This window comes from Nuphar pumila, chromosome 5 (assembly GCF_984573655.1).
Source record: "Nuphar pumila chromosome 5, dmNupPumi1.hap1.1, whole genome shotgun sequence".
Taxonomy (NCBI): domain Eukaryota; kingdom Viridiplantae; phylum Streptophyta; class Magnoliopsida; order Nymphaeales; family Nymphaeaceae; genus Nuphar; species Nuphar pumila.
Window position 1 is genome coordinate 18,848,125 of NC_143253.1, and position 72,089 is coordinate 18,920,213.

Below are 72,089 nucleotides of genomic sequence, written 5' to 3' on the forward strand. Positions count from 1 at the left end.
CTATAAAACCATTTTGAGATTTTAACATCAATAAAAATAGAATTTTCACCAAAATATGGTTTGCAACTTTAATTTGAATTTAAATTAGTAGATGCTAATTAATTATGCATTTAATTGCTATTTTTTATTAAACTAACATTAATTAATTAATTAATATTTAATTGCTATCTGATGTAAGACCCAAGATTTTTTTAGGATTTTTTCATCAATAAAAATATTTTTTTAACCAAATATGGTTTGTAATTTTAATTTAAATTTAAATTGCTTTTAAATTAGTAGATGATAATTAATTATAAATTTAATTGCTATTTTTTTATTAAACTAGCAATAATAATTTAATTAATATTTAATTAGGAATTTAGATGATAATTAAATAATAAAAAACTAATTTTTATATCAATTAGAGTTTGAAGGAATTATCGAAATGGTTATTAGATTGATCCAATTCACATTGGATCTTTTGGACCAACCCAATTCATGTTGGTTTGGTTGGATTGACATGCATGGAGTTGGATCCACTTGGATTTATCTAGAAGGCCTTAAGGTGACACATTTTCCAAGGGACATGTGGCCAAGCAAGTAGAAAGTCATGTGACACATATGGCAAGCCATGTAGACATGTGATCAAGTTAGTAGCAAATCCATATACGATATGTGGCAAGCTTAGGGATAAGAAAGTTAGAAATAGAAGCCATGTGGTCATATGACCAAGTTAATAGCAAATCCCTATAAGACACATGGCAAGGAAGTTAGAAGTAGAATCCATGTGGGACAAGTATCAATCTTAGACTAAAGGAGATATGCAAGTGAAAAGTCTACCTGGCTAACCACTTGGACAAATTGATCAACAAGTGGGAGGAAGGCTTTAGAATCCTCTCTCTCTCCTTTGGTCGACCTCTCTAGGGGAGGAAAGTGGCGCTCACACCTATGTGATTCTAAGTTAGTTGTAATCAAGAAGCTTAGAGAAGCTTCTTGACACTTAGGTGACATGATCTTGGCCATTTATTTCAAACACATCTTTATGGTGATTCTTTAAGAGGTCTTCAAGATGCTTTCCCATTCCTCTATATTGTTCTTATAAAAAAACAGTGAGCCTAATACTTCAAGTGTTAATGGTAGCCCACCTGTACTCTGCACAACTTTTTCAGATAAATTTTTTTAAAAAATTGAGTTTATTTTTAATCAAATGCTATAATATTTGCTAATTGAGCGTAGAAAACAAATTTTAAATAATGTGATCATGACTGTATGAAAGCTTTTTAAGATTTTCAATAAAAAACGATCCACAAAATACTAGAATTTCATTACTTGAAAATTTGTATATTTATGTCAAGAAAAAGCTGATCTAACAAACTATGCAGACCTGGTTGAAGCAGTTAACGGGAAAAGCAAAACAGTAGTAGTTCCACCATAATCTGAACCTAGAACAGATAAAAATCAGATCCAAGAGAAAAAAAAAATTATGTGCAACCTCAGCCGAAAGATGGTGAATGGTTAATGAATAATCATTGTCACGCTCAGTAACAAAATTCGATATCATCATTGATTACACCAACATAAAAAATCAAACAATAAAACTTTAGGTCGTAGTTGGTTGCACACATTTATCGTACCAACAAATAGAAATCTCGATCAAATGCAATTTTAAAGAAAATGGGCGCACCTATATAGACCCTTCAAAATCTCACAGAAGCAACAAAAACAAATTAACGCAGAAAGAGAGAGAGATCATATTGCAATGCATGTTATAGATTCATTACTCTGTTACAGATTTAATTGAGTTTAACCATCATCATGTCTCCCCAGTTCAGTACCCTAAATTGAAAAAAGATTTAACATACGAAATGAAAAAACTCGCACAAAGAAACAGAAAATGGCAAAACAAGAAAAGAGTGAGATACGATAATCCTTTCAAATGTATAGAACTCAGGGCTAGATTTTCTACTTCTACATAACAAAAAGGGCCTCAGGCTGCAGCTTCTCAAAGATGGTATAAAAGAAGAAAACGAAAATTTACCTTATCTCTCTCCTCTGGCCGGCGACGGTGAGTAGGGATGATACAATATTTTGTCTAATAAGATTTAGGCTTAGGGTTAGTAAGTTAGTAGTATATATAAACACTGTTGTTTTGTAATTTTATTACTTAACTTAGGGTATTTTAGTAATATTATTAATGGGTGGGGGGTGGAGCTGAGCCCATTTTCCCCAAGTCCACTGCCATCCTTAATTTGGAAGCCCTTAGGGCCTGTTTGAAATCTGTAACTGGGATGAGGCGTTATGGAGTGGAGTTTATGCATTTGAAGAAGTGGCAGCTGCTAAATAGCTATCATAAGAGGTGGTAGCTGTCAAATTCATGATTTGGTGTAAATACAGAGGAGAAAGGGCCTCACTTCGCATCCTAAATGCATAAACGCCCATCCTAACGCTGAGATTTCAAACATGACCACCAAGATAATTTGACCATGTTTTTTACCTCCAGACCGCCAAATGCATAAACACCCATCTCAGTTGTTTTAATCGGTTCTAAAAGCCTTCTTTTTTTCTCACAAAAAAGGCTAATATATTTTAGTTCATATGGGCTTCTGAACTATGCTAAACTAATATGTACGATTTGTTTTAGTCCACCCTCTCCTCTGCAACAGGGGAGGACAAGACACCCCTGGACTCCTTTAAAGAAAACCAAAAAAAATTGTTGTCGGACAACAGCCTTGGAAAATGACAAATGCGAACAGAAAAGTCATGGTGTCCTTGTCCAGGGCTGTCAGTCAATCAAACGCTCTCCTAAATGGGCTGGACAATGTGGTAACAGGTCCACGATCCTACAGCGGTGGGCCCTACTTGAATATGACACAATATAATCGTACTATTGCACGTTTTTTCGATCTTTTTCTCTCCAATCGTCCATCACTCGTTAAAACGAAGTGGCCAACGGTCTCTCTCTCTCTCTCTCATGGCGTTGCTGGGAATGAGCTCCCTTCTTCCTCTTCATGCTGCTTCTTCTTCTTCTCGCTCTTCGGCGCCCTTCCCTCTCCTCCGGTCGATCCCTACGCCTTCGGTCTCGAAGAGGCGAAGGGTCCGATGCTCTCAAAAGGACCAAGACTCCTCCCCTCTTTCCACCACAGTCGAATCCGCCTTCTCTCCCCCCTCTGCAGCTCATCACCACCACCACCACCAACAATCCGAGCTGGGTTTCAGATATTCTCCCTCTTCCTCTATCGGAATCCGCGACCCCAACATCGTCGCTCGGCCCCGTGGTTCTGCAGAATCGATCGTAGAACGGGTACGTTCTCTTCCCTTCTTTCGTTTTATAGCCTTAGTTTTGCCTAGTTGGTGACCTCTTTTGTTGCAACTTTTGGTAGTTCTAAAATTTTAGCAGTTACTTCAATTGGCGTTCTCTGAACTCGGAAGGAATTCAAATTCGTTTTATGCTATTCTTTTTGGGTTTTGATTCTTTTGAGTTTTGGGGATTAAGATTGTTGGATGGTCATTTCTTGTTAACACTATCATTTAGAATATGTGACTTTTTCTTCAGGTGATTTTTGACTTCCGATTCTTGGCACTCTTGGCTGTTGTTGGTTCCTTGGCTGGTTCGGTGCTCTGCTTTCTGAATGTAATTCACCCTCTTCCACTCTCTTTGTGTTGAGATGCAAATAGTAGATTACACGTTTTTATGCATTTTTTTTATCTACGTTTTGGATTTAATGCTAGGAATCTGGGTTAAAGAAAATTTGATCATGTTTAGCAGTCTATCTTATTGAATGGCAGCATATAAGTAGATTCAATGTTCAATATAAGGCCTGATATTTGTATCAATAAGGATTCACTACCTTCTGCTTTGGTGTCATGTTTGGTATGAATGCAATGGTAACAGCAGAATGAATGGTGTCATTATCTTTGTCAAAAGTGCTACTTCCGAGAAGCTGAATAATACAGGTAGGACCGACTGCATATAGTGTTGTTATCTTGAAGACCAGAATGGTTTCCAGGCTCATGTTCCGTGGGAAATTTTCCATCTGCCCCCGCTGCCATAGATGTAGTTTATGCGGATGTGAAATCATGCATGTGTTTCATATACATTAACCAGCATCATATTTTTCTCTCAGAATTAAATTCATATCAAGCAATATTTTTGTCATTTTACATCATGAATTCCTAAAACCTGTTTCGACTTGAATTTGGTAATCATTAATTAATTGAGTGCTTTGCAAGAAGAAAAGGACTGAGGTTATAATATGTCCACTTGCAACATGCTTAGAACTTTCAGGAGCACTTGTTTTTTATTGAGTATGACCATAAGATTTTGCACTTGTTTTCTAGTAGTGTTATGAGTCTTATGACCATAAGATTTTTGTCTGAATGCTTTAATGTAGTTGCGTGTAAAGGCCAGATAGGCCACAGATCTAGTAAAAAAAATTACAACACCTTCATTTCCTATTGTTTACTTGTCTGGTGTCCTTGTTCATTCTATTGTACATTGACTAGCTACATTCCTTTTTTTTCTTTATCAGGGCTGTGTTTACATTGTTGATGCCTACAAGATTTATTTGAATAGCTGTGTGAAAGGAATTCATACTGGCCAGATGGTCCTTCGCTTAGTTGAAGCCATAGGTGAAAATCCTTAAGAGAATTTGCTTTCTGTAAAAATTATACTTGTTTTACTATTGTCACTTGTTGAAATTGTTGAAGCAACACGTGATTTCTATGCTTGATAGACCATAGGATATAACAACAGTGGTATATAAAAAGATATTGTTTTCATTGCTATTATTTACAAGTTGCTGAATGGACTGATAATTAAAGGAACTCATATCGTAACCTTTATTTAATCATTTTCTTTTTACCTATCTTTCTTCATGTATTCTGTTCCAATTACCATGCCATTTATTTCTCATAATCCATGTGTAGTTTGGATTTGTAAATGCATGTATTTATGGAATTATTTTCTTATTCATCCTATTCATGATTTTGATACTTCAGATTTATTTTTCTATTTGAATAAGAATCTCCTTCATGTGTGGCTTACATTTTTGTCTTTGTAGATGTTTACCTTGCTGGCACTGTCATGTTGATATTTGGTATGGGACTATATGGTCTTTTCATCAGTAATGTCTCTCCTGATGTGCCTGCTGCTCATGACCGTGCTCTGGAAGGATCTTCATTGTTTGGAATGTTTGCCTTGAAGGTATACCTTAATTTAAAAGGTTATGCATGATTCTTCTTCTTGTCTTTCTTCTTTCCATCTAATGCTCAAATAGTCTCTGTTTACTCTTTTACAATCTGTATTATGCCGTTCACTTTTTCAAATGGATCCATGATTTGGTAAGAACTCATTATAATATCCTTAAGTGTTTCACTGAGATTAGGAAGTTACTTTTTCCTGACAAAGATTAAAGTAGGCTCTCCTTTAAGAGTTTTAAGACAAGGTATATTCAGGAACTGTGAAATGAAACCCTTACACCTAAGGACCAATTTTCTGAACTGGTTCTGTGCAAACGCTGGGATTGCATCTCCTCACAATGTCAATAAAGCCCTGATGGAGTAATTGAAGGGAAATACAGTTCTAGTAGCAAAATGCACGTTTTTGAATTGAGAAACTAAACTCTTCATTTAAAAAATACATGGTATAAATGTTGACAAGAAATTAAAATGCTCCATAACAAGAAAAATGTTATAAATAATGTGCCAATTCTAATAGGTTGTAGTTACAGGTATTTTCTTTTCACCTTTCTCCTTTTTTTCCTTTTTGTCATTTTTGCAATCTTGAACAATGGAATAACCTAGTCATTGAAGATGTTAGTGAAATATGACATATTTAATGTTATGAAAAAATGGTATAAAAATATCTTACCTAGGTAAGTATTCATATCTAAACAAGTGCATTTAGGAACTATTGCAATTTGCAAGGCAAAGTACTAAAATCCAAGCATTATGATACATTAGTTTGGTGACTAAACCATGTAAGATGAAGTCATGTCTTTTTTCTGCATTGTCAAGTAGAGGTGCCACTAGATCTCCTGAAAATTTTTAAGGTATCGGTACTTTTTGAAAAGAATGGTGGTTTCATGCATCATTACTTTATGGTGATGGCATCATTACATAGAGTTTTCTTCTCAGATTTTTGAGTTGTACTTCTCAAGTCATTTTTTAGCTTTATATCTATGTCACATAGGTGCGGGTACGGGTGCAGATGCGGCAATGCGGCACTTTAAAAAACTTGGGTGCGGGGAGGATATATATATATATGATTTTTATCAGTTTTAAGTTAAGACCATGTGTATTTGTGTGTATTTATGTATTTATATATATACTATAGATAAAAATGAACTTGATTAGGGTTAACTGAATCTACTTTTGGATAGAAATGGACCTCAATGTGGTTGACTTCATCTAATACAAAGGAAGTTGTGTCCAAGTGTCGCACCCGCCTGGGTGCGGGTGCGACGCGGGTGTGGTGCCCTGTTAGAAGAGTCCGTGTGACATAGCTTTATATGCTTATTTTCTCCATTAATAACCTGATACTTTGATACTAGCTCTTATTCTTCTCCCAGACATACAATTTGGCTTTATTTTCTTTTTGGTTGGAGAAAAGCTTTTATGGATCCCTTCCAGTGTCCATTACCTTCTTAAAGATCAAGAAAAGATAATCAATTTGTACCCATGTGTTAAAGTATATATATATATATATATATATATATATATATATATATATATATATATATATATATATATCATTGTCACCAATATTGCCAATATTTTGAAAATATCGCGATATTATTGGCTATTTCAAGGTAGCCGATGATATCGGCAATATATCGTGATATTTTCAAAATATCCCCATAAACAAAATATCACAATATTTTGAGAAAAAAACTTTTTTTTAATTATATGTTTGCATTTCCTATTTTTTGTTTCTTTTATATTTTAAAACCTTTAAAACATGTTTCTTTATATTTGAAAGAAAAATAATGCAAAACTTATTTTTTCTTAGCTTTTTTGTTGTTATTTATATTTCTTTCAATTGTTTAAACTCTTGAGATTTATCAACTTTTGAAAATCTCTCCAAGAAATACCCTTGCCGAGAAATTACCTTTAACGATAAAGGGTGACTATGATATATATATTTCTTGATGTAATAGGTAAAACCCACTAGGGGTATTTTAGTCATTTCATCTAATATAATAGGCTGTGCCCATTAGGGGCACAACAGTAAACTGTTTTTATTTATTATTTTGTTCTCTTATTATGTTACTTAAATGTCCTTTAGCTAAAGCTAAAGGGAATTTAATGCATTCACGAGAGAGCCGTTGGGACCTCCCCAACGGCTCTATTTGTAGCCGTTGGGGAGGGTCCCAAGGCCCCTCCCCCTTGTGGTTGTGTATATAAAGGGGTTGAACCCCTTTCTCTTGTTATGCTTGTTCTCAAGCACTCTCTCAATAAACTCTTTATATTTTTTATGTTGCCTCTCTTGCCCATAAGTGGCATTGTGTATGTGATTGTATCTTGACCCATAAGTGGTCTCCATTTGTGTATGTTGTACTTTCCCATAAGAGGCACTTGTTTGTATTCATCATGTCACATTACATGGTATCAGAGCATCGGTACTCTTCTATTGTAACTTGTACGTGAAGATCAAGAATGGGATTTCAAGATCAAGAGGAGGATCGTAAGATTAGTGGAGCATTTGTTCGTTCAAACTTCTTTAACACTTTTTCTTGCAATCTTCTTCTCTTCTTTCCTCTCTTTCTTGTCTCTCTATCTCTTCTTTGCTATGGTTGATAAAGAAATTGTAACAGTTCTTATTAAATTTAATGAGAAAAACTATAATTTGTAGGCCACGGCTGTAAAAAGAATTCTCATGAGTAAGATATGTGTTAATTTGTTAATGGTTCCACATTGGAACTACAACCAATTCTCACAAAAATGGTTGTTGGAACCGATCGTGAATCTAAGGAGGAAAGTCTTAAGGGAGTTGAAAGAGAAAAAGTTATGCTTGAATACAAAAAAGCCTATAAAGAGTGGAAAGTGGATCATGCTAATGTTCTTTATCTCTTTGCGGATAGTATGCATGAGAAGCCATGCTCCAACATTCTTGAATTTGAAAGACCGAATGAAGCTTGGGAATATATTAGACAAACCTATACCCAAAAGGATGTTGGTCACAAGTGGGATCTTAAAGACAAAATACATAGTTGCGAGTAAGGAGATAAAATGGTAAGGGAGTACTATAGTACCCTCAAAATACTTTTGGATAAATTGACTAAGCTTTGAGTCTATATGGGAGACACCTAATGATGCTAAAAAATAGAAGAAGTACAAACATGAGGAACAATTGTTCCAATTTTTTAGGTCTTAGACCTTGAATTTGAACAAGTTCGGGACAATACTATTCATAAGGAAAAACCTCTTCTCTTGCATGAAGTCTTAGCTCAAGTATGTATGGAGGGGACAAGGTTGAAATCCATGTTCGATTCTAAGGAGATCAAAGATAATGTTTTGGTCGTTTCAAAATCAGGTGTCAATACAATTGTTTACAAACCACCTCATTTTTCAAAACCTTATTATGGGAGACCTATATGACGACAACAAGAAAAAAATATAATAATATTTCATAATTGTGAAGAATCAGGCCACATTAAGCCCTGTTGTCCCAAGTTCGAGAGAAGAGAAAACAAAAATGCGGTATCCGTGGAAACATCTCACGAAGAAAGAAGTGGAACAAATGAAGATTCAAAGTCCATTGGAACCATGTTTTCTCAAATCATGGAGGACCTTCATCCACTAATCAACAACTCTTCTTCCTCTCTTTCAGGGGCCGCGGTCTCTACATCTTCGCCTTCTGGTAAGGTTTCTTGACTTTTAGATTTCAGAACATCATTTCATAGGACTTCATATATTTCTTTGTTTTTTGAATGTTGCACTAATTCAATACAAAATAATGTTTTTAATGTTAATGGGTCCTTTCTTAATATAAAAGTTATTGGGAATTTCAAAAGTATTTCAAAATTTTCTATTCCAAAAATTAGATTTGTCTCAAAATTAAATTTAAACCTTCTATCTATTTCTTAAATTATCGACCATGGGTGTAGTGTCTCCTTCTCATCTAAGCAATGTTGGGTGAAGGATCTCCAGTCTGAGAACCAGATTGGGGAAGAATATAGAGAATGAGACCTCTATTACATAGATCGTCTTTTGCTTTCAAAAGGCAAATCTTGTTATAATGTTCAAAATGTAGATATAGTTTTATGGCATCAAAGACTAGGACATCCTAGTTTATCAAAGTTATCCCATGTACCACATTTGAACAAATTTTGTAATGAAAAATTCTATTGTAAAGATTGTATTCTTGGCAAAATGAAAGCCCTCTCTTTTCCTAAAGAGACCTTCTTTTCTTCTAAACCATTTGAATTATTGCACTCGGATGTATATAGACCTTCCCCTATCTTATCTAAAGGTGGCAACTCTTATTATGTGATTTTTTTTATGATTATACTAGATTTTCTTGGATATACTTTCTTAGGCACATGTAGTTTTTGAAAATTTTAAAAAATATCATAGCCTTGTCAAAAATCAATTTAAATATAAAATTTCTATCTTCCATTGTGACTCTGAGGGAGAGTTTATGTCAAATGATTTCAAAACTTATTTTGAAAACAATGAGATTTTATACTAAAGATCATATACTTATACACCTCAACAAAATGGATTAGCTGAAAGAAAACATAGGCACATAATTGATACTATTAGAACCCTTTTAATTTCAAAAATTGTTCCAAAACATTGTGCCTAGGAAGAACTCTGAGTATTCAAGATATTACCTAAAAGTAGTAATGAGACTTTATTTAAGAATGTTAATAATGAAGAGCCTTAAGAATATTGAATTAGAAGAAGCCAATATAATTCAATATAGAAGACATAGAAATGATATACAACTAAAGCTCTAGAAAAAAATTCTACCTTAGAAACCCAACAACTAGAAGGAGATAGAAGATCAGATGAGACTTCTAGACTCCTTGATGGATTTGTTTCATATGAATCTTTTCTACAATATAGAGCTTGTCTAGCTAAAATTTTGTCCTACTTTGAACCAACAACATATAATCAGGCAAAAGAATATTCTAAATAGATAGAAGCTATGAATGAAGAATTAGGAACACTTGAAAAATCTAAGTCAGAAATATCTGATTTACCTAAAGGTAAAAAAATCATAGGTTGCAAATGAGTTTATAAAGTTAAAACTAAGAGTGATGGGGCCCTAGAAAGAAACAAGGTTAGGTTAGTTGCCAAGGTTATGCACAAGAATACAGGATATACTATGATGAAATATTTGCATATGTAGCTAAGATGACTTTAGTTAGGACCCTTATAGATGTCGTTGCTATTAAATGTTAGGCTATTTACCAAATGGATGTAGAAAATGTTTTTTTAAATGGGGATTTAAAAGAAGTTTATATGGATACATCTCCAGAATATGAAGCTCCACCTGGCAAGGTGCTTCGATTAAGAAGGGCTCTTTATGGTTTAAAACATGCACCCAAAGCCTGGCATGATCGTTTTAGTTTTGTTATGCTTAAACTTAGTTTTAAATCTTGCTATACTAATATTGTCATGTTTACTAAGAAATCTGATGCATAGATTATTATTCTCCTTTATGTTGATGACATAATCATCACAGGTGAAGACAAAAAGGATGTAAAGTATATTAAAAGTATTCTTAAAAAATATTTTAAAATGACTGATCTTGGATTTCTTAGATTCTTCCTAGGAATTGAGGTTGCTTATTCTTCTAGGGGATATTTACTTTCTCAAACCAAGTTTGCTAATAATATTATTGACATGTTAGAAATTACTAACGAAAATAAGGTGGATACGCCTGAAGTTATTAATGACAAAATAAAGATTGATGATGGGACACCTCTGTATGATCCTACTCTGTATCCTCAAATGATTGGTGCCTTAACTTATTTAACTTTTATTAAGTCTGATATTGTGCATGCGGTTCATACTGCTAGCCAATTCCACTATTCTCCCACCACAGTTCACATGAGTGTTATGACGAGGATTCTTAGATATTTACAAACTTTTACCTTTAGAGGTCTTTTGTTGTCCTCCTCCTATTCTCTTGAGCTGATTGTTTATTCTGACTCAGATTTGGGAGGAGATTCAAATGATCGTCATTCAACTACTGGTTTTTGTGTATTTTTAAGTGATTCTCTGGTATCGTAAAAATGCAAAAAACAACAGAAAATATCATTATCACAATTGAAGCTTAATACCGTGCAATGACTACATTAGAGATTGTTTAGTTGCAAATATTACTTGAAGATATGAGCACACATATGCAATCACCCTCAAGGTTATGTTATGACAATAAAAGTGTCATCTACATAGCCATTAATCACACATTTCATGAGCATACAAAACATATCGAAATAGATTGCTACTATATTCATGAAGAGTACTTGAAGAAGACCATCACCCTGCCTTATGTAGCATCAAAATTTCAATTGCCGTACATCTTCAGAAAAACTCTTCTCTCCGGTTTCATTCTTTGCTCGACAAACTTTCAGTGATTGTACCGTAAGTTTGAGGGGGAGTGTAAAAGTATATATATATATATATTGATGTAATAGGTAAAACCCACTTGAGATATTTTAGTGATTTCACCTTACGTAATAGGTTGTGCTCATTAGGGGCATCGTGTATGTGATTGTATCTTGACCCATAAGTGTTCTCCATTTGTATATTTTGTACTTGCCCATAAGAGGTACTTGTTGTAATGAAGTATGCGGAAATACAACCCAAGAATGTAGAAGCATTCACAAAGTCCAATAATAGACAAGCACTAAGGCATACAAGTAAGAAGTCCACAAGGGACAATACAAAAGCCTAAAAAGGCTAAATAAGCATGAAAAACAATGAAATATTTATTAGAGAAAGCCTTGGAAGGCATAACAAATACAAGGGGTGAAGTTTCCTATTTATACACAAAAGGGAAGACATGAGAGGCCATTAGAGACTCCCACATGGAGTCGTTGGGCGCCCCCAACGACTCTATGTTGGGACCCTTGATGCATAATATAAAAGGAAAAGAAAAAAAGAAATAAAAAAAAAAAAAAAAAATAATCCACCTAATTAAAATAGTTGTTTCTAGAAACAATTATGTAGAAAGACAAAACTACCCGTATCGGGTATATATATATATATATATATATATATATATATATATATATATATATATATATATATATATATATATATATATATGAAGTACATATATTTTAACACCCTCCCTCAAACTTTACGGGGAGATAACCGAAAGTTTGGAAATACAAAAAGAATCACGGGAAGGAATCCAAGTCTTCAAGAGTCTTTAAGGGAAATCTCCATCTTTATGGCATATAAGAGAATTTTGCAAATATAAGTCTTCAAATGTCTCTATTGATGATCATCCCCAAGTACCTTTATTGACTATCTCCATGATGTATCGAAGGTATCACATTTTGAGGATCCTGTAGAGAAAGAACAAACCAAAAATGCTCCAATTACACAAGAAAAATATTCTACCCTAAGAGTTACAAAGTTTCAAAAAACAATATATTTTAAAACAAGAATAGAATTGTTTAAAATAGTAATAATTTTTGAATCATTAGATAATCATTAAGAAAGACAAGAGGAGTATCCCTCAAAGATTAATTTTTATGAAATTGAATCATAATCAACTTATTTTTCAAGAAACCATAATATTGATCATAAGAAAATTTGATCATTAAAAGACATATGATTCATTAAGAAGAGATAAACAATTATGCATAAATAATATCCAAAGCATTTCAATCATGCATATAATAAAAAGAAGAGCTAATTAAATTCATGCATATAATTATGTGAACCAAGCTAATACACACATATGCATCATGCGCTTAAAGCATATTTAATGCACATGAAACAATAATGAAAAGATAACTATTTTTATCAATAAAAGATGAGTTAATTAAATTTATGCGTACAACAATATGGACAAGATAATCAATTAGAAACATATATATATATATATATATGCAATATATTTAATGCACATGATAATGAATGAGAGCAATCCCATTAGAATTCACTCACACATCCTAGAATGAGTTTAAGTATAGAGGACCAAATACCAATATATATATATATATATATATGTTATCAATGAGATGCATGAAATTTTATTGATAAATATTTTTTCATAAAAGAAAAAAAACAAGTAGTAAAGGTTTAAAAAAATTCATGAAAAGAATTTTTAAAAAATTCCACATAACAAAGGGAATGATATATGCAAATAAAAACCAATTTGAGGAAGATAAGAAAAAAATTTCATAAATATCAAGAAATGATATTTTGCAAATCTTAACAATAGTTCGACCACCACAAACAATCACCTCATTAGACCTCCAAACCTCAAAAATCAAGGGTATAAGCGACTAGAACAAGAGCATAAACACAATGCTACTAAAGGGACAAAGACACACACGAAGGTGTATATAAACATCTCTTGTCTACATATAATGATACTTAAAACTAGTGTATCAGCGACCAGAACAAGAGCACAATGCTAACAATAGGCTAAAATCACACACGAATGTGTGAATAAATAACTTTTGTCTACGTATAATGACATTAAAGATCAAGTGTATCAGCGACTAGATCAAGAGTATAATGCTAACAATAGACTAAAAATACACACGAATGTGTGAACAAACATCTCTTGTCTATATATAATGACACTTAGATAAGCCGTATAAAAAGGAGAAGACACCCGTGGTAAGAAGGTTTGTAATGAAAACACACTAATGCAATTAATAAAAATATCAATTTTAACCATATTTTGAAACACCATGGTTTCAAAAATAGATAGTCATCATAGATACACATAATTATAAGCATTCATAATAAAGACAATGGTCATTAATGAATGAGTGGTTCAACACACTCACAATCAGAGATCATATAACTGCTAGTTAGAGTCAAACTATAAGTTGACAATCTAAAATGATATAAAACGAGGTGCACATAACTCACCCCAACAAACATTTCTGATTCAACATAATAAGGCCAAGAAGATTGATGCATCATATAAAAGTATCTTATGAACAACACAAATGCCATAAGAAGGCAATAAATACTCATGGAAATCATTTTCCAAACAAGTGAGTTTAATTATAAGTGCCGATTTGAAAAAACAAAGTTTTAAATCAAATTCAATAATGATAGATGAAAAAACTTGGACTCATATGCACATGCACTTTTAAGCATCGTTAATATAAGCAAGCTATATAGATTAATAGTTCAATCTAGATTACAAGTCTACTATGAGACAATCAATGCCATTAAAGATGACGAAAGCATATATCTTCAAAAAAATCAAGTTCAAAGATGACTTGATTAACCCACAAGAATCACAAAAAGACTAAGTGCACAAATGCACAATGAGACACTCACAAAGTTGCACAAATGCACAAAGGCAATAAAGGTAAATGACCAACCTTAGGATGAATAAAGTGCAATCATATGCACAACAATATGTCTCATAACAACTTTTTACAATCTTGAATAAACAAGAATCATGCTTAATATAATCAATTCTTCAAAGTGAAGTCATAAATTCACCAATCAAGGAATAAATGCACTAAGGCACATTACATACAAAGGATCTAATAACTTTTAAAGAGAAGACAAGAACAACATATTATCTTAAAAGAAAGTCTTTTAAATCAAAAGTCTACTATAAGACAAAACATGTGACAACATTAAGGAGATAACACATATAGAGATTTTAGAAAAACTTTTACAATCCCAAAAATAAACATAATTACTACCAACCATGAATACTTAAAGCAATAAGATAATCTAATAACCCATAGCCACATAGGCTATACAGAAGCTATAAAATTTAATATACCAAACATCATTCATAATGCATCAAACATAAACCTTTTAAGGGGCACATATTCTTGTAAAATATAATTTTTATGACGATATGCATAATCAAAACAAATATTTTATGGAAACATACTTACACACAAGTTCTAATAATTAATTTAATAACCTATTCATTTTTAACACATTTAGCAAGAAGCTACTACATTTCAAATATATTTTCAAATGCATACCATAAATATTTAAAGTAGAGAATCCAAAGAAAATACATACCGAAATACAAGAGTTTCAGTCCAAGCCGTTCATCTATTCAAATCTTTCTTTCAAAGCACAAACATGAATAACTTACCAAGATCAAGTTACCTTGCTCTGATACCTTGTAATGAAGTACGCGAAAATACAAGTAAGAAGTCCACAAGGGACAATACAAAAGCCTAAAAAGGCTACACAAGCATGAGAAACAATAAAATATTTATTAGAGAGAGCCTTGGAAAGCATAACAAATACAAGGGGTGAAGTCCCCTATTTATACACAAAAGGGAAGACATGAGAAGCCATTGGGGGCTCTCGCATGGAGTCGTTGGGAGCCCCCAACGGTCATATTTATGACCGTTGGGGGCCCTAACGACTCTATGTTGGGACCCCCAATGCATAATATAAAAGGAAAAGGAAAAAAGAAATAAAAAAAATACAAAAATAATCTACCTAATTAAAATAGTTGTTTCTAGAAACAATTATGTAAAAAGACTAAAATACCTCTATTGGGTATATATATAAGTCCATATATTTTAACAGTTGTTTGCTATGTCACATAGGTGCGGGTGTGGGTACGGGTGCGGATTCGGTGATGCGGCACTTTAAAAAACCTTGGGTGCGGGTGTGTGTATATATATATGTATATAATTTTTAATAGTTTCAAGTTAACACACTGTGTATTTGTATGCATTTATGTATTTATATATATAATATAGATAAAAATGGACTTGATTAAGGTTAACTGTTAGAAGAGTCCGTGTGACATAGCTTGTTTGTATTCATCAGATTCATATCACATTACACCCATGGTCATCCCATTGAACTACATATGATTTAATGTCTATGGTCTTTCCTTCATAAAGTCTGTACCATGGTCATCCCATTGAACTACACATGATTTAATTTGTATGGTCTGTCTTTCATAAGGTTTAATATTCATTTGGCATGTTTAGATGTGAATTGGGCTAGGGATCTTCATTTGGCATGTTCTAGATTTATGTTGTACACTGCAGCTAAGATCTCATGTATCTGGAACTTGCTATAGCCCTTCCTTGACAATCAATGTACTGCTCATCATGGGATTCAAATATATTGATGAAATTCCACTAGAGGGGGGGTGAATAGTGGAATACGATACAAATCGATAAAATAAAATAATCAGACAATAAGGCACAACACATAAAACCCATAAGTTATACTGGTTTGGTCAAAACCCAGACCTACATCCAGTCCTCAAGCAAACCACTTGAGCTTTCCACTATAACATCCGAGTCACCGGATAAATAATACAACACCCTCTTCCTCAGAGGTCTTCTTCTCTCAACAGAGAAGGGACACACTCTCTTCCACAGATGTCTTCTTCTCTCAACAGAGAATGACAACACCCTCTTTCACAGAGGTCTTCTTCTCTCTACAGAGAAGGGCAACACCCTCTTTCACAGAGGTCTACTTCTTTCAACAAAGAAGGAAAATAGTGAATAACAGAAAGTTACAATACTTCCTATAGAACCTTCAGAATGATATGAATGCACGAATGAAGGATTCTCAGAATGTTCTGTTTGTCACTCAGAGGATACTCTTTGTCAAAGAGCTATACTTGACTTTTTCTCTTTTCTTTCTTTTCGTTTTCTCTTTCTTTTTCAAGGCTCTCTTTTCAAATATTGAATAGGTTTTTTTCTCGTTGTAAGCTCACATGTCCATTCCATGTTGAATAGTTTATTTAGTGTGTTTAAATAGCTTTTAAAAAAGTAGTCGTTACTTTTTGAAATCGTAGTTTTTTTTTTGAGATGTGAAATGTTATGTCATTTCAAAAACATCTTTAGAGAAATTCGAGAAAGTCTTCTTTCCATAAAAGTAAAATGTAGGGTACACTAGTCGTTGTAATATTTTAGGTAATACATATTTTATGTAAAAAGTCTATTTCTTACAATAGTACATTGAACGTTGGATTGTAGGCTATTATGTAGTTTTGTCTTTATTCTAATTAATGATTTGAGGTACATAAGTACTTCTTTACTTTAAATGAGTGTAAGTACAATGAGTGCTTTGAGATATTTATTTGTACATAGTCATGTCAAGTGTTTTCTTTATGTTGTGTTTTTCAAAGTCTTCAAAGAGAATGAAGACTACAAGAAAGTCGACATTCTTGAGAAGGATATTTAACAAGGATTTCTTACAGGAGGTATTTAATGCTATACAAAGAGAATGATGACTTCAAGTAAGTCGACATTCTATGGGTTTGTAAAAAGGTAACTAGAGTCTTTTCAAAACCTTTATTATATTTGTTTTATTTGTGTAGCCGATTTTCATGTTTTGTCTTTTTCCTATATTTGAAATCATTTCTTTAAAGAAGGTAACTAGAGTCTTTTCAAAACATATTATATTTGTTTTTCTTTGTGTAGCCGATTTCATGTTTTGTCTTTTTCCTACTTTTAAAAACATTACTTTTCAAGTTGTCTTGTATATGATATAAGGTACAATTATTACATTTTGAAATCATGTCAAAATACCTTTTTCATAAATGGTTGTAAGAAGGTACAATTATTAGTTTTCAAAAAGGAGCTTTTTGAAACTATCGTATACTTTTATGATATAGCTTTTATGAATGAGTATGTAATATGCAATATGCATGTTCCTGAAGGTTCTGTTACATATGACTCTAAAGAAGAAAAAAAACTTCATCTTGAGGTAGCCGATCTCTTCAGTTGATCTTTAGGAATGCATGGCTCATCAAGCTTTTTCTTCAAGGAGTATGATTGCACCATAGTTGTACTTGAACAGAAAGTCTCCATCCTTTTTGGGTGAGATATCCTTGCATCAAATATTCGTTAGATTTATGACAAAACATATCCAATCATAATATAACATTTTTCAAGAGAACATATTATCATATCATATAAAATCAAATCCGACAGTGTATCATATTATGTGACATCAAAACAGAGTTTCCCAACATTCTCCCCCTTTTTGATGATGACAAAATATGCTCCCCCTGTCAAAAAGACATTATGCATAGAAATAATAATATTATAAAATATTGAAAAATGTTTAAAGAGAATATTTCTCCAATAATGGAGACAGGTTTTCTCCCCCTTTGTCATAGACAAAAAGGAAGGGATCAGAGTAAGAGAGTTATTACAGATGAATAATAAATATTACAGTAAAAAAAAAAGTTTATTCTGAAGGTGGAGTAGGTTGATGTGTTCGGTTGACTTGAGCCGGCTAGAGGGTCTGTAGAGTTTGCTGCAACGAGGCTTGACGGCGAAGTATGCGATCCTGAGAACGCTGGACATCCATCAGTGCAAAGAAGTAATCAAAGTTGGATGTTGGATCTTCTTCATCAGAGCCGAGAAGGTGCAGGGACCTTAGATTGAAGGAAGTAGCATCGAGGACCTGAGAGGGATGGAGGATAACTTCGTTTTGAAGGGGTACTTTGAAGTATTTTAGAATGGGAGTTATAAAACACCCGAAAAGAAGAGGTTGAAATTTTTGATAACGAATAAAAAGGTCGAAAAGAATGTTGGACCAGTTTATCGGAGTAGAAGAAAAAATTGCGTAGAGAAGGAGAAAGATTTTTCTTGGTACTAATCCCTTGCGTGGAGGCTTGGGATAGATATTGTGGAGAAGAATCTGGGCAAGCAGTTGAGCATGAGGTTGGAGATTCCTCATGTGCCAGGGAAGTTGTAAGCAGTTGGTGCAGAGAAGAATTTTTCGAAGTACCGACCGTTCGAGTGGTACTATGTTGTTGAGGTCTAAGCCGGTGGAAGGAAGGTTAAGAATTTTGCCTAATGAGGAAGCATGAAAGAACATCAGGCATCCACGGACTTTGGTGGTGATGGTAGTTTGTTCATGATCAGAAGAAAAATTTGTGTAGAATAGTCGAACGAGTTCAGGATAGTAGGCAGCTTGGGATGAAGATCCTAGTAGGTGTTTGAGTTCGGGGAGAGATCTGTCTAGGTCAAATACCATGAAGTCTTCGTAGTTAACCAATCTACCTTCATGAATTGGTCGAGAGCAAAGGGAGTTGTAGAAGTGAAATAGATCGGGATACCTTAGGTCGGCGGCAGTGATTGCAGTGTTGGAGGAGGAAGCCATGGCAAGAGCTTAGAAAGAACAAGCAAGAGAAAAAGACTTGGAAAGAGTAAGGGTTTGTAAGAGAATAGAGAAAATCGTGGGAATGAGATATGAATCAATCTATTAAATAGAAGAGAGAAAATAATTGTGATAAGAATTGAATGACAATGGAAGTGAATGATTTTTGGATTGTAGTTTGAATAAGGAAATTCGTGAGTTGTAAGTTAAGGGGCTTGTGAATGACAAATCAAATCAATGGTGGAAGATAGTGTATTATATTGGTATGTATGTTAAGAATGACATAGTTTTGAACAAATATACTATGGGAGAGTTTATCGAGTAGTGAGAAGTGTCATGAATTGAGTATGGAGTGTCATATTGAAGAGAGTGAAATAAAATAATGGCCTAATAAAACAAACAACTTTTTCTACAAGATATTACTTTATGTGGAAGCATTCCAAATTCGTGAAGAGTGATTTTGGAATAAGACAAACAAAGATAAGTGAGTGAGAGGCAATAATTTGTTATTTAATAAGTATATATTTTGATATGCGTGGAAGAAGAATGAATAGACATAAAGAAGGGTGATACGGATATGTAGTTTGAAAGATATGACATTTTTGAAAGAAAAGAATGACTTAAAAAATGTGTCATGATTAATGTGTCTTCACATTTGTAATTTTTATGAGTATACGTAAATATGAGAAGGACACACTTTGACTATGAATAGTGGTAAGAGAGATGATGAGACAAAAAAATATTTATGAGTGAAGAGTAATAATTGCTTATATAAGAATTATTTTTATGGATATGTGTGGAAGAAGTGAGAGTAGTCATAGAGAAAAGTGAGATGACATATATGGATTTTCGAGTAGGAAAAAAATTCATGATTGATATGAGATAAAAGACATAAAATAAAGTTATGATTGATATGAATTAATGTTTATTTGATAAACATATTTTTAAAGAAACTCGATTGGAGGAAGTTCATAGTTTTTAGAGAATAAAGTTAAGTTTTAAACTAGTAAAGGAGTCAAAAACACGGATTGACAAGAATGGAGGCTCAATTCGTATGAGAGAGAGAAAGTACTAAAGGTACTAATGAGAATAAAAAAAATGAAGGACAAGGTTTTAATGAGTCTCGATTGGAGAGAGATATAAAATATATGAGAGAGTCATGGTCACGGATGAAAAGGAACTTTGTATAATGTAGAGAGAGAGAGATAAAAATGTGATACAAAACGTACTAATGAGTGGAGTACAAGTGTTTTGAAAAGAGAATTTTACAATACTTTTTGTAAAAGATGTAAAGCATGAAGAGATGATAATAGATTGTTCTTAGGCTATGATATAAAAGATGATATAGTAAAAATTTACGTGAGATATAATAGAGTGTACGTAATATATGATATATCAAATGATATAGTAAAAATTTTCGTGAGAACATAGCAACTAGATCTTTAGAAGAAGGTAAAAGAACCAAAAAAAAATCATTCGATTTTGACTAACAATTTGAAAAGCAAGATTTCTCATAAACTAATATGTTATCATGTTGAAGGTGAATCAATTTATCGTAAGAGAAGTTTTCACAAAAGGACAAAAATAATAAAGGAGTTATGAGATGAGTGATGTGAACAATGTCATGATAGCTTTTAATATAATTAGTTTTATGGATATGAGTGAAAGGAGACAGGACAAGGAGTCATAATGGATGTGTACTTGAAATATGACAAGTTGAAAGACATAAAGAATGTGTCTTATAAGAGTTTAGAGTATACGTGAATATGGAAACCTAGTTTGACTAACAAAAATGGATAAGAATAAAAACTTATAAGAAGTATTATAACTAGTATGATTAATTTATAAGTCACTTAGTTTGCATATTCCTAGTTCTCTTCTAATTCGTGTAAAGTCTTCATGTTTCAATGGTTTAGTGAATATGTTTGTTAACTGTTGATTAGTGGGTATGAATTCGAGTTTAATTATGTTGTTTAAGACTTGTTCTCTTAAGAAGTGGTGTCTTATTTGAATGTGCTTAGTTCGTGAGTGTAAAATAGGATTCTTAGATAAGTTTATAGCACTAGTATTATCACAGAAAATAGTTGTATTTTCAAAATTTAAACCAAAATCTTTTAAGGTTTGTTTCATCCAGATAACTTGTGTACAGGCTAGGCTAGCAGCAATGTATTCGGCTTCAGTAGTTGATAAGGATACACAGTTTTGTTTCTTACTGAACCATGATACAAGTGAGTGCCCTAGCATATGACATGTTCCACTTGTGTTTTTTCTGTCAGATTTACTTCCAGCAAAGTCAGCATCGCTGTATGAGATTAAATCAAATGTAGAGGATTTTGAATAGAATAATCCAAAATCAACTGTGTCTTTTAAATATCTCATTATTCTTTTTACAGCCTTAAGATGTGATTCTTTTGGATTTGACTGAAATCTAGCACACAAACAAACACTGAACATAATATCTGGACGGCTAGCAGTTAAATAGAGAAGTGATCCTATCATACCTCGGTATACCTTTGTATCAACAGACTTACCATCTTCATCTTTGTCCAAAACAGTAGTAGTGCTCATAGGAGTAGATTTTGAAGCAGTTGAGTTCATGTTGAACCTCTTCAGAAGTTCACGAGCATACTTAGACTGATTGATGAAAACTCCATCCTTGGTTTGCTTAATATGCAGTCCAAGAAAGTAGGTGAGTTCTCCCATCATACTCATTTCAAATTCTTTCTGCATGGACTTAGAAAATTCTTCACAAAGAGTGCTGTTAGAAGATCCAAAGATGATATCGTCCACATATATTTGAACAATTAGGGTATGATTATTTACTATTTTCACAAATAAAGTAGAGTCTGCTTTGCCTACAGAAAAACCAGTTTTTAATAAAAAGGTTTTAAGTCTATCATACCAAGCACGAGGTGCTTGTTTTAAACCATACAAAGCACGTTTGAGTTTGAAAACATGATCTGGATATTGTTCATTTTCAAATCCTGGAGGTTGTTTTATATAAACTTCTTCATTTATAAAACCATTTAAAAAGGCACTTTTAACATCCATTTGATATAATTTGAAATCCATATAGCTTGCATATGCTAAAAACATTCTAATAGATTCAAGTCTAGCAACATGAGCAAATGTTTCATCAAAATCAATACCTTCCTTCTGGTTGTATCCTTGAGCTAGTAGTCTTGCTTTGTTTCTTATAACATTACCTGTTTCATCTAGCTTGTTTCTGAAGATCCATCTTGTCCCAATGATCTGATGATCCTTTGGTCTTGGTACAAGATCCCAAACTTCATTCCTTTGGAATTGATTCAGTTCTTCAGTCATGGCTAGCATCCAGAACTCATCAATGATGGCTTCATCAATCTTCTTTGGTTCAAGTTGAGAAATGAAAGCCATGTTTGCAATCCGTTCTAGCTGAGCTCTAGTTTGAACCCCCTTTGTCAGTTATCCCAAAATCTGCTTTTGAGGATGATCTTTGATATCGACAAATGTTCTTTGATGATCATCTTCATTAGACTTAGCTGTGTTATCTAAAAATAAATCTGTACTTTCAACATCATCATCGTTAGTTTGCTTATGAACAGATTGATCAATAGATTCACAGAAACTAACATGCATAGATTCTTCAATAGACTTGGAACACTTATTGAAAACCCTGTATGCTTTACTATGACTTGAATATCCTAAAAATATGCCTTCAATAGATTTAGCATCAAATTTATCTAGGCTATCTTTTGTGTTAAGGATAAAGCATTTACAACCAAAGACTTTGAAATAGTCTATTCTTGGAGTTCTGTCATAGAATAGTTCATAGGGAGTTTTATTTAATAAGGGTCTAATGAGAACTCTATTTGTTATGTAGCATGCAGTATTAACAGCTTCTGCCCAAAAAGATTTAGCAAGATTATTGTGTTGGAGCATAGTTCTAGCAGATTCCTGAAGGGTTCTATTCTTTCTTTCTACTACACCATTTTGAGGTGCAACTCTAGGAAAGGCAAAGTTATGAGAAATACCATGCAAGTTACAAAAAATTTCAAAAAGTTTATTTTCAAATTCTCCTCCATGGTCACTACGGATTTTAACAATAGAACAAGATTTTTCATTTTGTAATTTTTTAAATAAAATTTCAAATTGACAAAACGTATCACTTTTGTTTTTCAAAAATATCACCCAAGTAAATCTTGAGTAGTCATCTACAATGACAAAAACGTATTTATTGTGATTATGACTAGCTACCCTAGAAGGACCAAAAAGATCCAGGTGGAGAAGCTCTAAAGGTCTTTTGCTTGAAATGATATTTTTTGATTTGAAAGATGATTTTGACAGTTTTCCTAATTGACATGCATCACAAAAATAGTCGTTTTTAAAAGATATTTTGGGTAACCCACGTACTAACTTATCTTTAGCTAATTTAGACATGTATTTAGAATTGACATGACCAATTCTCATGTGCCATAGATGTTGAGAGTCATTATTAGCTATGAGGCAATGTTCTGTGATGTTTTCTAGGTATAGTTCATATATATTATTTTTTCTTATACCTTTTAAGATAATATTTTCGTTGGTGTCTGCTATAAGACAGGCATTATGATTAAAGCTAACATTATAACCTGTATCACACATTTGACTAATACTTAGAAGGTTATGTTTTAAGCCTTTAACCAGGAGAACGTCTTTGATAAGAGGTTTATCTATATTTCCAATATTATCAATACCTATTATCAAACCTTTGTTGTTATCTCCAAAGGTGACGGTTCCTCCTTCCTTTTTATGAAGAACAACAAAGAGGTATGAATGTCCTGTCATGTGTTTTGAACATCCACTGTCTAGAATCCATCTGTTCTTCTTGTTTGGAGCCTGCAAATCATTAAGTAAAATTTTTTTTTGGTACCCAATCGGGTCCCTTTTTGTTAGACTTTGGAACCCATATCCATTTGGATTTGGGTTTGTCTACAGCCTTAGAGGAGTTAAAAAAATTAAAATTATAATACTCCTTATTTGGTTCAGACGAACTTTTCACAAAAGTGGTCTTTTGATTCATACAAGAAGGCTTGTTGAAATGAGAGTAGCCAATACCATTCTTGTAGAAAGAGACTTTTTGAGAAGATAGGAGTTTATCCAAGTTCTCTTTTTCTTTAGTAAACTTGAAAACCGTTTTCATAAGGTTTTCAGTTTTACTTTTTAATTCTGAAATTTCTACTTGCAGATTTTTAGTCTTGAAGCTAATAGAAGATATTTTAGAAGTAATAAGAAGATTTTTCTTTTTCAACTCAGAGTTTTCACTGCTGAGTTTTTCATTTTTCTGGGAAAGCTCTAAATTTTCAGATTTTAAAGTTTTATTTTTGAAGCTTAATTTTCTAGATTCTTCAAATAGTTCTTGAAAAGCATCTAGAAGTTCTTCAAAGGAAAAATCAGAAATTTCACTTACAAAACTTTCGTTTGCCATGAAGCACGTGTTTGCAGTTTCGGCTTCATCATCACTTGACTCTTCACTGGTGGATGGTTCTGAGTCATCCCATTGAGCATGCAGAGCCTTTTTCTTGAAGAACCTCTTCTTTGGTTCCTCGGTCTTGGACTTTCTTTTGAGAAGGGGACAGTCACGCCTCAAGTGACCTGGCTTATTACACTGATAGCATATGGGATCTTCCTTAGGATCTTTTCTTTCCTTGTGCTTGTTTGGAAGCCGGTTCCTTCTCATGAAGCGCTGAAATTTTCTGGTTAGTAGCGCAATTTCAGATTCTTTATCTGAGTCTTCATTCTCAGATAGAGCTGGGAAAGCTAGAGTTTTATTTATCGGTTGTTCTTCTTCCCTTCTTTCTTTCATGTGGACTTCATAGGCCATAAGATTGCCTATTAAGTCGTACAGAGTAAGCTTAGATAAATCTTGAGCTTCTTCAATAGCTGTAGTCTTTTTCTCCCAATTAGTTGTAAGAGATCTCAAGATTTTCTTCACCTTTTCTGTCTGGGAATATGTTACACCCAGAGATTTCAGATCGTTGGTGAATCTGGTAAACATCTCTGTGATGGGTTCATCTTTGTTCATTTTGAACAACTCATATTTTCTGACAAGAGATGAGATTTTGGCTTCTTTCACTTTGTTGGTTCCTTCATGAATAACCTCTAAAGAATGCCAAATATCATATGCAGATTCACATATAGATATTCTATTGAATTCGTTCTGATCAATGGCACAATATAAGGCATTCATAATCTTTGCATTTAGGTTTGCCATTTTCTTTTCTTCATCAGACCATAAGTTATAGTCTGCGGATGGAGATGTGTATGAATGCTCAACAATTTTCTATACAACAAAATCTATGGATTTGAGAAATATAGCCATTCTGCACTTCCAGTATCCATAGTTGGAGCCGTTGAAGAAAGGAGGACGAGATGCGTGTTGACCTTCAATATCACGAGCATAAAAGGTAAATGTCATTTGTGCTGGAAGACTTGTTATGTCGAAACCAGCAAACCTGCTCTGATACCAAATGAAATTCCACTAGAGGGGGGGTGAATAGTGAAATACGATACAGATCGATAAAATAAAATAATCAGACAATAAGGCACAACACATAAAACACAGAAGTTATACTAGTTCGGTCAAAACCCAGACCTACATCCAGTCCCCAAGCAAACCACTTGAGCTTTCCACTATAACATCCGAGTCACCGGATAAATAGTACAACACCCTCTTCCTCAGAGGTCTTCTTCTCTCAACAGAGAAGGGGCACACTCTCTTCCACAGAGGTCTTCTTCTCTCAACAGAGAATGACAACACCCTCTTTCACAGAGGTCTTCTTCTCTCTACAGAGAAGGGCAACACCCTCTTTCACAGAAGTCTACTTCTTTCAACAAAGAAGGAAAATAGTGAATAACAGAAAGTTACAATACTTCCTATAGAACCTTCAGAATGATATGAATGCACGAATGAAGGATTCTCAGAATGTTCTGTTTGTCACTCAGAGGATACTCTTTGTCAAAGAGCTATACTTGACTTTTTCTCTTTTCTTTCTTTTCTTTTTCTCTTTCTTTTTCAAGGCTCTCTTTTCAAATATTGAATAAGATTTTTTCTCGTTGTAAGCTCACATGTCCATTCCATGTTGAATAGTTTATTTGAGTGTGTTTAAATAGCTTTTAAAAAAGTAGTCGTTACTTTTTGAAATCGTAGCTTTTTTTTTGGGATGTGAAATGTTATGTCATTTCAAAAACATCTTTAGAGAAATTCGAGAAAGTCTTCTTTCCATAAAAGTAAAATGTAGGGTACACTAGTCGTTGTAATATTTTAGGTAATACATATTTTATGTAAAAAGTCTATTTCTTACAATAGTACATTGAACGTTGGATTGTAGGCTATTATGTAGTTTTGTCTTTATTCTAATTAATGATTTGAGGTACATAAGTACTTTTGTGCTTTGAGATATTTATGTTAAAATATGATGTATATTTATATATATATCTATATATATAGATTACGATACATATACATATATATGATATATATATGTCTACGTGTCTATCTATATATATAAATATATATATATTTATTTTGTAAAACCCCACAGGGGTATTTCTGTCATTTCACCTGTACACGCATATCATTGATATGCTTTTTCTTTTCTTTCTTTTTCCTTTATTCTTTTTCCTTTTTTATTTTTTCCTTTTTTCTTTTTTACATTTGAGAGGGGTCCACATAGAGTCGTTGGACCCCTCCAACGGTCATAAATATGACCATTGGAGGGGCTCCAACGACTCTATGGGAGCCCCTCCTTGGGTCCCTTGCTGTGTATAAATAAGGGGCACAACCCCATGTATTTCCCAAGCTTCTTGTGAAGCATTCTATGAAGTGAAGAATATTTTTTACCTGTTTTTGTGCTTGACCACTTTTGTGGTTTTTTTTGCCCCTTTGTGGCCTCTTGTGTATGTGCGTGCTTCCGTGCTTTCGCTTGAAGACTTTGCCACTTTTCATTTGGCACTTCATTACATGGTATCAGAGCCTTGGTTAAGAAGGCTTCATCGGATTCTACCTTGACAAGTAATACCTCTCCTCTCTCGTCTTATTAATTTGTTTTTCTAAATGGCCAACAAAGATGCAAAAATCGATCTATCTTTCAAATTGGATGGAACCAATTACCGCATGTGGGCCGCCGCTATGGAGAATAATCTCAAAGGTAAAAAGCTTTGGGGTTATGTATGTGGAACCATTCCGAAACCACAATTGAAGTTAACTAAATTTGAAGGAAATGAGGAAAAAACTTTGAATGAAGAAGAAAAGGAAAAAGCTATTCTTGATTATTCTTCTAAAATGGAAGATTGGGAAAGTGAACATGCTAAAATTTTAGCATGGTTCATGAATAATGTCGAGTTGAAGATTTGTGCAAACCTTGCAAAATTCAAAAAGGCTAATGAAGCATGGTTTTTTATGAAAGGCATGTACACCCAAAGAGACCTTGCTAGGCATTTTTTTCTACAAGAAAAGGTAAGAGCTACCAAGCAAGGTGATATGAGCATTAGGGACTACTATAGTGCCCTATCCTCTTTGTGGGATGAACTTGTCCTTCTCGAACCACAATGGGAAGGAAGTGCTATTGCTATGAGACAAGAGCAAATGGAAAAAGAGAGGTTTTTTCAATTTATTCATGGGCTTCGTCCCGAATTTGAACAACTTAGAGGTTCTCTACTTCATAGGGCCTCTACCCCTCTAAGTGATATTTTGGCCGATTTATGTCAAGAAGAAACCCGTTTGGCCTTGAAAAGAGATGTTGATGAAGTGCATGCCGTGTCTAGACCCGGCAACAATGTAAGAACATATAAACCACCACATTTTTGGAAGAATAATGGTGGAGGAGGAAGAAAAATTATTTGTCATAATTGTAATGAACCGGGCCATATTCGTCCCGATTGCCCTAGATTCAAGAAGAAGGTGGCTTCCGTGGGGGAAACTCCTCCAATCATCAATGAAGATTCAAAGAAGGATGGTGACATAAAGGAGTCCATTGCTCATCTTACCGAAACTCTTCAACAATTTATAAAGATGAGCGCCTCTACATCATCCTCCTCACCTTCCACTTCCGGTGCCGCCATCTCCTCTTTTTCAGGTATGACCTCTTGGATTCTTGACTCGGGTGCCTCTTTCCATATGACTCCAAATGCATCACTTTTATCAAAACCAAGTCTCAATAAATTTAAATCATATGTATCCACCGCCGATGGAACATCTTTAAATGTTGAGGGTATTGGAAACCTTGAGAAAACTTATGACCAAAACAAAGAATTTTTTGTTCCCAAAATCCGAATTATTCCAAAACTTAATTTGAATCTTTTTTCCATCTCTCAAATTACCGATTTTGAATGTAATGTCTCGTTTTCACCAACCCATTGCTATGTGCAGGATCTCCGGTCCGGGAAGCGGATTGGGCAAGGCCATAGAAGAGGGGACCTTTACTATATGGATTTTTTGTCTTTGCCATCCAAATCATTTTGTAATCACATTCAATCCAAAGATATTGAGACTTGGCATAAGAGACTTGGACACCCTAATATTTCCAAGTTGTACCTTTTTCCGTTTTTGGAAAAATTTTGTAATACAAATACATTTACATGCAATGATTGTATTCTTGGGAAAATTCACTCTCTTCCATATTCTCATAGCAATTTTGTGTCAAAAAGGCCTTTTGAACTTGTGCATTCCGATGTATGGGGACCGGCACCCGTTATGTCCAAAGGGGGCTTCTCTTACTATGTTTCTTTTATTGATGATTTTACTAGATACACATGGGTTTACATTATCAAGAATAAATCCGATGTCTTCATTAATTTTAAAGAGTTTCACGCTCTTGTTCAAAATCAATTCCAACACAATATAGCCATTTTTAGGTCCGACTCAGGAGGTGAGTACATGTCTAAAGATTTTCAAAATTATTTTAAAACAAATGGAATTTTGCACCAACGATCTTGTCCCAAAACTCCGCAACAAAATGGTCTTGCGGAAAGGAAACATAGACATTTAATCGAAACCACAAGAACTCTTCTTTTGTCTAAAAATGTTCCTAAAAACTTTTGGGCCGAAGCTCTTCTTACCGCAACATATCTTGTGAATCGTATGCCCTCCTCTTCTTTAAAAAATGTTTCGCCATTTGAAAAACTTTTTAAAATTACTCCTGATTTTAATAGACTAAGAATCTTTGGATGCAAATGTTTTGTACTTAGTCTAGGACAAGATAAGCTGTCACCTAAAGCTATTAAATGTGTGTTCATTGGCTATGGTGAGAATCAAAAAGGCTATAGATGCTATGATATTCGAAACAATAAATTATATGTGTCACGAAATGTAAACTTTATTGAAGATCAAAATGGTTTCGATATCCACACATCTAAGGAAGACATCGATTATTCTTTTCTATTCGACTTAGCTCCTAGGACTGAGTCTCCTGAGGCAATCACTTGTGATACTAGTTGTGATGGAATTTTACATTATAATATACCACAACATGAGAATACTTCCCAAAATGAAAACCTTAATGATATAAATGTATATACCCGGCGGATAGGAAATGAACATCAACCTGCCATTGACAGATACTCTCAAGACTTCTCTTTAGAAGAATCTATTGATAACAATCCACCTAGGAGATCTTCTCGTACTAGTAGGCCACCACAAAAATTTGTGTCTTATGAATCTTTTTCGCCGAATTATAGGGCCTGTCTCATGTTAATACATTCGTATCATGAACCTACCTCATTCAAGGAAGCTAAAGATCACCCACATTGGATTGAAGCTATGAAAATCGAATTAGAGGCTCTTAACAAGGCCCAAACCTGGAGCATTATTCCTCAACCTTTAGGAAAAAAAGCTATTGGGTGTAGATGGGTATATAAGGTCAAAACCAAATGTGATGGGTCTCTTGAAAGATACAAAGCTTGTTTGGTTGCAAAAGGCTACGCCCAAGAATATGGGATTGATTATGAAGAAACCTTTGCTCCTGTAGCCAGAATGACTAGTGTACGAACCCTAATTGCTTTAGCATCCATAAAACAATGGCCAATATATCAACTTGATGTTAAAAATGCGTTTTTAAATGGAACTCTGTGTGAAGAAGTCCTTATGGACCCTCCGCCGGGTCTTGAAATTGGGAAATGTAATATTCTAAAATTAAACAAAGCTCTTTATGGTTTAAAACAAGCACCAAAAGCTTGGTATGATCTTTTTAGCAAAGTAGTTCTTGATAATGGTTTCTCCTCATGTTACACAGATACTGCTTTGTTTGTTAAATCTTCTAATGAATACATAACAATTTTGTTATTATATGTTGATGACATGATTATCACAGGTAATGATAAGAAAGGTATTGATCTTATTAAAAATATTCTTAAGAAAAATTTTGATATGTCTGATCTGGGTTTTCTAAGGTATTTCTTAGGAATTGAAGTTGCATACTCTCCCAAGGGGTATGTCCTATCTCAAATGAAGCTTGCCTCTGACATTATTGCTAAGTCTGGGTTGACAGATGACAAAAGGGTGGAGACTCCAGAAGTAATCAATGCCAAAATGAGAGCCAATGATGGCACTCCTTTAGCAGACCCCACGCCTTATCGTCAATTAATTGGATCCTTAACATATTTATCTATCACCAGGCCTGACATTTCACATGCAGTTCATAGTGCAAGCCAATTTCAGACTGCTCCTACCACTACTCACATGGCAGCAGTAATGAGGATTATCAGATACTTAAAAAATTCCATAAGGGAGTATTCTTCTCCTCTTCTTCACCTCTTACTTTACTTGCGTATACTGACTCTGATTGGGGGGGTAACCCCGATGATCGTATTTCTACCACAGGTTATTGTGTGTTTCTTGGGGAGTCGCTTATCTTCTGGAGGTGTAAGAAGCAGCGTAAAGTTTCTCTCTCGTCTACCGAAGCAGAATATCGTGCGATGGCCACTACCACAACTGAGATTATATGGTTAAGAAGCTTACTTAAAGATATGGGTGTCTCATTCTCAACTCCTTCAAAGCTGTGTTGTGACAACAAGAGCTCCATCTATATTGCTAGCAATCACACTTTTCATGAACGAACAAAGCATATTGAGATGGACTGTCATTATGTTCGAGATGAGTTCCTACGCGGCACCATTCAACTCCCATATGTTCCTACCGAATATTAGTTGGCGGACTTCTTCACCAAAGCTTTGCCTTCGCCTCGCTTCTACTTCCTCCTTAGCAAACTCTCGGTGATTTCACCGTGTGTTTGAGGGGGGGTGTTAAAATATGATGTATATTTATAAATATATATCTATATATATATGTAGATTACGACACATATACATATATATGATATATATATGTCTACGTGTCTATCTATATATATAAATATATATATATATTTATTTTGTAAAACTCCACAGGGGTATTTCTGTCATTTCACCTGTACACGCATATCATTGATATGCTTTTTCTTTTCTTTCTTTTTCCTTTATTCTTTTTCCTTTTTTATTTTTTACTTTTTTCTTTTTTACATTTGAGAGGGGTCCACATAGAGTCGTTGGACCCCTCCAACGGTCATAAATATGACCGTTGGAGGGGCTCCAACGACTCTATGGGAGCCTCTCCTTGGGTCCCTTGCTGTGTATAAATAAGGGGCACAGCCCCATGTATTTCCCAAGCTTCTTGTGAAGCATTCTATGAAGTGAGGAATATTTTTTACCTCTTTTTTTGCTTGACCACTTTTGTGGTTTATTTTGCCCCTTTGTGGCCTCTTGTGTATGTGCGTGCTTCCGTGCTTTTGCTTGAAGACTTTGCCACTTTTCATTTGGCACTTCATTACAATTTATTTGTACATAGTCATGTCAAGTGTTTTCTTTATGTTGTGTTTTTTAAAGTCTTCAGAGAGAATGAAGACTACAAGAAAGTCGACATTCTTGAGAAGGATATTTAACAAGGATTTCTTACAGGAGGTATTTAATGCTATACAAAGAGAATGATGACTTCAAGTAAGTCGACATTCTATGGGTTTGTAAAAAGGTAACTAGAGTCTTTTCAAAACCTTTATTATATTTGTTTTCTTTGTGTAGCCGATTTTCATGTTTTGTCTTTTTCCTATATTTGAAATCATTTCTTTAAAGAAGGTAACTAGAGTCTTTTCAAAACATATTATATTTGTTTTTTTTTGTGTAGCCGATTTCATGTTTTGTCTTTTTCCTACTTTTAAAAACATTACTTTTCAAGTTGTCTTGTATATGATATAAGGTACAATTATTACATTTTGAAATCATGTCAAAATACCTTTTTCATAAATGGTTATAAGAAGGTACAATTATTAGTTTTCAAAAAGGAGCTTTTTGAAACTATCGTATACTTTTATGATATAGCTTTTATGAATGAGTATGTAATATGCAATATGCATGTTCCTGAAGGTTCTGTTACATATGACTCTAAAGAAGAAAAAAAACTTCATCTTGAGGTAGCCGATCTCTTCAGTTGATCTTTAGGAATGCATGGCTCATCAAGCTTTTTCTTCAAGGAGTATGATTGCACCATAGTTGTACTTGAACAGGAAGTCTCCATCCTTTTTGGGTGAGATATCCTTGCATCAAATACTCGTTAGATTTATGACAAAACATATCCAGTCATAATATAACATTTTTCAAGAGAACATATTATCATATCATATAAAATCAAATCCGACAGTGTATCATATTATGTGACATCAAAACAGAGTTTCCCAACAATTGAGATTGACCAAAACATTTCATTCCTGAAATGATAAGTCAAATGTGGGAGCTTGACCTTTGAGGGCTCATGGATCATCATTGATATGTTTACAAAGGCTTCCAAAAGGGTTTGATGTTGGTAATCTCATGCATGGGCTCTACATCAAGTTTCAACTGGTGGGCCACAAAAGATACCTTATATGTTTAGTTGATAGCATGATTTGTTAGCTAGTTTTATCACGTCATTTTTTGTTTTATATCACTTGTAATTGATAGATTGTGATTAGGGTGTATATTCATGGCTGCACGCACGTGCATCATAGGCACAAATATCTCACATCTTTATATTAGCAACATATTTCATTAAGGTTGACAATAGAGGTATTTTATCTTTATATTAAAGGGCTGGCATTTTACAATATATTGTGATACTATTATAAAAATTATTGAAGTATCTTTGTTTGTTAAAATTTTCATTTTAAACAAAAGTTTCCTCAATCTTTCTCTCTTTGTATACATTGTTCTCAATATAGATGTTCTTCTGCCCACCCCCTTTAATCAGCTTTTCCCTCTTTTCAGATTAACCAAGAATTTGGTAAGATTTTTATTACAAAAATGATTACTTTTAGTTTCTCCAGAGAATTTGTCTAGTTGAGAAATTTTTCTGATACTGGCATTGGTAACTCTTGGGACACACATGAACGTCCACAAACACATACTTATGCCTTCAACTGCATCTACCCCCACACACACATTGTTTATAATGGTCGAAGGCCACATTTTGAACTTCAATCAATGTCTACTACATGCATGCAGGAGCGACCACGGTGGATGAAAATCAGTTCACTTGATGAATTAAAGACAAAAGTAGGGCATGTTATTGTTATGATTCTCTTAGTTAAGATGTTTGAGAGGAGCAAAATGGTGACCATAGCTACTGGCATAGATCTCTTAAGTTATGCCTTCTGCATTTTCTTGTCATCTGCTTCACTATACATCCTTCACAACTTGCACAAGGTTGACTAAGATACCCAGAATCCTGCTTGCCAATGTACATGTCACTCTTTATTTTCTATGCGCATGTATATGTCTCTTCACAAGTCCTGTAAAACATGAAAACTGCTGATATGAGCTTCGTGCAGAAAGTAGTGGAACAATGGAATTTAATCTTGTAACTAAGTATGCTTTTTTTCTAGTCTTGTAATGCAGAAAGTAATCTCTTCATAAGTTCTGAAGGAATGTGTATATTAGTTCAGATAGTGCATAACATTTTAAGATGATACTTCTGTTTGCTTTCTTAGACTGAAGGTCTCTATCATTAGCTTTTGCTAACATCTTGGAAACTTGAAAACAATTGTTAAGGGAAAACATGATGCACCTTTATAAAGGGAAAATTCCATTAGGGGCCAACCTTTTGTTTGTAATTCCAAAAAATGGGCCATACTTTTCCAAAATTCCAGACATGGGCCAAATTTTTTCTGTAAACAGTCAAATAGGGACCTCAATCCACATTTTTCATCTTGAAAAACTAGATTTCTTTTTGGTTTCTTGTATTGTCCCTTGAAAATTGAAAAGTACTCATTCATCCTCATAAAAAAAGAAAAAAAATTCCTGCTGAAAAAAGAAAAGAAAAAGTAAACAATTTGAACTCTTAATGATGAGGGTCACTGTTGTAATTTGATTTGTGATTTAACCTGAGTTAAAGGACAATAATAAATGCAGGCCCTTGTTTGGCAGTTTCCAGGAAACAGAGACCCATATTTGGAATTTCAGAACCGTGAAGCCTATATTTGGAATTAAGAGCAAAAAGTTTTCCCCTAAATGGAATTTTCCTTTCTTTTTTTTCACTGACCCTATTCATTAAATCCTCTTTAACCAAGCCTCGTTTCACATTTGAGGGTCATCTGTCTTAGCTTCTGAGACTAACCAAATTTTTTGCAGTACCTGCAGCCAAATTTAAAATGAGCTATATCAAAGACAAGTTTGGGATTGGGAAACCTTAGTTACCAAGTATGGCAACGGCCACAATGCCAATGCAAACCAAAAAGGATCCCATCCTTTGACATGGGATTCTAGCCATGAATCAAATGGTAAATTTGAAAAATCATTTTATATGATTCTTGATCTATGTTTTTTGTTAGATTTATTCCTAAACAATATACATTAAATTAGGTTCATGTTAGATATGATATTAGTTGTTCATGATTGATTTAAAATTCAAGAATAAGATCCATCTATGTGAAACCAATTTTGGTTCATAGATGTCTTCTTTTGGAAAAACTATTTATGTATGAATAGTGATTTATATTATGTATTCAAAATAAGACCAGCATGTATTAAATATGATTTATGTTAAAATTGATATTAGTTGTTCATGTGTGATTTAATATTTCAAAGAAATAAAGTCATCTACATAAAAATCAAGTTTTGGTTCATATATGCCTTCCTTTGGAAAATCGGCTTATATGAGATTCTCGATTTTGTGTTGGATTTATTTATGAATAATATGAATGAAATGAGATTCATGTTAAAACTGATGTTAGTTGTCCATGTATGTATATGATGTGTTTATGTTGAATTAAAATCATTAGATGCATGTTTTTGGTATTTTTATTATAAAAAACAAAAGTCCTTTATGTAGTTCTTGAAAATGCATGTTGTCCTGCATTTATATTTTGACTAGCCTTAAAGAAAATTATGGTTATCCAAAATGGTAAACCCATAAATTTAAAAAATTTAGAAGAATATTTCAGAGATATATAAGCAATTCCAAAAAAAAATTGGACCCAATTGATTAATTGGTTGGAAGATACAACCTTTGCAAGTCGACCAAAAAAACTTTGTAGGCCATACTTTTTTGTAAAATTCATTTCTCCTAGAATATTCAGGCTTTATGATTGAATTTTTTATGCATGTTAGTTGGTATATTGAAGAACACAAAAAAAATCTTGTGTACTGATTCATTATAGTTTGAAAATTAAAAATCATGGAAGATAAGTCCAAAATCTAAAAATTCTAGAACATTGTATGTCAAAAACCAAAAAATAGACTATGATGCATAATTTTTAATTCTCTGCTGGAAAGGCGTTTAGTCTTGATTTATTTGGAGCTTATGTTAGACATATCAAGCTAACTATAATAAAAATTACAAATTTGTGTTTCATTATGTAGAATTATTGGTTGATGTTTCTTCAGAAAGACCAAACTTGATAGAGTTGTTCTATGAACATAAAACAGGTTGTACTTGCAAATTTTTTATTTTTTGACCTAGAATGAGTTTGAACCAAAGTTTCTTCTTATATTCAGCTAACATGTATGTGCATGTATAGTAAAAATTCTAAATATAAATTTATTTTATATAGGTCATGGCAAAATTTCTACTGACTTAGAAATTTTGTTCATGTGGTTTTGAATTTGGAACTTGGTTTTGAAAGGATGTCATGGTTATGAAAATGAATCAGTTGGATATGACTTGGTTCCAAAGGTGAACCAGATGGGTACACAACTTGTAAGTAGTGCGGAAGCTCATAATCTAAACTAGGGTGGCCACAAATATATAGTAAAAAAAATAATTATTAATAAACTATGCTGAGAATATGTTTAAAAACCAAATAGCTATCTAAAGTGTACATTTTATAATTGACAACATTGATTTTTAATATTTAAAAAATAATTCATAATTGATTCATTTCTAATTAATTAAAAAAATAGCAATTGATAAAAATCATGGAGGTCGCATCTATGCTAATTGATAAAAGAACTAAAATCCTTAATATTCTAACCAAAATCAAGCATTTATTATTCATGGATTCATGTTTAATGCTAATTTAAAAAACATGCATAAAACCCCTAAAACCATAATTAAATGTTCATATAAATTGATAAAAAATAAATAAAAACCTTAATTCCTATAAACATCATAATTTTGCATTTATGCTAATTGCTAAAAAACAAAGTCCCTAATATTCTACTAAAATCAAGCATTCATTATTCATGAATTTATGCCTAATAGTAATTAAAAAATACAAAACCTCATGAAATTATAACTAAACATTTATTTCATTATAAACAAAACTAAATCAAAACCTTAAATCCTAACAAACATAACCAATAGATATGCTAATTGAGACCATTGTGACAAAAGTTTTAAAAAAATTCGAAAGCGAATTTCTTGGGAGATTTTCAACTTTTTGAATATTTCTTGAGTTTTTTTGGCAAAATCTTAAAAAAAACTAAAAAATCAAATAAATTCTCAAAAAATCTAAAAAATTAAAAAATCAATAAAATAAACTAATTTAATTTTATATGCAAAAAAATATAAAATATATTTTCAATCCCACTAACCATATATAAAAAGTATCAAACATCAAATAAGTATCAAGCATGTGCATCAAATGTACTTCCATTCAAATAAGTATCAAGCGTCAACTAAATCATCATATATTAAGTATCAATAATCAAGTATCAAAAACAAAAAGAAAATGATCACAAGTTCATGAGAAAACAAACATCATAACGATTCAAGTTTATACAAAAAGACTATTTACTTGCTATTAACTAAGAAATCAAAAGTGGAATCAAAAGTATCTTCATCAATTCCTTGGCCGTCAATGTTTTTCATCTTCTTCATTCATTTCTTCAATTGAGCCATATGTATATGCATCAATGTCATCATATACAATAGGCCAATAATCTTTTGCTTCTTTTTCAACTGAACTGTATGTGCATGTTCATGGGCACATAAACTAAATCAGTAAGAGTTGTTTGCTCAAGACGGGTTCTCTTTTTGGTATGTGTCGCTTCAAATGCACTTCAATTTCTTTCACAGATGCATTGCATGGTTGACTAAGTATTTTAATTGCTATATTCTGCAAAATAGGGACATTTGCTCAACTCATTTCCTACCATATTCTTGATGAAAACAAAAGCAATAATGAGAAATTGATAATATATTCTAAAATAAAAAATTATAAAATGCAAATCAAAATTGAAACTTACGTGGATATGTAGAATGGAGAAGAGATATTGCAATCTCATTAAAGATCTTTGGATCTTTTGTCATAAGTCAATTCTGAAGAAATCTCATCCTTTTTACCTTCTTTATCAACCATCTTTTTCATTATTTTCTTTAATACTCTCATGATTTCACTATTCATCTTCACAAGACCATTATAAAAAAGTTGTGGATTTAAATACCCAGCAACAACATATAAGTCACTTCTCAAGTTGACCTCCTATCTACCATCAATAATGTCTCATATTCGTAGATACTTATCTAATCGACATTTATAAAAACTTTTTATTTATTCTTTAATGCGATTTATGCCTTCATATAAGTAGCCTATGGTAGAACCATCCCCATCTACCATCCTCAAAAGTTATATAAGTGGTTCTGTTGTTGCTACTATTTTTCTTTCATTTTCTCAAAACTCCTCTCCATGTATAATATCAACCATGTCTTTGCCTTCTCATTTCTTAACCTTTTCTAAATTTTTCATTCAGAAGAAGCAACCTAAAATGTCAACTTATCTTTTATTTTCAATATAGCTTGCAAACATAAAAAATTAATAACAAATCGAGTAGCCTCAGGCCTTTGTATCTCTTTATCATTTGTATAATTTCTTATAAGCTGCAAAATTGATTGTGATTTGTACATGAAGCTTGTAATCCTTTTTGCATCTATTAATGTATGAGAGAAATTAGGCAATCTATCATAATCTTCAAGAATTAAATCAATATAGTATGAAATATAAGATGCTGTAAAAATATAAGGGAATCTCACTTTAACTGCAACTCTTGCTTTTAAGTAATTTAAGCCATTATCTGTCATAAATTGAACTACCTTATATGATCCAATTTCTTCAATAGTAGTTGATATATACTCCTCAATATATTCACCAGTTTTTGGCTTTGTAGTATATTTAGATTTTAAAAATATTGTACCTTTAGGGCTTGAGACCAAAATATTTATGTGTGAACGATTTTTCTTATCTGTTCATATATCAAAACTAAAGTGTATCCTGATATCGACCATGACTTTTTTACCTCATCAATAAATGTTACAACTTATCTTTTTAGGGTTTGAAGCAATTTTGTTCTAATTGTTTCACTACTTGGAGAGGTATAACCAAGTCCACAATTTGTAATGACATTAACCATCTCCTTAAATGCATTATATCTAGTTAACTTAAAAGGAAAATTGTTCATGACAATGCATTTCGCTACATACATATCTGCATATTCTTTCTCTTTCTTCTTTATAAAAACTTTTATAGTGTTTCATTGATCTATACCTATAGTTGGAGAAGTGGAAGAAATTTCTATAGAAGTAGAATATGAGTCGCTTTCAGTAGGAGACAAGTAACTTATGAGCTTTGATTTTCTTCATGATGGCTTGAACTCTAATTCATAAATTGAAGCTAATGCTAGATGTTTCACATCTAACGTTACGCGCCCACATGCAACAACATCCTTATTTGGTATGCCCGCAAAATGATACTTAAATCATATTATTTTTCTATTAATTTCTACCCTACAATAGTTGCAAAGTAATCGATCATTTGATTGTAGTGTAGCATGATTCCATAATGCATCTTTAGGTCTCCCCATCTTTTTTCCTACATAAAACGGTAAAAGTAAAATAAATGATATAAATAAATATAAAACTAACTATAAGCTGAAATTAGGAAGGTGTTATCATTGCAAAATTTTACTTTTGCAAGTCAAACTGACATTTGAAAAAGATTTTGAAAATAACTCACCTCCGTTTTAAAAGGCGGGAAAATTCTGATGAATGAGACTCTCCTGTTGGTACGAGGTTCAACCATTCCTGGCGCCATAACCAGGGATAATCGAACCAAGGATCAATATGGTGCTTTGCTTTGCTCAACTTGTCTAAATCGATATTCTATTCTTAAATGCACAAAGAATCAAGCATGTGCTATGAACTTTGGAAAATGCGGATTGAAAACATGATGTTTGTTTGGAATACTTGGAAAATACTTGGAAAATGAACAATTTAAAAATCATGAATCACATTTGGTAAAGTATTTTGAAGAAAAAGAGAATTGATTTATGAAGAAATCCTGAGGTTGTGAGAAAATCGATTTTGAAGAAATTCAAATAACTTTGAGAAAATTGATTTTTGTTGAGATTGAATTGGAAAACATCAAAAGGTATGAGCATGTGGCCCTATGAAAGTCTTTTCATGATGCAGTCTAACTTAGATTAATGAATGCAATTTGCAAAAGTATTTTCTGAAGAATTTGAGGAAAATCTTTGAAAAAAAGATTTTTGTGCCTTATAGAGCTTAGACGAAATAAATTCTTTACATATCCCTGACTATGACCATAAATACATATTGAATATATCTCATTTGAGTATAAAATGGGTAAATACTAGAAAAGTTTGGAAAATATGTTGTGATTTTTTAAAATGTCTAGGAGTGTAGGTCATTTGTAGCTTAGAAAAAGATGATAAATCCGGGTTTTGTTCGTATTCTAACTATGGCCACAAATACGAAACCCACCGAGTTTATCAACTCCTTAGAAGCTAGTGCACGTGCCATTCATGTAGACCATGGTGGATTTGAATATACATGAATCATCATCCATCACACATTAACATTATTGAAAAATAAACTATATGCAATGCAACCCTATTCTAAGTAGAAAATTAAATTCTTATTCTAATATTTTTATAATTACATCAATAATAAATTAAAATAAAGAAAAAAAATAAAGAAAATACAATCTTGAGTGTCCCTGCAAAACTAGCAAACTTGTTAGTAAAGATATGTCGACTTTTCTGGATTTATCCAACAATATCTAGAAATTGCTGGATTTATCTGGATATAAGCCTTTTCCCATGCTTCCCTGAGATAAACATAAAAAAAAAATAATGCAAAATTGAATAAATGATAAAGATAAACAACTTTAAAATTTAGAATTTTAGAAAAATGAGCAAAATGCCCCTAAAAACAAGACTATGGCCTTGAAATTATGGTTTTTAGAAAATAAATTTTATAAAACTTTTAATTCAGGTATCAAACGGATTCAAATCAACACCAAATCGGGTGTGGATCACCCTAGCATAATTATGAACATGATCAAGCCTTAAAAATATGAAACTATTCCTAAAAAATTGAAATATCATAAAAATCTCAATTTTTGCTCGTGTTTCAGTAGAATCGGGACTATGCGGACATCCTGTTTTCATAATTTAACCAAATAATGTATCAAATGAATTCCAAAATTCACAAAAATCTACATGGATACTTATAATAACCCTAAAATTAAAGTGAAATAAAAAAAATATTTTTGATATTATTTTTATGTAAAAAAAAATAAAAACCTAAAAATATGTGATTTTGCTCGTGGGCACATACCTGTTACAGTGTTAGACTTGAATCAGGTATTACATAGTAATAAAAAATAGTGAAATCTCACATAAAAAAACTAGACAAATAAACAAAAATATTCCTTTTTACAGATCGGAAAAAGTATCTTCGGTTAGGGAGATATCGTTCTGACAATCTACGTTTGATTCCGGCAAACACGTAACGGCTCCAGAAAAGACAATTTTAATTTTAGCTCAATTAAAAATAGCAGACAGTGTTTAAAAATTGCAAAAATCATACTGGTAAAACTAAACATGTTGCTGAGTCTGTAACATTTTACGGATCATCAATCGGATCTTTGATGAAGGAGATATGATTTACGTAAGTTGACCCAAAGCTAAAACGATACATAACAGTCACTGTTTAACAGGTTCTGATTTATGATAGAGGAAAAATAGCAAACAACCATAGAAAAATCTAAAAATTTCACATGATATACTAAACATTCTGACAAACCCATTTTTTTTTATGGATCATCGATCGGATCTTCGATGAGTGAGATATCTCTTTGACAAACTGTACATGATTCTGTACAACGCTTTCATGGTACCAGAATTAGAGTTTGGTTTTTGATTTTTTTAGCAGAGTTACATAACTCAAAATAATCTAATTTTTTTATGAAAACTCACTTACACATGCACAATTTAACCCTAAAAAAATTAGATTTTATTGACAGAAAAATGAACATAAAATAACGCCTTTCTCGCATGCCCGAAATCAAGAATGCATATTATCAATAAAGCATATGAATAAATTTAATTTAAGCATGTAAAAACTATTAAAAAATTGCTAATAATACCATAAATCGTGTTTTTATGCTTGAACACATGAAATAAACATTAAAATTTTAAAATAAACAAAAAAAATCAGGAAAAACATGGTTGAAATTTGATTTAGTCATTAACAGTGGGATTTGATCCATTGAACGATCGAATCTTGATCTTTTTGGGGCGTTTAACATAATAAACAAAAAATAAATATTATTAATGGATCAAAAATGTCCAAGGGACCATCAAACATCAGCGGATCATCATCTTAAGGCCCTCACATAATTTTTTTGAAATAAAAACAAGGGAAAAACATGCTAAAAGAGGCGACAATGGTGATTTTAATGAAAAACAAACAAAAATTAAGAAAAGGGAAGAAGACCTTACCTTCGAGCTTCAATGAAGGAAGAGAAGGAACTTGGAGGAAAGAGCAAGTCATGAATTTGGGAGAGAGAGAGGGGCGAAAAATCATGTGGAGGTTGACCCCCTATGGCCTCTATTTATAGAGTTTCATTAGGTTAGATTTTTGAGAGTTTTATTTTCTCAAAACTCTTTCTAATTAACTCAATTAAGGGGGGGGGGCAGTTTTGCTTAGAGTTTCAACCTAACAAGACAATAATTACTAACCCTAATTGAGACTCCTAACTAGTTTTAAGAAACCTCAAATGTGACGCCCCCCTTGTGGGCCCTCATTTGATTTTTAAAAGGCCTAATATACAAGTTTTAAAAATGAAGTTTTAAAATATCAAAATAAAGGTTGAGTTTTAAAATCTATTTTGGCTTTTTCAAACCCCTAATCCAACTTGAATATTACTAAACCCTAAACTAACCTAAATACCCTCAAATGTGGCACCACCTACTATGGGCCCCATTTGGTTTTTCAGAAAATGATTTTAAAACTTGAAAATATAGGGGTTAAAAATAAGGTTTTCAAAAGGGGGTTGAAAACAGAGGATAAAAACCAGAGTTTTAACTCAACTGGAGTCTTAAGTGAATTGAAACTTTCTCAGATATGACGCAAATTATGTGGCCCCCATATTTGAGTTTTTGAAAAGGTTAGAATGAAGGATAAAAAAAGTTTTTTAAAACAGATAAAAATAAAAGCAAAGAATAAATTCGAGAAAATTAGAGTCCTAACCCAACTGAAACTCCTGACTAGTGTCCTAAAATTTTGGAACTCTGAAATTTGGGATTTTGAAAGACAAACAAAGAGGTTTTGAAAGATCTTCTCAGAGATTAGTGAAAATAAACAGAAAGACAAAATCAGGGTTGGATTCCTAAAATTTTGAAACTCTAAAATAGAGTCCTAAATCAACTGGAACTTTGAGAATTGGATCTGTTTTTGAAAAAAAAGTAAAATAAAAGTAAAAAAATAAAATCAGAGTAGAGTTCTGGACCGACTAAAATTCTGGGGCAGAGTCCTAAAATTTTGAAACTCTACAATAGAGTCATATGAATTTTGAAAATTTGATTTTTTGAAAAATAAATGAAAAAGTTTTTGAAAGATTTTCTAAAAAATGAAGTCAGGGTTAGAGTCCTAATCCAACTGAAACTCTGGAACAGAGTCCTGATCTGACTAAAACTCTAAAATTTTGGTTTCTTTTGAAATATTTTGAAAGATCTTATTGAAAATAGGTGAAAATAGAAACAAAATAGAGTCCTAATCCGACCGAAACTCTGTGATAGAGTCCTAGTCTAACTAAAACTCTAAGATGTTGGCCAAAATGAAAGAAATGGATGAAGGATAAGGCTACTTCTGGTTTAAAGTCAAAATGAAAATTTAAAAAGGTGAAAAGACAAAGTCCTAAATCAACTAAAACTCTGAAATTACTAAAATTTGAGGAATGAAGGAAGTTATCCAAAAGCGACACCACCTAGATAGGTCTCATATGAGAGTTGAGATCAATCAAAAATAAAGTTTAAAAGGAATTTAGACCGCTTTCTAAAGAAAATATTTTGAAATATAAGATCTTGGGGGTTGACAAATGACAAAATGTGGATCTAAAACCCATATATTTGAAATTGATTTCGAAATAGGGTTTTAAAACTCGGATCTGGATTGAAGATTTTGAAAAACCAGAGTGCTGGATCTCAAAAATGACATGCAATGCCATGCAATGAAATGACATGAAATGATATTAAATGATATGCAAAAGTTGTGAAATGATATGAAATGAGATGCAAAATGCAAACTCTGGATTAGAGATTTGAAGTCTCGGACCCTTGACAAAGACAAAGAATTGAATATTTATATTCGAAGGCAAAAATTGATGATTGAAATTGAGCCAAAATGGAGATTGAATTTTGAAATATTTGAATTTGGGGCAAAATTCAGGCTCTGAAGTCAGATGTCGACCAATTGGTTTCCTGAAGGATTTAGAGAGCGGGCCCTAGTGGCAAGAGGAAAAGGTTTGTGAGTGAAGGTGGAGATTTTAGGGTGTTTACATATGCCTATCTTTGCTACTAAGTCGGTTGAAAGCGAGCTTAGTGGCAAAGAAAAACATACCAAATTTGGGCTATAAAATGCCCCAGTTAGAAGAATCTAACTGGGTATGAAAGAATTGATTCGGGTGATAGTGGTAGATATGGGATGGAGAATGAAGAAGAAAATTTACCTCATCGGAATGAGGCTCCGGCTTGACCCTTAACCTCGATGGGACAAAAGATACCTCACGGAGGAGGCTCAGGTGTAACCCTTAACCTAAACGGGCATGGATAACAAAATCCTCGAATGAAGAAACCATGATGAAACCTTCCGATTTTGCATAATAAATCCGAGAGGGGTTTGCAAAAGGAAGAAAATGGGGTTCCCTAAAGCTTGAAAAGGGGTTGATCTTGGGCTTCTCATTACTGAGACTGAATGACTTTTAAAACAATAACCTTTCGCAAAAACAATTCAGGTTTAACCCTTACCCTGAACGGGAAAACATAATTCTCGAAAGGAGAAACCATGATGAAAACTTCAGATTTTGCACAATAAATCCGAGAGAGGTTTGCAAAAGGAAGAAAATGGGTGTCCCTAAAGCTTGAAAAGGGATTGATCTTGGGCGTCTCATTGCTGAGACTGAATAGCTTTTAAAACTGATGACCTTTTGCAGAAAAATATAAATGGTGGCTCGAACTCGAACAAAAAATAAACTGTCTATGATAGAACAATAGGACTTTCTATAGTGGGACAGTGGGGAACACCGGGAAGTGTTCTGAGAGCTCGGGCACTCAGATTAAAAACAGAAGGGAAGGATCTTGAAAACTTGTGTTATCAAGTCCTAAAGAAGGATAACAACAATGCCTGGATATATCAAAATGGACATCAAGTTCTCACTTCATGTCGGGATAACTTAAAAATATTGTCAATAAGGTAAAAATTATAGTTGATTCAAGATAATTGAAATGTAAGCACATTTGTTTGAAAGATATTTTCTCTTCTATCTAGAGTATTACCTCCAATTGGGCTAACTCTGTAGAATCTAGAATCAAAATCAAATTTATTGTTGTTGAGTTTCTTCAAGGAAGCTATCCATTTCCTTGATATGAAAAGAAATAAAATATGCTTTCAGTATCACAAAAGCGATTAATGAAAGGATGATGATAAAAGAATTTCACATGAATAAAGAGGATTCTCGGTAATTTTGGCAGTTTGATATATGTGGTTTACCCATGATGATCTTTTTGCACTCTTTTGAGACATAGAGGTTGAACTTTCTTGGGGTTTGGCAAGAATTTCATCACATCAGCCTTCAACTCGATGATGTTCTGATTTTTCCTGAAAGGACATGTCACATACTCCTTCAACTCAGAGATGATTTGAGTCTTCTTTAGTCTCAAGAATTATATTGATGTTATCTCTTTAATTGAAATCTCTTGATGATTTTTTACGTTCTTTTGAGACATGAAAAGTAAGTTCTCTAGAGATTTGGCGAGAATTCCATCACACCAGCCTTCATCTTGGCGATGTTCTGATTTTCCCTAAAAGGGCACGACACACACTCTTTCAACTTAGAGATGATCAGTGTCTTCTTTAGTCCCAAGAATTATATTGATAAAATTGTCTCATTGAATTGAAAATCTCTTTATGATAACAGTGATCAAATATCTTTTAGGGATTGGCAGGAGGTTCATCGCATCAACCTTCAACTTAACGATGATTTAAACTTTCCCTAGAAGGACACGTCACATACTCTTCCAACTTGAAGATGATCCGAGTCTCCTTTGGTCCTGGGGGTCTAACTCATCCATCAGTCATCATCTTTACGATGATTGAGAGATCTCTTTTGCAGATAGTTGATTGTAGTTTGATTGATTAGAGAGATATTGAAATTGAGTAGATTTTTTTTCGCTCAAGATATTTCCACTGCCTTATTATAAGAAGAATGGTCTTTAAAAATGTGTCATAGCTATGATCAATATAAATTCACTTATGGATTCTCCACATCATCAATTTTTCTTTTATCGGTCATATCGAGATTTTTTCTTCATCTTTTTGGTTGACCAACAAAAAAGCTTGAATTTTATTCTTTCTTCGCAAGAGTTTTATCTTTTGGAAAGAATACTGTAGGTAATTTGAGGTAATTTTTTGTGTAATAAATTTTTTGAGATCAACAACTGTTTTTAATAGCAAATTAGCAAAAGTTTTTGAAAATCTTGATGAAAGAAATTGCTTAATATCTGATTGACATATTTGTGACTAAATTCTCCTCTCCTTTCCCCAAAGGAGACACTCAGATTTGATCCTTACCTAAACGGGCAATAAAAAAATGCTCCTCTCTTCCCTGAAGAGGAGGTGTTTATAAAATGAACTTTCAAAGAAAAATTAAGTTTTCGTCAAAACTCCCTAACTCTAGGCTTCTCTTATAGAAAGGGGGCCGATTGGGTAAGGTCGATGAATTATCATGGAGAAGCGAGTCCATCATGCTCTCCCTATAAACAGGGTTCTTAATGACGGGAAGGCCTAACAAAAAATATTGGGGGGGCACAAGGAGAACAAGCTTCCGTCGAGACTCTCCCTGAAAAAGGGGTTCCTTATGTGATAATAAAAAATTGTCTTGCAAACAGTTCATGAAACACGAGTCCCTTCAAACTCTCCCTAAAAAGGGTTCAGTGAACAAACAATAGTTGCATGCAAAAAGAACGAGCTCCCTCAAACTCTCCCTGGAAAAAGGGTCTCTCGCAAGAAAAATGATTGATAATTGATTTTGGGCCAATTGGCAAATGAGTTTGACATGAATGTCGAATCTTAAATGACCATGATTGGCAAAAGTGACTCCTAGGTCAGAAAATGATTGACTTTGATAGAGTTGATAACCTGAAAGTTTGCTTGATAAAATTGGTGACCTTAAGGTCAGTTTGAAAGACTAGAGTGACCCGAAGGTCTGATAAAGATTGATTGGCTCACAGGTCTGAAGATTGGCATTGAGCCTGAACCCTAATGCGAGACTAGTGTTTGGATTGAATTTTGGAAGAGCGACTAGTATGAAAATTGGATTTTAAAGAAGCACAAGCATAAACACTGGATTTTGAAAGAGTACTAGCACGAATACTAGATTTTGAAAGAGTACCAACACGAATACTGTATTTTGAAAAAAACACCAACACAGTCACTGGATTTTAAAAAAGTACCAGCATGAATACTGAATTTTGAAAAAGTACCAGCACGAACACTGGATTTTAAAAAAGTACCAGCACGAACACTGGACTTGGAAAATTACCAGCACGAACATTGGATTTTGAAAAAGTACCAGCACAAACACTGGATTTTAAATAATTACTAGTACGAACACTAGATTTTGAAAAAGTATCAACACGAACACTGGATTTTAAATAATTACTAGTACGAACACTGGATTTTGAAAAAGTACCAGCACGAACAGTGGGCTTAGAAAATTACTAGCACGAACACTGGATTTCGAAAAAGTACCAGCACAAATATTGGATTTTGAAAAAGTACTAGCATGAGCACTGAATTTTGAAAAAGTACCAGGACGAATACTAGATTTTGAAAAAGTACCAACATGAACACTGGATTTTGAAAAAGTACTAGCACGAACTTTGGGTTTTGAAAATGTACCAGCTTGAATACCACATTTTGAAAAAGTAACAGCACGAACACTGGATTTTAAAAAAGTACAGGCATGAACACTGGATTTTGAAAAAGCACCAGCACGAACACTGGATTTTAAAAAAGTACCAGCATGAACACTAGATTTTAAAAAAGTACCACCACGAACACTAGATTTTGAAAAAGTACCAGCACGAACATTGGATTTTGAAAAAGTATCAGCACGAACACTGGATTTTGAAAAAGTACCAACATGAACACTGGATTTTAGAAGGACTAACGCAAAGATGGATTTTGTAAAAGGATCAACGCAAAGCTGGGTTTGGAAGGAAAGTTTGAGTCAAAACTCAAGTCTTTAAAAAGAACTAGACAAATTAGATTTGAAAGAAGATTCGAGTCAGAACTCGGATATTCTAGATCAATTCTTAAATTTAAAGGAAGGAAATTCGAGTCAGAACCCAAATCTTTAAAGAAAAACTAGACGAATTGGATCTGGAAAAAAATTCTAGTCAAAACTTGGATTTTCTAGACCAATTATGGAATTTGAAGGAAAGAAATTCGAGTCAGAACTCGAATCTTTAAAGAAAAACTAGATGAATTGGATTTGGAAGAAAATTTGAGTTAGAACTCAGATTTTCTAGACCAATTCTGGAATTTAAAGGAAGGAAATTCAAGTCAGAACTTGAATCTTTAAAGAAAAACTAGATGAATTGGATTTGAAAGAAAATTTGATTCAAAACTCAGATTTTCTAGACCAATTCTGGAATTTGAAAGAAGAAATTTCAAGTCAGAACTCAAATCATTAAAGGAAAAGTAGACGAATTGGATTTGGAAGAAAATTTGTGTCGAAACTCAGATTTTCTAGACCAATTCTTGAATTTGAAGGAAAGAAAATTTGAGTCAGAACTCAAATCTTCGAAGAAAAACTAGACGAATTGAATTTATAAGAAAATTCGAGTCGAAACTCAGATTTTCTAGACCAATTCAGGAATTAGATTTGAAAATTGGCTTGAAAGCTGAATTTTGAAAGCTCGATCAGTGCGAAGATTGAATTTTAGAATGGTTCGACCAGTATGAAACTGGATTTTGGAAATAGGCTTAACCCAAAGGTTAATTTTGACTTGACTGGCAAATTGATTTCGACAAAAGATTGGACCCGAAGGTTGACTTTGAGAAAGACTGATGTTTTGAAAGATGCTTGTTGATTATGATGAGAGATTTTCAATCTTCACCCTCACGATGACTTGGCCAACTGCCAGGGTCTTAGGATTTATCCCTTATCCTGAATGGGTATAAATTTGATGTAAATGCAAATGAATGCAAACAAATGCCAATGAATGCAAATATATGCAAATGAATGCAAATAGATGCAAATGAATGATGAAAGATTTTGTTTGATCTTGCCTGCATACATGACATTTTGAAAAAAAAATAAATTTTCAAAAAAAGAAATGCCCAGTGTAACTGGGGAGTAAGATATTGGACAAAGGATAAATAATTGATATTTGAAGAACGCTCTATGAAGATAACAAGGGAAAGATTGACGATGCATTTTTTGATTGATTCAAGAGGGACTCTAAAAGATGTCACTCCTTGCAAGCAGACATTTTGCAAAGAAGGAGAAGTACAAAAGATGGTGCCAAACCATGAGAAAAATTAATAAATTTATTGATGCATTGGAGAAGAGAAATAACAAATCGATAAGAGAACTAAGACTATATTGCCCCTTCAAAATGACAAAAGCAGAATGAAAGAAGTGATATAGTATTGGCATCATCCTTCCTCTTCCCATCCAGAAAGGACGTTGGCAGGGTAGCTGATTGATTCTCTAATTTGCCTCAAGCAAGGAGTCCTTCATCAATGCAATCCTGCACAATGTTATCGAAGATGAAACAATGTTCTAAGTCATGCCCCATTACTCGATGGTACTAACAGAATCGATCCTTCCATTTTCCCATGATGACAAGAGGATTAGCAATTTTTGGAAGTTTAATTGTCTCCTGGGCTAGCATATATTCGAGCATTTCTTCACGTGGTTGATCAAGAGGAGTGAAATCATAAGTGAAACTCCAATTGTCATGCTTCACTTTTTCTTGAGTCTTCGATTTCTAGCGAGAGCTCGATTGGAGAGGCTTGCTTGCTGTCTTGGTTGAAGGTGCCTCTCATTTTGCCTCCATTGTTGCTTCTACCGGGTTTAGAACCTCCTGTGCAGCTGTTGTTGCTAGTGATGTTCTTAAAGAAGGTGATAGGTGCCTTCTTCTTAACGAAAATCTTTCTGGGATTGGCTTCAGCTTGTTCAAACATCATTTTAACCATCATTTTCTTGAATAACTGATATGCGGCGGGATTGATGTCAATCTTGTCAGTCTGACTCTGTCCTTTGGCAGATCTTAGAGAATTCATCTCTTCTTGCTCGCTGCTGAAATCACTGATACACTGATATGGTGTCATCTTCTTGTCTGATCTGGTCTAAACCACTCGGGAATACCGATGCTCTCTGCAGAATGAGATTGACGATTAGAATTTGAGGATGACGATTCAAGATAAAAATGAATAAAATAAAAATATTTGATGAGGGTTAGGTTGATAATTTGAAGGATATTCCATTACCAGGGATTTGGTCATCGCTAGAATCACGATAATTGTGTTGTTATTCTTATAAAAGAAATAAACAACTAAAATATGCCTTGTTACCTAGGCGAGGTCATCAAACCATAATAAAATGAGAATTGTTTGAAGGACAATGATTTTATTAATAATAAACTTGACAAAGAGGGGGCAAACAAACGATCTGCCACCACTCATGATAATCAAAGGACACTCGAGGACCAGGAACAACAGTGAGGACAACAAAAGAATTTCAACTATTTTTAGCAGAATGGTATGTTTCAGACCACTGATCAGACTTTAGATTGAACTCTGGCACAATGTCTGATAATAGTCGAGCATCATTTCACTTTTGTCTCTGCGAGAACTGTCTGACACATCGCTCTGGTTGATAGTAGATGGAGAATAATAGTTCGAGTAACTTGAGTCGCTTGCCATGCGCATAAGTGTATCGAGGGGGTGACTCTCGATGGTCGAAGTAGTCCCACATAATTTCTTCTTCATAGAGGTTCTCGATCAAGAATCTATACCGAGAAGTGGGTAGTGGCTTCTTGCTATTATATCTGAATGAGCTGGCACGTGCGGAAGAGCCAAGATTGTAATTTATATATGCACCCTTCTACTAAGATTGAATCTTTGAGTGTGAAGCGGGTCAATCCACGATATAAGAAGGCAAGTGTGGCCATGGCGATCAAGAGACAGTTGGTCTGCCGACTTCTCCATCTTCGCAAAAGCTATACTATTCTGATATCCACGTAATTCTGTCCATCCTGAAAGAAGGCTAGTCCTACTGTGCACAAGACCATCGCATGCTGAATTCTTTCTTGTGTTGTTCGGGATAAGGAGTCGACTTCTTCAAAAGTTTCATATTGTTGGTATAGCTCAGACAAATTGACACACTGAGTCTCATAGATCTCTATCAGCGGCAAGGATCTGTGTCCAGTCATCTGGGCTAGAGCATCTCGAGGGTCGAGTCTCTTAACATTGATAAAAAACTATTGCTCTAATGGATCTTCAGGTTGACCAGCTGGCTCAGGTAGACCTATAATCTCTGAAAATTCATCCAGTAGTAGAGTCATCTCTCCCCACGAGAATCAGAAGGTGCAGGTGCGTGGGTTCCACCGCTCTGCTAATGCTTGAATCAAATTGTCGTTGATGATCTGCTCTCCAACTGATGATGTCAGTTCCAATCCGCAATCGCTCAAATGATCCAGGAACATACGAGAGAAATTCTTGAGCAAAAAATAGTACCACCGGGGAATGAAGGGTCCGGTGTTCAAAGTCCGATGATCAGGGAGACCTTGTTGTACCTCATAAGAGATATGATCCTCGAAAAGACCGAATCAAGCTGACTGGATGCCATCATGATAGGCTGGAAACAAAGAGAAAATCAGGACCAAACTTGAGGAATGTACACGATTTTTAAAAAAAATTACAGGCAGGATAAAAACAAGGCTAGAAATTCAAGATCGAGAGGAACGGGAGAATAGAAAATCGCCTAGAGTTTTGAGGAAAAGTAGAAGATTTGGGAAAATCGTCCAGAGTTTTGTGAAATTCTTGTAAAGAGATTGTAAAATACATGAAAATAAGGGATTTTAAAAATCATCTAGTATTCTTAGAAAAATTATGGAAGGGATACAAAGGAATAAAGAAAAAAAACTAAAAATGCATTCAATCACATCATGCACAACCAAGTATGAGCATACAACAATCCTTAAAAAGCTGATGATTGTCACTTTATTCATGAAAAAATCCAGTCTCAAGTTATTAAAACTCCTCATGTCAAGAGTCAAGATCAGCTTGCCAATATATTCACTAAAGCCTTGGGAAAAGAAAAACATCATGATATCATAAGCAAGTTGGGAAAGATTGCTATTTGCCTACCAACTTGAGGGGAAGATTGTTGGCAGTTTTGGATAGGATACATCTTGCTTAAGTATAGGAACAAATTGCTTAAGTTTAGGAGATTGTGATTTCTTGTATCTTTATCCTAGTTACTTACAACAAGATTGTTGTATTTACCTGCGTGATTGTAACCAAAAGAGTAAAAAAATGAGGAATATCAAAATCCTTTCCTCCGTGGATGTAAGCTATATACTGAACCACGTAAAATTACTGCTCTTCTTTATGTTTCTGCATATTGTGCTTATCACTGCATGAACCATGGTTTCTAACAACAGTTAGCAAAACACAAAATTTCGTGATTTAAAAAATCATATTTTTTTCATTGAAAATATATGGTCCAAGGGCTGATTCTTATTAAATCGACCATCCCGAATCCATCTATAAGGTCCGATGAAAAACAACTTACATCATAAGATTTATGAGGGGTATGAAGATGGGGGATGACAAAGGGGATGAGTGGAACTGAACTGGATTCCTCTAGGTATAGCTAGTATACTCTGAAACACCGCAAGCATGTTCTTCATAGTTGTATAGTTAGTTAACCCAAGCATGAGTTAGTGGACATTCCAAGAATGTGACTAAATGGGTTTAATATGTTTACAGAGTGGGGTTAAGGTACTCAAACCCACTTGGTCATACATTCGACTAGGAACTTAAGATATTTTATACCATTGTCCAAATCTAAACTGGTTTGGCCCATTCCATTATAATGGTGCAATTTTACCTGATTGTATTCTACTTGGTTCAAGCAAGATTAGGCCAGTCACGTATGACATACGGTTTGAATGGATTTGAATAATGGTAGGAAGTATCATAAGTTCCTAGTTGGATGTGTGGCCAAGTGGGTTTGATTAATCATGGTCACAAGTCAATGTATCGGCAACTTATCATTTGTCAACCCTATCGTGTATTAGCTATATATAGTTTATATATCGTCACTTTATCGGGAACATACAACTATTAAATATAAACAGAAATAAATAAATTTGAATAACTAAATCAATTCCATTGGCTGCAACCATCAGTTGAATCTTAAAGGAAAAAAAAAACAATGAGAAAATTTTGATCATCTAAATACAAACAAGATGCATAAGGGTGTGTTTGGGAGGGCACATTTGGAGGGATTCAAAGAAAGATGAGGGAGATACAAATACTGGAATCCAGTGGAGGTGTATTTGAAGGAAAATATCAACTTTTATTATTGTTTGGAAATACCAGTTATTCACTCCATGATTTGGGCTGCAACTCCACCTGATTCCTTGATCTTGTTTGGGGAACAACTTTTTTGTAGTATGGATTTGGAGTATGACTAAGAATTTGTATTCAAAATAAAGTGACAGATTTGGATATCAAAGGCTTGGTCAAACAGATCCATTTGCACCCATACAAATAAGGTTGTAAATGGTCTAGGCTTGGTTCCAACATTCTTACATCTAAATCTAAGTTTGACTTAGAGTTCGACAAGGCCTGACCAAATCATATGCAAATGTACATATGATATTGTCCAATTCAGATATGGACGTGGTATAGGTCTTATTTTTTAGTCTGGATCTGAATTCAATTCCAGTCTGACCTGAGCCCCTTGTTTTACTATTATGTTGGGTTTGGTTCTTATACGAGTCCCATGTTTGAATTTTATGTTAGATTTGGTTTAGATAGATCCAAACAAAATATAAACGGTCGAATATGGTTCTGGTTAGAGTCCCATGTGCAACTATTATGACTATTATGTGGGTTCACTACAAGAAAACATGTCATTACTGATTATAAAAATGGCGATGATAAATAATCATTGTCAATAATAAATTAATCCCAACGATAAACAATGTCGTAGTAAAAACAGCTATAGCCGACAATATAATGTCGCCACTCTTATCCGGTCAGTAATATGAATAGGAATACGCAAAAGATAATTGAGACTAAATATTGCCGATGATATTATTGTCGCCTCCGCAAGTACAATGGTGGCCTTCATCAGCTTTCATCCACAAGCGCAAGTGCATCCTCCAACTTTCATTGTCACAAGCTCAACATAACAGTAGCCGACCATTCTGCATAAATATCATAACCAATCTATATTAAAAAAAAACTAACCTGCATACAATATTAAACTGAATGAGTAATTGAACAAAGGAAGCACAATATTGAAAAAGCATTATGCAAACTACAAAAAAGCATATCATAGACTACTTTTTAAATGCATTGAATATTCATACATTACTTCATAATCGTGTTTTTGCTTATTGTGGCCAAGCTTGTGAAATACACTTGTATGGCACCACCTCATTGTGTTTCATTCTCTATCTCTTTACTTTAGGTCGATCTGTTTTCTTAATTAGAGCTGATGGTAAGATAGAAATAAGGGTTAGAAGAGCGACATGTGGGACATTATCAAGCATCAGACGAAATAAATAAGTATCATATGCAGCTCGATACGATTCAACTATAAAGAACTTGTCATAGTAATCATCTGTAAGACTGTCCTCATACAAAATGCATGTGATGACATGCTCACAAGGAATCCCGCTAACCTGCCAGTCTTCACAAGAGCATTTCATACTCTCAAGATCAACATTGTAGTCGTGCTTCCAATCACGAGCTTCGTAACAATGGTGGAGGCAATGCACTACTACTACATATAGCTTTTGTGCTTCTATCTAACGCTCTTTGATTTTTATAATTACCTCAGGCACTATAATGACAGTCATTTTCTCTCCGTTAAACTTTTTCTCATAAAGTTTTATCAACATTAGATGAAACTTCTCAATAAGTGAGATTAAGGGTTTCTCCCGTACGAGAAGAATCCATAAATTAAAACACCCTGTTATATTAGAGGTTAGCCACTTATACCTTCTAGCGAGAAAATGATTATTAGCTCATTGTATCGGTTTTACCTTTTTTGCAACATATTTGTATACTTCTTTACTTTGCTCATAAATCTTTGAAATATAAAATGGCACTATTGACTTGTGGGTAATTTGGTGGTGCACCACCAGTATGAACTAAGTGGTGCACCAAATGTTTTCGAAAAGCTTTCAGTTAAGTGCTTCATGTAATATCCATAATGTCAGTTATGCCATGTGCGAGAAACAACATACAAAAGCCCCTTTTGTCTATCTGAGATAACTATCAATTGTTGTTTAACATTGGGCTTATCATCGTCATAGATATTTATTTGGTTCTTCACATGCCTCAAAAACCATTTCCATGTCTTATTTGACTCTTTATCCATCACTCTAAATGCTACAGGAAAAAATATCATTAGAAGCATCAATTATGTGGACAAATAACAAAATACTCATGTATTTTTTTTTTAGGAAGGTAAGAAGTAGAGGAAATCCTTTGACAAACACATTAAAGCATGGTTGGAAGGATAGAAACACGTACTAAAATCTATTGTCGTTATAAGTCTCAATGAACGTCATCGATCCAGGGTTAGTCGTCATCAAATAATGACAAAAAGTAGGAAGCATCCTGAAGGACTCCTCAAATAAACCATATAGCATCAACCTAGTCAATTCACGTCCACACCTACATCGCAACTGAGGTTGTTCATGATTTATTTTGGAGTTATATACGGGTAATCATGCAAGCATCCATGAATAACATGTGAAATTCACTTTGAAGGCATTTTTTCTGCAACAAGGTTGCCTACAAATCTACTATATGTATACGCGCTTTGATACCTCTTCATTTTAAAGAACGTTGCTCCACACATTTTTATGCAGTGAATCTTTTAGGGGTAATCTACCATAGTCTGTAGGTTCTTTTTCATACATACAAGAGTGACTCTATTACTGCAGCTCTTTACAAATTTTGTTTTAGAGTTATTCTTAACCACACGATCTCTTAAAAACTTGCAACACTACTCAAGATCAATAAACCTTTTGCCGCAAGCAATTTCACTATTGTTTGACTCTTTTGATAGACATTGGAACTATTTGCTTTCATTAAGTTTTTCATTGTGCAACTCATCATACAACTAAGAAGTCTTTGCATTAATTATTTTCAATTGCTCTTCATTGAATGAGAATATGTTTATTGAGAACCAAAGGTTTGACTTCTCAAATGTCATTAATGCATTGTTCTCACCCACCAATACTTGTTCCAAATCATCACTAATTTTGCTCTCTTATCGTTTCTTAGTTTGACCCAGCTAACGTGCTATACTTAGAATCATCACTATCATCTGATTTTAGATTGTACATGTTAGCATAAAATGATTGATCGACTGCATAAAGTAAATCAAAACTTATCGCATCTATGGCTCTCTTTGCTTCCAAAAATGCAACATTCCTGCATTCTCAACTTTCAAGATTAAACAAAAAAATAACACCTCCAGTTCAAGCATAAATTAGAAAGACCTTCAACATGTACCTAGATTTATCATCTACATTGAAAGGTTGGGTGTTATACAATATCCTGCGATGAAGATTATCAACATTGGTTTATCCAAGTGGTTCCATATCGTTTGTAGTGATTCTCTCATAATTAACTGTTGGAAATGGTGAGATGTTCACCAGAAGAGTAAGCTCAATAGCTGGTCGCTGAGATAGATGAGCATTATCCACAAGATTTTCATCATTTTATTCTTGTACATCACTTCCGACCATGTCTTATACATCACTTCGGACTGTCACTTGATGTTTAACTATGCATCCTCAAACTTCTTATTTAATTTTGCAAACATTGTCAATTTGTGTAGTTTTACTAGCAACTAAGTAAATGTTGCCCCTATATAACATTGATTGTACATCATCATCATCCAAGAGATGTATCCATATATCTTTATCATCTAATTTTGAAGTGCACTTATACGGATGACCATTAACTCTTCTATATATCTTGTTTTATGAGACATTAATGCTATAAATTCCTTATATATGTTATTTTTAAAGACCATTATAGCTCTCCAAAGGGGTTGCCCAATGCTACAATAATTTATAAATACAATTTCAATAGTCATCATAACTGCCTACACCAACCACATAATGTATCTCTCAGTTAACAACTCTAAAAACCAGCAACCTATAATAAACCACAATACCCCCATAACCCCTATTCAATGTATGTGCACGGTCAACCCTAACTACATCTAACTAATTGAATGCTCCCTAGCCCTAATCAAATAGAGATAAATATCGACAAAACCATTGAATACTGATAAGCAACAAACAAAAATAAGAGATTATATGCAAAAATTCCTAAAGAACGTAAACCCTAAACAGTAAACGAAAAAAGAAAAAAGATATTGCAACATTAATAGCTAACCGAAGAAGTAGAGTAGAATGATACCGCAACCTTGTACGAGGTGAAGCGAACAACTTTCATGGGAATCGCCAGAAGGGTTGAGGTTCTAGAGAGAGGAGGAGGAGGATTGGGTTACCACTCTTTCCAGATACAAGCGAGAAAACAAAAACAACAACAACAACAACAACAACAACTATGCCTTCATCCCAAAACAATTGGGGTCGGCGATATGAACCAACAAAGAAAATCATTCTGGGTCTTCCACATGAATCCTTCTCCTCCATTCATTTCTATCCAATGCCATGTCCTCGGTGAGGTTCAAAGCATTCATATCCTTTTCTATCACCTCCATCCATGTCTTCCTAAGCCAACCCCGACCTCTTTTAACTAATATATTTTCCCATTTCTCCATCCTTCTAACTGGAGCATCATTAGACCTTCGTCGAATATGTCCAAACCACCGTAAACGCTTCTCTCTCATCTTATTTTCAATGGGTGCAATGCCTACCTTCTTACGTATCTCGTCGTTCCGAATCTTATCTTTTATTGTATTTCCACACATCCATCTCAGCATACGGATCTCAGCTACACTCATTTTTTGAATATGATGTCTCTTGGCAGCCCAACATTCCGTACCATATAGTAAAGCGGGCCTAATAGTCATCCTATAAAACTTTCCCTTCAACCGCAATGACATTCTACGATCGCACAACACTCCAGTTGCACTCTTCCATTTCACCCACCCAACCTTTATCCTATGATTTACATCTCCATCAATTTCTCCATACTTTTGAATGATAGATCCCAAATATTTGAAAGAATCATCCACCGGTATTTCTTGCTCACCAAGCTTCACTACACTCCCATCTCTATTTCGTTGCTTACTAAATCGACATTCCATGTATTCTGTCTTACTCTTACTCAACTTAAAACCTCTTGCTTCCAATGTCTGTCTCCATAATTCTAACTTAGCATTAACCCCAGCTCTAGACTCATCAATCAAAACAATATCATCAGCAAACAACATACACCACGACACATTTTTTTGAATTGATCTCGTAAGCTCATCCATCACTATAGCAAATAGGAAAGGGCTTAAAGCAGATCCTTGATGTAACCCAACCGTTATAGGAAAATTGGTTGTCACCCCTCCACAAGTGCGGATATTGGTTACTACTCCTTCATACATATCTTTAATTATACTAATGTACTTGAGAGAAACACCTTTCTTCATCATTGCCCACCAGAGAACGTCCCTAGGTACTCTATCGTAAGCCTTCTCCAAATCAATAAAAACCATATGCAAATCTTTGTTCCTCTCTCTATTTCTCTCAATAAGTTGTCTAAGAAGATGTATAGCTTCCATAGTAGATCTTCCAGGCATAAAACCAAATTGATTCTCCGATATCATGACAACCTTCCTCAACCTAGACTCAATCACCCTCTCCCAAAGTTTCATAGTATGAATCATGAGTTTTATACCATGATAGTTTGTGCAATCTTGTATATCACCCTTATTCTTATATAGAGGCACTAAAGTACTCTTCCTCCACTCATTAAGCATCTTATTTGTCCGCCAAATCTTGTTAAAAAGATTTGTCAACCATTCTAAACCTTTCTCTCCCAAACATTTCCAAGCCTCGATAGGTATACCATTTGGGCCAACTGCCCTTCTTGATTTCATTTTCTTCAAAGCCTCTGCAATTTTTTTCTTTTGAATCTTGCGCATGAAGTCACGATTCATCTCATGAAAAGGAATGGAAAAGTCTCCAAGATCCTGAGCATGACTTTCATTAAATAGCTTATCAAAATAATCTTTCCATCTCTCCTTAATCTCCTCATCTTTGACTAAAACCCTTTGCGTTTCATCTTTGATACATCTAACCATACCCAGATCCCTCGATTTCCTATCTCTTATTTTTGCAATCCTATAAATATCCTTCTCACCCTCTTTGGTATCCAACTTGTCATAAACCTCCTTATATATCTTATCCCTCGCTTTCCGAACTACTTTTTTAGCTTCCTTCTTTGCTATCATATACTTCTCCAAATTCTCATTATCATGACTTTTACTTAGATTTCTATAACACTCTCTTTTAACCTTAATAGCTAATTTGACATCCTCGTTCCACCACAATGTATCTTTACCTAGCGGTGCACCACCTTTATACTCACCCAATACCTCCTTAGCCACCTTTCTCATGCCACCCGCTATCTTATTCCACATAGATTCTGAATCCTCCTCAATACACCAATCAACTTCCTTAACTACCCGCTCTACAAACATTCCTTGTTTAGCTCCTTTCAGTGCCCACCACTTAATTCTAGGATCTATCCTATGTCTGTCCCTTTTGCGGCATTGTCTAATTTTAAGATCTAAAATTAAGACTCTATGTTGTGTAGCTACACTTTCTCCCGGTATAACCTTACAATCGATGCAACAACCCCTATCTCTCTTTCTAAGTAGGAAAAAATCTATCTGACTCGTATTAACCCCACTTTTAAATGTTACTAGGTGAGACTCCCTCTTCCTAAACCAAGTGTTTGCTAAGATCATATCATAGGACAAACCAAAATCTAAAATCCTTTCTCCACTGTCGTTTCTTTCTCCTATACCATAGCCTCCATGGAAACTCTCAAATCCATCCCTACTAATGCCTACATGCCCATTAAGGTCACCGCCGATGAAAAGCCTTTCTCCATAAGATATTCCTTGTACTACTCCATCTAAATCTTCCCAAAATTGACGCTTAGTGGAATCATCTAAACCTACTTGAGGTGCATAAACACTAATAATATTAATAATATCCGTACCTAATACTAATTTAATAAGTAAAATCCTATCACCCTTCCTACGGACCTCAACTACATTATCTATAAACTCACGACTCATAACAATCCCTATTCCATTCCTATTCCTATTTATTCCTGTATACCAAATCTTATATCCCCAAGGTTCTATCACTTTTGCTTTCTCACCTACCCATTTGGTCTCTTGTAGACATAAAATATCAATCTTTCTCCTACACATAACATCTACTAACTCTACCAACTTATCAGTTAAAGACCCTATGTTCCAAGTGGCTAACCTAAATTTATGGTCTTGGACTAACTTCTTTACCCCCACCCGTCCAACAAAGTGAGGGAACCCTTGCCTATTTGACACCACACCCGGGCGCCGGTGTGACGCGTCGCTTCCGGGCGACGACCTAGCAACCCTTGCCCATTTATCACTGCCTCCGGGCCTATAGAGTACAACGCGTCGCTCAGTAGGGAACGCCCCAGCGAAATTCTCATATTGGTTCATATTCATAGGGTATGACTAAGTTTTTATGCTGACTGTCACAGGCCTATCGCAACCCTCCTCCTTTATCCGGGCTTGGGATCGGCAGTGTATAACTAAACAGTTATACACAAGCGGAGTTCAGATACAAACGAGAAAAAATAAAAAAATTAAATGCACATTTATATGGGATGGAATTTTGTAAGAAAAAAAATTACATAATACAGGTGTGGTTTAAATAAGAAAATTTGCAATATCGAACTTTCACAATTTTTCATAATTTTGCAATACTTCATGCAATATTCATCCTCAATTTAGCAATTATTGGACCTTTGCAAATTTTATGATTTTTGTTGGTGATCGCGTGAAAATTATCACAACTTTGCAAATTGCTTGGAATTTCACAATATTTTTTAGAATTTTGCAACCTCAAATGCGATTTTTTTGACGAGTTCCATGGGTCTATTATTTTAGCATCATGATGTGCAAAAATAAAAAATTTGCACCTGCATGGAGTAAAAGCGATAAGAAAATATTGAGAACCTATGATATTGTTCATTCGACGGAGTTGGTAAATTATGGGGCATTTTCGAAAATGCATCATTTTTGTCATACAGTTAAGTCATTTTTTGTTTTAGTATTTGATATTTTGCAGCTAGTGCAAGCTTGGTAGTGAAGCAATAGATTCATATAAGGATAATATTTTCTCTCCTCTATTTTGCTTTATTAACATGATGATCACCAGCTAGGGCTGATCAACAAGCCGAACCGGCCGGGTTGGCTCATTTACAATAGAGCCTTGCTCAGGCTCGACTCATCTAGTTCGTATCAGCCAAACTGAGTACAAGCTCGAATTAGATGAGCATATGTGACCTATATTGTATTAAAAGAAAAAATAATAACCCTCTTATGTGAATGAGTACATTAGAGCCTTGCTGGGGCTCAGCTCATCTAGTTTGTATCAGCCAAGCGAGTACGAGCTCCAGTTAGATTAGCCAAACACAAGCTGGCTCGTTTTAAAAGGAAAAATGAAAACCCTCTTATATGAATGAGCACACTTGACAATTTGAACTAATGAACTCATTGAGGCGTGTACACGAACCTAACTAGTTGAGGTACACTATCTTGCGATATAGGGCATACCAAGGTTGCCAAACTAGAAAGCAAAAGTGAAAGACGACACGGGAAGCAGAAGCAAGAAGCGATGCATTTTAAAATGTATAGGAAGTGGGAAGCGAGGAATAGAGAAAAAAAGCAATAGAAGAATTGAATGGGAATATAAATTGAACACAAATAAAAACTAAAATAAATGTGAGTATTCTTAAATTTCATGATTTTTAGTGTAAGAATTAATTTTTTAACAAAATCTAAAAATGATGACTGCCAATTTAGAGAAATCACATGGAAGTAAGTGAGAAGCGTGAGCGAAAATACATAAAACAAGAAAAGTAGAGTAAGAAAACATATAAGAAAAATAGATGAAGCATGTGGAAAGCATATGACAAGCGTGGGATATGAGATTCTCATCAAGTTTTGGAAGCGAGGAGTATCACGCTTCCGAAGCGAGTTTCTTGGAAGCAGGCTTCCCACCTATCTAAGAAGCTTCCGGTAACTGTAGGGCATACACAATTTATATAAACTTTTAAACGAGCCTATACGATCTGATCTGAAATGAACAGCCATTATTCATACTTGGCTCACTTATTCTATACGAGTTGCGAGCTGCAAGGTATGAATTATTATTATTAGGAAAATTTTCAAAAAACGTGCCTGAAGTTTAGGCGATAATAAAAAGCACACCTAGGTTTTAGATATTGTTAAAAACATACCAAAACACATTTCCATCAATTTAACTTGGGTAGCAACTAACTCAAGTTAAGTTAATAAGATGAGGTCACTGATTTGCCCTCAAAACAATATTTGTATTTTGAAAATAAAAATAAAAAACACGTCTAAGTTTTGGTAATTGCACAAGACACATTTAACGGCAATTTTGACGGAAGTAAACCCTGGGTTTTTTCAGGTAACATAAAAAAGTTTAGTTGCGATTTTAACATCAAAAGCTTGGACTTATTTTTCATTATCTCCCAACTTCAGGTGTCAAAAGTTATTATTAAAATTGTTGTTGCTGTTATTATAACCACATTTTCCACTGTGGCAACCACGCAGAATAACAGTTTCTTCTGTGTTTAGCTTAGAACATGAATGGATCAGACATTAGTCGATCGAATTGATTGTACCTGAATCAATCTGGCAAACTGCACCGCCATTGAGTTGGTAATTGGACTTTTCATTAGAAAAAAGCTCAGATCCCTATTGGCATATAACCATCTCTAGTAAATATGAAATCACTGATATGTGCCACATGATTTGTCTATGGTCATGGATCCTCCACTCAATGCATTCAACTGCCATTGATTTCTTCATAAAGCTCTCTCTCTCTCTCTCTCATATTATTAGGAATATTTGTAACTAGTATAAAAGAGATGCGAAAAACAAATTCAAGGAAATCAGAGTTCAATCAGAATGAACACTCTCAAAAGAACAACTGTACATCAGTTGCATATGGTACAATTTTGCAAACTACCCCACAGATATGTACTGCATATACTGGTATTTCTCTCAACTGCTTGTCACTGAGATAGTAATCAACTGGGTTAGCAAACCGCTGATGTCCAAAAATGTAGACATCTAGACAGTCTTGGATCGCACATGAAAATGTTACCATTACAACCACCTCTTCATTGTCTTGGTAGATTGGGCTGTTGATGGAGTGGTGGATGACTGTGACTCCCTTGTATCTGTAGGGAAACAGATACGTATTTAAACATTGAGTCCCCCCCAATAAAAATAGTTAAATTGTTAAAATTTAAATGGAATGACCAGCAGAAGACTAAAAAGAGCTAAAAAACGGAGGATAAAATCATGATCATGTCATGTATGATAGTGCTATGCAAGCGACTCTGGCCAACTGTACACAGCACAAATTTGTGCATGTTCAAGTGCCACTGCCATTTGGGATGGCTAGCACCTGGAAGATATGATCGATATTTTCATGCTTCATCTTTGTCGTGGCACAAATGAAGAGCATAACTTACTAGAAGTATTTGTCTTTCCTCCTAGAGAAGCTCTTCGTGAAGGTTCCAGCCCTGCAACCTGAGTGCCAGTCATCGACTGCCTCCGAAGAGAGCTGGCACTTGGTGCAACTGGTGATTTTGCACCATAACTGTTTTCTTTCCTACCATAGAGAGGTGATGGAGTTTCTAAATGGCCAAGAAGATTCCTGCAGTGCATGACACATAAAAATTTGGTTCTTGGAGTTGCCTTCAGTAGATACATTCATGAATGTGTAAATGCAGCTTACCTTTTCTCAGAGCCATTAATCAATTTTCCTATTGTATTGTTCAGTGATTTCTTTATCTGAGATCCCTTCCTTTTTGAATGAGTAGATTTCAGTAGCTGGAACTTACTGGTGAGGCTTGCCTCACTTTTCTTCTCAATATCAGACCCTTCAGTTTTCACAAACATGGTGAAGTCTGGTGTGCTAGGTAATGGGAGAGGCACATCCATCCCGCTAAACATTTGACTGTTAAAATCCATGCTAGAACAGGAGTTATAAGGGCAATAAAGCTTTGCTGCCAATCCAGCACGTTTTTCAGATTCAATATCTGAATTTTTCTCTGATGCGAAAATATTTTCATGCTGACCAGGTTTGAAGAAAACTTGAGATGAGCCAGGAGACTGATCTGTCATCATGCTGCAAATGCTACTAGACATGTAAGTTTGAACCTACAATAACAAGAAAAAGGTTAGAACTTAGAATTAGTCATTTCTCAAGAACTCCAGGAAAAAGAAAAAAAAGCGAAGTGACATGAAAAACAAATCCAAAGTCCATTCCCATCAAAAGTGGGAGAGAGCACATCAGCTCACTTTTCTTGTCTTACTGATCTTCGGCTGTTGCAGATCAATCTTTCCATACACAGGCTTCTCTATGCTCAATCTCCGAGAACGAACTGGAGTATGATCAATCCCAGATTTTGTTGCAGCTAAAGGAGATTTAGGTGCTTGTGTAGTATTCAAACAGCTTGTTCGTTCAGACTTTAGAAAACTAGGACCTTCAATACTCATTCGTCGAGAATGTGGTGGGATATTTTCAAGCTTGATTTTTGGTTTTTCAAGGGGAGATTTAAGTTCCTTTACTTTCTGTGACAGGATGATAGTTTCCCCTTCCTTCTTTGCTAATGCCTTCTTGAGACATTCCACCTGCAGAACAGACCAGCAATACTTAGTGTTGTCATTATTGCTTGCAATCTCACCAACATGATTGCATGGATCAGACATTGGTTGCAAACAGAATAAACACAATCTACGAATTGGCCTATTTAAATATACACAATTATGCTTTTTCAAAGGAGTTAAGACAACTATCTTAAAGCATGCCTATTGTGAAAACATTGACTAAATACCAGTTCTCTAAGCTCTCGAATGTCACCACTTTCTTTATTTAAACGAGCAGCACCGAGTTCAACAGAGGAAACCCTTTCTGCAAATTTTAATGTACTAATGGTTTCTGCATAAGAATCCGCTTCTGGACTCACATGAGCAAACATCAAAGTTTTCGCTTGGCCACCTAAAATATATTTCACCAAAGATGGAGAAAAAGTTAGACAAAATTGACACTGACAATAAGTCTCACTGCAGTCAGTTTTCAATACAACCTAGGGAATCTTGTAGCAACTGTGTCAGCTTGCTATTTCTGTAAGGTATGTATGAGCTCTTCTGAGCTAATGCAGCTACTACATCTCCCAAACAAGAAAGAGACTTGTTGATATGTTGTGCCTCCTTCAACCTGTCCCCTGTAGCTTCTGATTTGTCCACCCTCTCGCTTCCTGCAAGGTCCACTAAGTGCAGGCAGCTGCGAATGAGGCTTCCAGATGTATCAATGCCTTGCACATGAACTGTCAAGACACTGAAGAAAGCACACGAGGCTTAGCATTATAATTATCATCATTGAACAGAGATATGAAAAAGTTAGCTCAAATAAGAAGAATTAACCTATGTGAGCGGCTGCTCCGGTTATTCATGGCAGTAGAACTGACAGCACGATTCTTTTCTCCCAAATTCATCAGATTACGGATGTCTGTTGAAGACTGAACAAGGTGTAGACTAGCATCTGGTACATTCAATCCATTGCATGTAGAGCTCCGAATTTCTAATTTGTTAGGAATTAAAGAACTAACATGCTCCATATTATTCTTCCACAAAACCAAAAGAAAAAACAAAATGTATATGCAATAAGAAAGAGAAATGAGGCAGAAGATCACAAGTACTAGATTAAAAGGATATTTTATAGTTGAAGGTTCTACTGCAAGTAGATCCCTTACTTGCTCATTATATATCTCAACCATCTGAACCTGTACCTCATATTTCATATAGTCACTCCTTTCCTGAGATATCTTAAATAGATCGCCCAGAGCCTTGTAATTGATCCCCAAATCATTGCTCAATCTGCTTGAGGTCCCACACTAGGATGCATTTGAAGAAACAAAAATTAAACCATACAATTTGTATGGACTGAACTTCAGGAAATTAGAATGGAATTGAAGCAATCTAAATGTGCACAACCATACAACATGTGAATGCCAAAAATATGCAAAAGTATATATACCATTGTATATGTTTTTCCAGAGCCTGTCTGACCATATGCAAAGATGCAAACGTTGTAACCATCCATCACAGACCTGATTAGAGGTTGAGTATCCATATACACCTCATCTGTTGACCATAAGAGGTTATAGAAAAACTGAGGATAGTATAAATATATCCAACAATAGAAAAGGGTGGGGCTGGTGGGAATGAAAGATGGAAGAACCTTGTGTGGAAGTTGGAGCGAAGACCTTGTTGAACTGGAAGGTTTTTGGGGGATCCTTCTGCGGCTTTAGAGGATTCACAATTGTCAGTGACCCATCTTCTCCAATAAAATCAACTGTTGAACAACCATCTTCAAACAAGGGCCTAATTCTGCAATAAACTCGTATATTCCCTGAAATTTGAAATCATTAAGAAATCCACCTTTTTGTGCCAGGTTATTTATTTAAGACTCAATTGCGACAGAATTAACCTTTTAGATCCTGGAGCATGTTATAGAGACTTCTATTTTCTTTTACAACACGGTGGTAACCAAGAGCAGCAGTGGAAAGTCCCTGCACCTCATTCCCTATAGAGGACACCAGAGAGAAGAAACATGTGGATTGAGATTGAAAGGAAAGAAACATGGAAATAGCAACTTTAACATCCCAAAAAACTGACAGTATACAAAAATCATAATATAAAAGGAAATTCCAGATGTAACAATTTATTTATTTTCATCCATCATCATAACTCCTGGCAAAAAAGAAAATTGCCAGTTCATTGAGTAAAACACGCTTTCAGAATTCTAATTTTCTACCCATTATGATGGTTGCATTAGTATAGCATCTCTAGCATTAAAAAACGAAAGCAATTGAACTACAAAAAAACGTATGGCAACAAATTATGTTTATAACAACAGCTTATAAAATAATCTGAATAACTAGCTCTTAGCTATTGGTATTTTAAAGACGAGATATATAACAAGATTTAAATTCTTTTCAATCCATCAGGTTCACAAGCTTTTGAGTAACACACTTCTCTGGAAAACAGAAAAGGGACATAGGTTATCCCAAGAATTACATACCATGTGCATAAAAATGCATATGCATAATAAGAACTGACATACAGGATCATTGTAAAGTGCCTTAATATTATAGATCCCAGCATTCCATGTATAAAGCTTCAAGTATGTTACAATCACAAAATGATGTTTGTCATCCATGTCGGTATGCATCAGCGTACCCAATTGCACGAGGTCAACCTGCAGTTGAGACTGCAATGCATCAAAATCCTTCCTTGTCTTGAGCAGTAGGGTCTTGAGTTCCTACACAAAAGAAAGAACTTATAAATTGTTTGCTTCAATTGATTCTCTACATATAGAAACGGGCCTTATCTTCATACACGTGCACACATGTAGGCATGTAAATCTGTATATATGTACATATGGACATGAGAGAGACAGAGAAGGAAAACTTTTAAGCTAGATCTTTTAAATTATACATATTCAAGTATATATCACATCAAATTCATCAGTGAGCATTTGGAAAGCAATCCACAACAACCAACACAATGAAACTGCATTTTTGTCTCAAAACAATGAAAAAACAAAGAGCAACATAAAGTTGTATCCTTCAAAATCATATACAAGCACCCATTTTTATATCAAACAAAAGATATTGATGACCAGAGGCTTTGTTGAACTGATTTTAACTGATCATATGCTAGCTTCCATAATGAGTACTGCAGATCAAAGCTCGTTAAAGCCGATATAGTCACACTATTGCATTAATGTACTAAGAAACTAAATAATCTTCAACTAAGTTACTTGTGCCAATAACAAGAATTCATCAGCCCTCTAGTTCCATCCAGTCAAAACTCTCAAACCATTGAACACATCACAAAATAGCTTTTATGGTTGTTAAAGCTAAACTTCTCATTAGCTCTATGATTCACTCTCTCTCCTCTAACCTAAGGCACTCTTCTAACAACTCACCCATTTCCAACAATTTCCAACAAGCACACCTACATCATGAAGCCCATGACTAACATTTCTCTCCCAAGGCACCCATCCTCCCCCACCCCCTCACCACCACCAAGCAGATGTAGAAAATGCTGTTGTGGCACCAAAAAGTACGTCACAAGGACACTCCATTTTGGCTCATGATCGTGCCCCTTTATATGCTAGACATTTTGTAAACTTCATAAAATGCTGTATCCTCATGACATAGCCCCAAAAACTCCACATTGTCAGAGTACCACTAGGAAAATGAACAAGATGATGAAATCCAAAATATCTAAAGGTAGGTCTTCCTCAAGCAAAAATTTTTCCTTCTTATTGTTCCTCCAAGGAAACAATCTCTAGTGAACTCAAAGTGGAGTTTGGGTTCACCTATACATTGAGCAGCTAGTCATGCTAAGCCTAGCAGCCTTGCTATTGGTGGAACTTGTGTTTTAGGGAAGAGCCATCAAAGTTATCAGCCGATGTCCAAGCGTATTCCTACAAGATTACATGGTTTTTGTTGCTGTGCATTTGTTTATCAAGCATTAGAACTAAAAGAGTTGACCAAAAAAGAAGGCTTATGCTGCCTTAAATTTAATAACCAGAAAAAAAAAACTATTGCAATGCCTAAAGCAGCCCCTGCAATTGCCCCAAGGTGTTCTTTGATTGGAATCAAGAAAAATTTTAACTAAAACCATAAATTAATTTTAAAAAATAGATGTGCCATTCAAACACACCTCCAAATTAAATGTTGCTTTTAAAGAATAAGTTTTAAGATAAATCAATTTTGAAAAAAATAATTTCATCAAAAATAGATTTTTCAAACATGTCATCTAAATACGGCCTAGATATATACAAGAAACATGGAAAGAAAACCCCATTGAACCACCCATACAAATATCCACTCATCTAAAACCAACCCTGAACCATCTTCCACCCCTCCCTCCTCCCCGACCATGGATGCAAACATGTATACATAATACAAAATGGAAATGTATAATTGAAAGTTGTAGATGCATAATGAAGTTTTTAGTTACTCATAAACATACAGAAATAATAAAAGAATGACAAGAGTACATGAAAAATTGCCAATGACCATAGCAACTCGAGATCATCTTTGCAAAAGATGATCTATGAGAAAATGTATTTGAACTGACAACGTCAACACAGAGGTTAACGATAATTGATCTTAATGCATACACGCTATCATTGAATAAAATGCATGTCAAATCTAGTTTACACCCTTTACTTCTCATAGAAGTAAAAGCCAAATATATATAAACTTCACAAGCCTAGCTCAACTAGCCAAACCAAGTTATTTGTTAGACAACATTCAAAAAATGTATTTGAACTGACAATGTCAACACAAAGGTTAACGATAATTGATCTTAATGCATACATGCTCTCATTGAATAAAAATGCATGTCAAATCTAGTTGACACCCTTTACTTCTCATAGAAGTGAAAGCCAAATATATTACCTTCACGAGCCTAGCTCAACTAGCCAAACAAAGTTGTTTGTTAGACAACATTCAAAAATAAGAATTAATCCAACTTTTCTTTAACACCCTGTTTGGATGACAGGGGGGGGCAAACCTGGTTTTGCTTCAAATCAGGTTTTGGGCAAATCTGGTTTGCCGAAAACCAACTCAACATGGATTGTTTGGGTGAAAAGACCAAACAGAAAAAAAGAAAAGAAAAAATTAAGGACTGCCATTTCCTGGCCAACCACTGGACAGGCCAGTTCTCGGTCGGTGGCTGGCTGAAAAATTACTAGCCAGCCATCAACATGAAAAAACTCAAAATAGAAAAGGAAAAGGCTGGCCAGCCAACGGCCGGGAAATGGCTGGCCTTGGGTTGCCAGGCATGGGCAACCCCAGGCCAGCCATTTCTCGGCCGGAGGCTGGTCGGAAAATGGCCGACCAGGTTAAAAAATAAAAAGAAATTTAAGAAAAGGCTGGCCAGCCATTTCACAGTTGGTGGCTGGCCAGCCACCTCCACTGCTGAAAAGAAAAAAAAAAGAGTTTTCTGGCTTGTGACTGGCGGAAAACTGGCCGAATTGACACCGGTGTGTAGGGAGGTGGAGGAGAGGAGAGAGAAAGAGGGTGTTGGGGGGCCTTTTTCACTTAGCCAGGTTTTAAGAAAACCTGGTTTTGGTGTCACCCAAACACACTAAAAACCTAGGTTTTCGGCACAAAACTTAGTTTACACCCAAAACCCAATTTAAAACTAGGTTTGAGGTGTCATCCAAACGGTACCTAAGTGCGAGAACCTAGACTTAGAGCTTGTCATAGATTGTCCAATATAGGTTACATCATGGTTGTAAGTATCGTATCATTACCCATAACAGTCGGGGCCCAAAGTAACACCATATCATATTGTATCGTATCGTAGACGTATCATAAATTTTTAATAAAAAAATCCAAAAAAATCCAAAAAAATCAAGAAAATAAAAAAAAAGTAGCAACAGTTCTAAAAAATCATATCACATTAAACAATGGTGAATTGCACAAAATACAACCATAAAATCACATATGAAGCTTTTATGTCTCCATGAGCTGCTATGAATGGCATGCATATCTCATAAGAAAAGTGTAAATTATGAAGTAATAAACAACACTAAGCTAACAAGTGTAACAACCCGTTAAAAAAAAAATGGTTAGGATTCGGGTCGGATCCGGACCCGGACCCGACCCGGACCCAATGGAGGCACCGCCTCCCTCGTGCCTTTAAAAAGATAAGGCAGGGGGGGTTTCAAATACGAAACCCTCCCCCTCGCTGTCTCTTCTCCCTCACCGCCTCCCGACTCTCCCTCGCTCGTCTGCTGCCGCCATTTGCGACCTCTCTCCGCCGCCGCCGCCGACCACCAGGTACGTTCTCCCTCCTCTTCTTCTCCCTTTTTTTCCGTCTCTCTCTCTCTCTCTCCCATTCCTCCCCCCCCTCGGTTCTTCGTTGCACAGGGAGGGGAGGGCTGAGCCTCCTCCCTGCTTTCGTACGGCAGGCGAGGGGCGGAGCCCCCTCCCTACTTCCGTACGGCAGGGGAGGGGCTGGGCCCCTCTTCCCTGCTCTCTGCTACGGCAGGGGAGGGGTCGAGCCCCTCCTCCCTGCCCCTTTTTGTTGCGCCAGCAGGGGCCATCGGCCCCTGCCTTTCTTTTGCACCAGCAGGGGCCCATGGCCCCTGCCTTTCTTTTGCACCAGCAGGGGGCCATCGGCCCCTGCCTTTCATTT

At 34.6% G+C, this 72,089-nt stretch overlaps 2 protein-coding genes and 1 non-coding gene across 3 annotated transcripts in view; 1 reads left to right on the forward strand and 2 right to left on the reverse strand.

The window, feature by feature from the left end:
• Positions 1-1,465: 1,465 nt before the first annotated feature.
• Positions 1,466-1,551, reverse strand: LOC149837001 (small nucleolar RNA Z196/R39/R59 family). The gene has a single exon (XR_016432277.1). It is a non-coding gene; the product is annotated as a small nucleolar RNA Z196/R39/R59 family (small nucleolar RNA).
• Positions 1,552-2,878: 1,327 nt separating this feature from the next.
• On the forward strand, positions 2,879-34,147 carry LOC149837002 (uncharacterized). The gene is made up of 5 exons (XM_090007206.1): positions 2,879-3,280; positions 3,533-3,610; positions 4,509-4,608; positions 5,040-5,182; positions 33,784-34,147. The coding sequence occupies exons 1-5, from the start codon at positions 2,951-2,953 to the stop codon at positions 33,991-33,993; spliced, it is 861 nt and encodes a 286-aa protein (XP_089863332.1). The 5' UTR covers positions 2,879-2,950; the 3' UTR covers positions 33,994-34,147.
• A 29,621-nt stretch (positions 34,148-63,768) lies between these two features.
• Positions 63,769-72,089, reverse strand: part of LOC149837003 (P-loop nucleoside triphosphate hydrolases superfamily protein with CH (Calponin Homology) domain-containing protein) — a 22,151-nt gene continuing 13,830 nt past the window's right edge. The window contains exons 8-19 of the mRNA XM_090007946.1: positions 68,106-68,187; positions 67,354-67,449; positions 67,105-67,275; positions 66,901-67,007; positions 66,599-66,757; positions 66,288-66,475; positions 65,951-66,201; positions 65,699-65,862; positions 65,163-65,495; positions 64,597-65,021; positions 64,327-64,515; positions 63,769-64,033 (exon numbers count right to left, since the gene is read on the reverse strand). Coding sequence (XP_089864072.1) covers positions 63,769-64,033; positions 64,327-64,515; positions 64,597-65,021; positions 65,163-65,495; positions 65,699-65,862; positions 65,951-66,201; positions 66,288-66,475; positions 66,599-66,757; positions 66,901-67,007; positions 67,105-67,275; positions 67,354-67,449; positions 68,106-68,187 — 2,430 coding nt within the window. The remainder of the gene's footprint in view (positions 64,034-64,326; positions 64,516-64,596; positions 65,022-65,162; positions 65,496-65,698; positions 65,863-65,950; positions 66,202-66,287; positions 66,476-66,598; positions 66,758-66,900; positions 67,008-67,104; positions 67,276-67,353; positions 67,450-68,105; positions 68,188-72,089) is intronic.

Coding starts and splice junctions, on each gene's coding strand:
- LOC149837002 (XM_090007206.1), top strand. CDS start 2,951: ATGGCGTTGCTGGGAATGAGCTCCCTTCTTCCTCTTCATGCTGCTTCT. Junction 3,281..3,532: donor CAGAATCGATCGTAGAACGG/GTACGTTCTCTT, acceptor CTTTTTCTTCAG/GTGATTTTTGACTTCCGATT. Junction 3,611..4,508: donor CGGTGCTCTGCTTTCTGAAT/GTAATTCACCCT, acceptor TTTCTTTATCAG/GGCTGTGTTTACATTGTTGA.